A 71843-nucleotide genomic window follows, 5' to 3' on the forward strand; every position below is an offset into this window, starting at 1 on the left:
ACTTTGTGATTTGTATTTTGTCTCTCAACGCTGCGCTCGGCACATGCTGATAATTTGTAGGCTGGAGTTGCAACAACTTCAGTGGAGTAAAAGGCAAGGCGGTGACACAGTGGGCCCGGCTGGTGAGAGAAAGAGGGGAGGGGGGGAGGGTCATCGGTGGACTTAACACTGACACCAACCGTGGGCGACGTCCGCTTATGACGGTCAGTAATGAACAGTGAAGCTGTGAAATGAGAAAGGTAAAGCGTCACCTCGCATCAGGATCTAAAGACCTCAAAGCTGGAGGGCCACTTCCTGTCACCGCTGAATGTGTGTGTTTAGACAGTGGCGTGTTGGTGGGGGTGAGACACAGAGCAACGCACCAACCGCCCCTTGAGGACTCACTTTAAACGACGCATGGAGTGTGTAGGGACACAGCAAGTTAAATGAAAATGCTGCGTTAAAAAGGGTCAGTTCACCCAAACTAGAAATCAATTACCTCTGGTGCTATCTGGTCATGCATATGGGTTTTGGTTTTATTTGCCCAAGTTTGGAGACATTGTGATGCAGGTGAATGGTATTTCATTTGTGGAGCTCACAATTCTCAAATAGTGTTGTGTCTGTAAACCCGTTTACACAAAGCCATGTCTACTTGCGACCCCTTGTCACAGCTTGGATGAGTTGGGGAGTAACAATGCTCTGAGTAATCCCCCATGACATGCCGTCAACAGATTTCATTGGGACAATTTCTTTAGTGTAAACTAGTGCCAACTAGGACATTGTTTCTGGAAAAACATGCATCGCATTAAATGTTATTTTTCATTACAAGGACAACAGAGGAGATTCCTTTTATCTAGTGTTGGGATGCCAACAAATCATAGACAGATATCTCAAAACCTGGACGAATAAAATCAAAACAAACTGACCATCTTGCGATGGGATCACACCATCGAGCAAAGGGAGCAAAATGGGTAAAATCCCCACTTCCAACCCGGCAACTTTACACACACACACACACACACACACACACACACACACACACACACACACACACACACACACACACACACACACACACACACACACACACACACACACACACACACACACAAGGTGAAAACAATACCAGCGTCGCTGTCGTGGCTGGTAATGAAAACGAAACTAGATACCATCATAGCAGCGGATCACTAGAGCTGTGGACCCGGGATAGGCACCCCAGAACAGGGTCCTAAATTAAATCTGAAGGGTCACATGACGATTAAGGAAAGAAAAAGTTATGTCACACAAAATTATGTTTAGTTTTTCTGACTTCTTTTGTAATATTGAATATGTTTACCTCATCACTCCATAAAATCCTCAGAAGCAAGTAGTTGCTTCACTTTACAGGGCCACAAGCCAAAAAGGCCGGGAGCCGCTGCATTAATAACTACAGACCATCTGGAGATGGGATCAGACCAGCCACGACGCCAAATCCAGGCCAAGGGCGCTACTTCCGACCACACACATCTTCCATCTTCATTTTGATCTCAACAACACACCTGTAAAGTGTCGGGATTGCGCGGTTGCTACACTATCACAGTGACAAAATCTGTCCACAGACAGACTCACAAGATGAAAACAATACTATGCTTGTTGTGTCCAGCCAAACACTGTCATCCCATCATCTAGACATACAGGCACACATAATCATAGAAGAAGAAGAGCTGGGTACTCTTCATACAACGCCACATAACCTTGACTACCCTGCACTAATAAATCCTCCCCTCAAATAAAACCCTGACACGCTACAGATACACAGAGTGCAATGCAGATAGGTGCGAGGCTTTCACACTGCGTGCGCCTTCAGCTCAAATGAGATCCATAGAGACCATGTATTTGCACACGTATAGCATCGCGCCCGTCTATGGAGAGTGCCCCTTCTGCAGCTGCAGCCATTGGAGCTGAGCATTCAGTGGTTCACTGGTCCGGAATGTATTCGCCGAGGAAGATGCGCGAGGGAGGGATACCCGCACTGACTCCATTACATCAGAGACACGCAGAAGACGAGTGTAGCACACTGGACTCCACACTCATCTACTCACTCCGCCCCCCCCCCCCCCCCCCCCCCCCCCCCCCACCACCCCGTGCCTTATGGTGCTGAATGAAAGACAGAAAGGAGGGGAGAGAATCAAAAGTAGGGGAAGACGTGGATGAGACAGAGATGGAGGCGGAGGGGTCAGCTTGAAGGGGGGGGCACTGCCCAACAGCCACGTCTCTATGGTAACGTGTGGCCCCTGCCTCGGTCCTGGGGAAAGTGGAAGTGACGGCGGCGATCTGTGCGCGTTCCGTATGGCTCATTATGTGGGGAATGAAGTGAAACAGCCAGGGGGTGCATTTGTTCTGCGTGGACTACCCCTCAGCTGCCAAGCGTCTGTCTATTTATAGAAATGAAATGAAAGAGAGAGAATGAGAGAGAGAGGGAGAGGGAGAGAGACTGACTAGAAAAAGCACAGAGGCCATTTCCCCGCTCACCTCCCTCCCTCCATGCAGAAGAAGTCTATTTTTTGTTGTTTGATTCTGCAGCTCTCTGTGAGTCAGTAGATGGAGTGAAGGTTAAAGCTTCAGTGACCACAGCTTCATCTGAGACAAAAAATACACACTTACTGTACATCAGACCTGCACCGAAGGATTGTTTCTTTATTATCTATCTCAGATAGTTTTCCTAATTGATCATTATAGTCTATAACATTTTTAGATAATGTCAAAAAATGACCATCACAACTCCCCAAATTCCAATGTGACGTCTTCATCTTCACTAAGAGTTTAAAAACCAAAGATATTCCATCTACAATGATTTAAACAGAAGAGAGCAGCAGATCTGTGGAGCTGGAACCAGCAATTAATACATTATTTTAAATCATCTGTCATGGACAGATTGGGTGTATTATCAAACTTGACGGTGAAGTTAATCAACTAATTGGTGTACAGTGCTAAATAACTGACAACACACATTCATAGTAAACTCTTGAAATGGTAATTCTACACACAAGTTACTCTATCATGTTGTGTATGGACCAAGAGAGCTGCTACAAACAGGGAACACCTTTATAGTGGGAGTTGAGAACCAACTGCAACACTCAAGCTGGAGGTTTACAAAAGGAGCAACTAACGAAATAAATACCAAAAACGTTGGGTATTATCAACGTGGTTTCAGGGTTCACTGGGGGATCCTCCGTCCATTCACAGAATCAAAGACTTTGTATTTCTCTCATGGAACTGAATAATAATGTCTGTAATCTTCCACACTCGTGGTAATGAATCTTCATCTGGAGTGTGTGAGAGAGTTTGTACGAGAGGAAGAACTTTTCATTCATCAACGGCCAAAAAGACTGAGAGCTGACTGGTTCTTCTGCCGAGTGTTTCCACATCAGAGCTGTGATGATCTGGCGGCAGTAAAACCGACTCGCAGGGCCGCAAATTAGAAGTGAATCTCTGACTGATTCAGGGGCCCTGGAAAATGCAAGGGATTATTATAGTGATTCAGTGTTTCAACCGGCTACATGGCTCTTGTTTCTAAGAGCTCATTAGTTATCCCGTTCGTAGAACGCAGTAGTAAATATTGAATTTGATTTCCTCTTTTCTTAGCCGTGTCCAATAAATATTTGATGGCGTTTTCTTGCATTTTCAAATTAAAGATTTAGCAGCACGTGAAGGGGTTGGAACCTTCCTCAAATTAGGACTCCAGCTCATCGTGCATCCCGACAGCTCTCTTACGATAGCAAGGCCCCCCGGACTGACCCATTTTGGCCTCTGACGACTACACCCGTGCTGCGGCTCCATAAAAGAACCGCAGTGCGCTGTAACATATCATCTGCTTCAGCGCTCTAAAGTCTCCTTCACATGCTTGATTTGAAGCAGGCTCAATGGGGAAGCCGTGAGGCGGTATGGCTTTGCACAACTAGGGAGGTTACGCTGGTTTATAGTTTAATACACAGACATGTAAGACATCGACCATGTCAACCGTTTTCATTGGAACTACTTTATACCAAAGAAATAGTCCCTTTGAGAGCAGATGAGTGTTTGGGTATTATCTAGAAGTCCAACCACCGCAGCCGACAGAAGCCACATTCTCCAAAGTACATCATCACACTCACTGTGCGTTCCATGAACATACTACCACACTATTTAGTATGCCAGGAAAAGATTCAGTATGTCCCAATGCCAAAGTACGTTTGTAGGATATCTCAAAAAAAGTTACACATTTTTTGTGCGTTTTCCTACTAAAGCCAGCAACGCGGGTACATTTTTTGCTCATTACACAGTTACGTTCAGGCAACAAAACTACTTCGTTACTTTGAGGAAAATATCGCCGTTTGAGTTAAAGTAACTACGTTAGTGCCATTACTGAAGTACGCAAGGTATGTGACGAATACATAAACGCTGACTCTCCTGGCTGTTTGTTGGACCAGCCTGCACAATACATAGTATGTTAAATACACCAAGATGTTCATCTACGGATGCAGCAGCAAATGCAGCAGATATACGAGTAAGGGAGTCAAAGTTCAAGCTGCCATGTTCTGAGGAAGTCGTTCGTTGAACGCATACTGCATGCCACAGTATGTACTTTGTGAGGACAGCTGCAGCACTCAGTAAAAGTAAAGAGTAATAATTTGGAATGCAGCTTCAGTATTTCTACTTCCCCCAGTTAGAAACAGCAGCGTCTTGGCTGCAGTTTTGATTTTCAGACAGTACCGATCTAATCACAAACAGCCCGGGGGCAGGCCTGTGGAGCATCCAGAATAAGTGTGTGATTGACCTCTAAGATTACAGATGCACCAACATGTGACTACTCTAACTTTAGAGCGGCCTCTTCATAAACAGAAACACACACACACACACCACACGTTTTTTAGCGACACAGAACGACAAAAGGTTAGATCTGATCAGCCGATTCTGTGACAAATTACTTGATTAACTTGTTTTGGTGGATTAGAGGCAGCTTCATGGCAGCTCGGCCTGAAACTCTTTAACGACCACGACGACAAAGCAGGAAGATTTTCATCAGTACGCTCCGTGCATGAAAAATAAAATAATCCTCACATACGAGCTGTTGTTTGTGTCCCGTCAGTCCCAGAGCCGGAGAAACACTGGGTATTAAAGTGACTCAAAAAACACGAACATAAAAAATGTGATTACAGAAAATGTATCCCAGGACATTTTCATACAGACCTCTCCACCTGAAGAATATTCATTACGTCCTATTTCCCAATCTGAACGAGGCGAGGCAGTACATACATTATCTGTCAGTCACCCACACATCACTTACACGAACAAGACTTGCAGCAGAAATCATGTTCTTTTGCTTTGTCGAACAAAAACAAAAAGAAAGCAAAGAAGGTAATACTATTTCCATTATAAACGTAATAAATCCACCGCGTTGCAAAATAATAACTGTCAGAGAAACAGATTACTGTCGAATCCTATAAAGCCTGAGGAGAGGCTGGACTGTTGTGTTATTTATTCTTTTATACTTTCATCTGGTAAATCAATGCAATACGGGTGCAAACAAAGACGACGAGCTTTTGTCAGAAACTAAATAAAAAAAGGTAAAAGTAACAATTTGGATCAACGGAACATAATTTATTGAGACATGGAGATCATACACAGACATATTTTCCATGTGAAAGGTGCAGCAGCACACAGATGTGCCACCTACTGGTAGTTATTATTACAAACTCCTGATCACCAGAGTGGAGAATAAAACTACCAACAGGTGAGTACCAAACCATAGAGATCAATGCATCCTTGAACTTATATGACGGTTTTGGGCTCATGTGCTGTCATTTCAACCACTTGTAGTTCTGAATGTGTTAGAACCAGAAGGGACCACAACTTGTTACGAACAACGAGCGAAGTTCAACGCAAACCAAGACCACACAAAGTCAGGTCCATGTCCATGACGCTGCAGCGTAGAGCTTATTGGGTCTCAGCGGCGGCATCGCCACGAGACTCCGCCCGTTATTTTCTGCTCCGCCCTGCTGCGGTGTGCGTTCAGTCCGCTCCACCTGCCGGGCCTGGTCCTCAGTCCTTTTGATTCTGCCTGGTGCGCTGCTGCTCCTGGTACTCCTTGGAGTCCTCCCAGGGACGAGGACCGCGGATGTTCTTCCACTCCTCCATATTCACCTGCTTCATCTTCTGCAGAAAGGACAGAAATGCAACAGCAGGAGACGAGGTTCAAACTTCAGGACGGCAATAATTCAACACTGGACCAGACAAAGATTAAACTCTGCAGGATTTGATTTCCCCTCCCCCCAACTCTGAAAACATGAACATGTGCTCCTGCATGAACACAAGACGTGCTCTGAAATGTCCAGATGTAGAGAATTCTGACCATCTGTGTGGTCACACGGGGGAAAGGAGGTAAGAATTAAGCAGCCAGTACGCCTCCTCACAACAGCTTGTCAGAATGAGGAATATCTTAATCATTCCGACGTTGGATTAGTAGAACTGAGTCGGAGTAGAACTTTCTGAAACAGACAATCCAACATCCAGCAGAGACTGTGCAGTTCCCCTGTATTTAAACGTCTCTATGACGGACTTTAAACCTATATTGTTTACCAGACTCCTTCACCTACTCTCCCTCGGGGTGTCCGGCCTTCTGTCTCCTTACCTCGTACTCCTCCTCCAGCATGACTGACTGCTTCTGGATGTCCACTTTGGCCTCCAGCGAAGGATCCAGCTGAGAGAGAGAGAGAGAAGAAGAAGAAACGTTATGATACAGAGCTTTCTGATAGAAAGTCACGCATTCACTGTGTGAATTTAAGAATAATAAAACAGTTTGAGGGGTTTGTGTAGTTGCAACTTTCGACTGAAGCAGCTTCTCCCCCTCCTCTTCTTCGTGTATTATTTCTTTCATGTATAAATTTAGTTTAATTAAAGACAGAAATGATGTGTCAAAGGGTTTTGGGAGAGAGAGTCCGATGGTATTATCCGGGTTTTGCAATTCAAATGGATTTTGCCCGAGAATAGGACTGAAATGAATCCCATTCTGAATCATTACTTTTAATGAGTTCTAATATTTCACAGCAATAATGCCGCAGTTACTCGGGTAACTGATGAGTTTCATAATTCCATGATTGATTTTTAATTAGACCTACATCACTACAGCAAATAAATAATATATAGAATACTTTGCAGCCTTCAGACGGGGGAATTTATAGCCTACGTTATTAGTGCGATACCTACTATGGAGGCGTTATTAGCTTTTCTTCAACTGCCACAAGACTGAACCTCAAAAGCAAAGTGGGAGCATCCAAACCTGGACAGGGAGGACAAAAGGCCTTGAAGTTCATCTCTTCCTCCAGGCTAGATTAGATCGTTGAAGAGAAAATACTAATTGGATCATACAGTGACTTAACCCTCAGACAGCGCTTTTAATGATTTAAACGGGTGAATATATTTGAGAACACAATAATGGAATCGTCTGACAACAGCTCCAAGTAAGACGCGCACGAGTGGTTTTAATCAATGCGCATTCTGACAACAGTTTAGATATTCCATGCATTAAATTGCATGTGCACACACGCACGCTGGGCCGAGTTGAGTCTTTGCCCCCACGGGGTCTGAGAGGAGAGAGGCTCGGGCCGCCGCGGGCCGCCCGTCAGCAGAGAGCGAGCCGTGTGGGGGCAGCTGCACAAGGCTCGCTGCCAGCGGCACGCTGCCTCCCTCCACCCTTCGTCGTCGTCGTCGTCAGCCACAGTCTAGTGCTGCCTCACATGGACAGTAATAAGAAAAGATGCCCCTGCCATCTGGCTCCCACCCACATGACGTGCATCGGCGTAAAATAGCACAAAACAGCTACTTCCCCTCGCAGCCAGCTCATCGGATTGCGATGCCTTCTAATAAAGGGCTGGTCTTCTGTCATTCTAATGAATTGTGTCTGTCAGTTAATGAATTATTAGAGCTTGTTCACACTAAATGCATTAGAAAAGCCTGTCAGTGCTGTGTGCCTGCAGTGTGTTAAATGATGGATAGACAATGCATCTAATTCTGATGATGAATAACCCAAAATCAACCACATAGCTCTTTGAAATCCCAGCAGTCCTCACCGACAGTCCCAAACATCTCTGTGAGTGCTATTTTTACATTTTCCCCTCAGATAAAATGGTGATCCTCACGTGCAACTATGCGTCTAACCACTGGGAGGAGTCATTGCACACCGGCTGGACAGAGTCCGTGTCCTTTGACCACTGAAGTGACTGTCCACTGGTTTCTTGGTGATGGTGGAAATGGGAGAAACTTAATCTACCGTCACATTAGTCACAAGCAACTCTCCATCAAATATGTGTAATGTAAGAGTTAATTTACTACAAACCCTTTTTCTGATCTTCTGGGCATCATATCGGATTTGTGTAAACTCTCGCAGGCCGAAGGAACCTCCAACTACGAGCAACTGAAAAACACATTGAGCACATATGGTGAGTTCATTTAATCCAAAATACTTTGGTGACTGATGTTTGAGCATTGCAGAGCACTTGATTCAATGAAGTTTGTAAGGAGACAATGTGGACATGACATCACAGTAACACTAGTGCCCAGTTTACTAAATTGTCATTCAAGAGTTATTTATCCAAGAACAAGATTCTTTAGCTCAAAATATGCAGCACAATTTAACAGCAGCACAATTTACCCATCGAAAAAAAATGCACCACTTGTTGTTATAAAGGAGAATTAGACGTCTTGGATAAAGCCTTCATGCTGTTTAAAAAACACTTTCAGATTTGTGAAATCTTTAAGATGTGCAATCTCAATTCTGAGACTTTGATTTAAACAGTTTTTAGCTTCTCTTGGTTAATCTAGTCAAGGTCTGACTAACACCTGGTCTGGCGCGGTAAAGGTTTGGGGGGTTTTCACGAGTAGAATAAAGGTTTTACAAATCAGAAACTGTGTTTTAATGAGTTATTTGAGTCTACTTGTTTATCACGTTCAGGTTGGACCAGAGCACATGTTTGGGTTTGTAGGATAGACCTCGTCTATTGTTGTCAGGGTGGAGAAAACGCTGTGAAATATTACATTTTATTACTTTCACAAATCTAAAAGTGGTTTTAAAAGTCTTTACCCAGGGTGTCTACAACCCTTTCCTAACAATAAGTTGTGCCAGAAACAGAGAATCGGTCGCTCAAAATTGTCAACTTCAGCATCATGGAGGATTGTTATGAATATTTGACAGCAACCGTTTTAGTTGAACGTGTGTATGAAGAACTTCCTACTGCTTTGAAGCTATTACATATGCACAGGTTGCCACAACAAATACATCCTGGTGCTTATCAGTTTGGATAACCTCTACTTCAACGTTACCTTTCAGCACATACTCTTAAACTTCCATTAAAACAAGACAAATATTTTCAATACTAAAAGCTGGTTATGAAGAGGTGAGGAACAGCACTAGCTAGTGACACATTGTGCTTTGAAACAAGGATTTAAAAAAGTACAAGAGAAATTAACTTTATGGATCATTTTGACTTTTATATCAACAGGGAAAGGACAAAATAAGTCGCGTTGACGTTTGACAACAGCGTTATGTATTACGAAACTGCTACATTGCTAGCAAAAGTGTTAGCTAACAAGCTTATAAAACGCTAGTACAGACGCTGAAACGTAAAATATAAGATACTTACAAGCATTGGGACTCCATATCTGACTGTTTTGTTTTTCTGCAACGCCTTTAAGCTAAACATGACTCCTTTCCAGCTAGAAGTCCATTTTACAGATGAGCAGGTCAAAGCCAGGACGCGCTTCCTGAATAGGTCCGACGCACTAAATTGTCCGTAGAGTTGTGAAGACGCGATCGAAGGTTCCCGTGTGTCGGTCTCAGTGATGGCGATGGGAAATGCATTTTTTCTTTTTTTAAATAAAGAAATAAATACCTGAAAATATGAATAAATGTCAAAACTCCTCTCGTTGTTGCTGATTTCTCCTTGTGATGCTTTCTTTTCACACGGTTCGTTGCGTCTTCTCCTCGCTACTTGCAGTGTTTCTCGAACAATTGCATCGACATCTTTATACATTAACGTTTTTCTGCGAGCACATATATATGTAAACCTCTGCCGATTATTTCACATGACATACAACAACTGTAATATCTCCCTACCATCTCTGCAGCCGCAGGTTTCAGTCCACACTCCTGCTGACCCATCAGGTGTTTCCACTTAATTTGTCCGAGTAGAGCCTTGCTCACTTGTGTGTGCATGAACTAAGGTTGGATTACTAACTGAGCAAAGTAGGAAACTGCCTCTGGTTTTGTACCTTAGTAAATTACAGATTTGTTTGACGGGCCCAAAGTTAAGTCTAGCTTTTCTATGAGACGGTTAACCACAGTCCAAAGTTTTAAAAAAAGCCTTAAGTTTCGTTTAAAAAGAAAAAGGTAAAATGTGTAAAGTAATGTTGTGTATCTGGCCTGCAGAAAATGAAAAAGACAGTGGTATGTTACCACATACCAAATCCTTACTCACCATAATCAAACTCCTGAACAGAATTAACTATGAACTGAAGAAAATGTCCCCACAGATTTAACTCGGAAGGAATAAAACTGGGTACAACACACCACCACCACGATTCTCAGGGTTCTAGTTTCCTCAAGTCCACATCATGCAGGTAATAACTAACTTCATGTGGGAGTATTTTGGCCACCATAATCATTTTAATGAGTGTGGGTTCTGTTCTTGCTTGCTTCTCCAGGGACATAGGGATATACGCATACTGCCTACAGTTTTATGATATAGGCATTTACTTTTCAGAGAGTCAGCTAAATGCAAACTGTCAAAGTACATCCATTAAAGCCATAAGTGATCCCTGTAGTATACAGAGAATAAGAAAAGAAAGTATAGCAATTTTTTCTTTATTACAATTTTTGTATCTTATTTTCAATCAGGTGAAGAAAAATACCTTTTTTTTTTTTGTTCAGTATAATAAAATATGTTAACTTTATTCATTTTATGAAGTAAAACAATGACAACAAGAAAATAAAAACAGAAAACATTTTTTTTTCTCTCTCCCTCTTTGTAAACCTGGAGAGCTGCTGCATTGCGTGGGAAGCAAATACAACGGAGACAGAGTGTGAGGGAGCAGTGAGGAGGCTGGAGAGGTGGGGGGGGAGGAGGAGGAGGAGGAGGAGACAGAGGATAATGACAAAAAGATAAGGCCAGAGACATACAAAAAATGAGCGTAGTAGGACAGGAGTTTGGTGAAGGGGCAGGCGGAGGATGTGGCGGTGATCAGAGCAGGTAGGCAGGTGGTCCCGAGTCAGGACGACTGACAGAGTGTTCAGAGGTCGCTCTCTCCGTACAGAGCGGTAGAGAACGACATGTAGTCGAGGGCCCCGGGCACAGCGTCGGGGCCGGTGTAGGGGGCCATGCGGGCCATGCAGTACTCCGCCTGGTCTGGAGGCAGCTCCCGCAGCAGCTCGTCGGCTAAAATGTAGTTCTGTCAAAAGGATGAGAACATTTTTTTTTTATTGTGTTAGAATAGCAGCTTTATCCAATCAATATATTCTATATTCAGATGTAGCAGATGGTGAGAACGCAGGGAAATATAATGAGCTCAATATAAAAAGCAAGTGTCTGGATTTAGCATTCCTTTTGATACATGAATATTTATATGTGGACATGGAATTCAAAAGACTCTCTGTTATGTGTCTGTAGCTTTCAGCCACTTTCAACACATTTCAAACATCTAGCAAGCCAAAGAGACTTCGATATTTCAAGGTAACAAGGAAACAAGTGCAACGAGATGTCCATGCTGCTCCATTTCTGTTGGATGTGTAACATCAAGAACGTATAATTGGGTTATTTCTTTCTCGTGGTCTGAAATACATTTTTGTAGGATATCAATGACTTAATGAATAATTTGCTAGCTGGCTTTAAGATCTCCCTTTTCTGGTGGTTTCTGGCTTTAAAATCCCTTGGTTGTCAGATATAGAAAAAGAAATTGGATACTTGGAGACAGTGGAAACGAGATGTGAAGAACAGAACATATTTATCACCTTTTAGGTTGATATGACAAACTTGCTAGCAAACAGTTGCCTATTTTCTGGCCAGCTGTTGAATTCAAGTCTCATATTCACTCTTCTTTTAGCTCTGGTTGGGTCTCCAACAACTCCTGAGGGAAATATCTGTCTCTTTAGCTGCTAAATGCTCCAAATGTTCACCAGCTAGTCGCTAACTTTGTCCGTCTGCCGTTTGGTGCTGAACAGGTACAGTAGAGTATTTTCAACTGAAGAGCTGAGTGTATTAAATGTTCATCTTTTGGCCAAATGGAGCTGAATCTAAGAATTTTCTACTTTGCTTCATTGTCACACTGTCTCTCTACTACAACACACGGCTGTACCTTGTCCCCCGCCAGGACTTTGAAGGAGGCCATGACTTGGTCGGCAGTGTCCGTGTCGGCCGTCTCGCGGGACATGAAGTCGATGAAGGCCTGGAAGGTGACCAAGCCCATCCGGTTGGGATCCACTATGCTCATGATGCGGGAGAACTCGTTCTCACCCTGGTGGCAACAGAGAGGGACTGTGAAGCTCAGTCACAAAAAAAACACAGCAAAGGGCATATATTCTACATACAGAGATATAACTTGGGTTATGTTAACTACTTCACTGTAAAACACAGACATATTACACAAGTGAGTTTTAAATTCATTTAAATTATCCATGATTTGTAATATAGTCTTTAACATATTCCATTTATTATGGAGCTCTATGAAAAAAAAAAACTATCCATCAAAATATAAAATAAAATATAAAAACAATTAAGGTTCTGTCTATCCGTTACCATTTCCAGCTGCTCTCATTAATCACACACAAACAAACGTTCATACTTGAGGAGCGCTCATGGCTTTACCAGGTTGTAACCAACGGAGATAAGGCAGGTTTTGAAGTCTTCAGCGTCCATGATTCCTGATCTCTTCTACAAGGTCAGCGATGGACAAACGAAAGCAGGAGGAAGAGAAAGATGTAGAGTGGCAGGGATAGCGGAGAGGAAATGATTGGAAGAGAATAGGATGAACAAAGAGTAGAATTAAGGAGGAAAGCCGCAATAATCCACAATGTGGACGTCGCAAGGTGAGGGAAATCAAAATGGAAATTTAGACAGGAGGGATGAAGAGTAAAATGTGGGAAGAGAGGGAGAATAGGAAGTACAAGGGGGGGGAAAAGTACAAAAGAAAAAAGAAAGAAACCAGTTAAATCTCTCACAGCGGGGTCGTGGCTACGATGAAGTACCTGTGCATCGTTGGCGATATCGAAGCCCAGGCTGATCAGGCAGGCCTTGAACTCCTCCGCGCCCAGAGTGCCCGAGTGGTCCTGGGGTGTGGGAGGCCAGTGCCAGGCGAGGCGTCGGGGGGGGGGGGCCACAGGCCATGCAGCAACACATACAGCGGTGTCAGTGACGGTGAAGGGGGAGGTAGGTGAGGTGGTGTTGTGGGAGGAGGAGGAGGTGGAGGTGGGTGGAGGGAGTGCACCATGCACGTGGGGGGTAAAAGGAAGTGAAGGGTTGAAGGGGGGAGGGGGTGAAGGGAGAGGGCCATGCATGAGATAGAAAACAGAGAACACAGTGCATATTCATTAGGATGTGGCAGGTTAACACACGGTGGCAGCAGTGCTGCCATGCTGGGCGAGGGCATTCAGAGGAGTTAATGTGCAGTGTGGCAGGCAGACTACGGGGCCCCGTGGTGAGGTTATTCATACCGCCGATGGCACGCGTACTGAACATCACATCTCTTTACCTTGTTGTGTACAGCATCAATGCAAAATGCTTCATTTAACATGTACAATTCATTTCACCACATACTCGTATCACGTAAATACACAGACTTGAGCTGCGACTAATTATTATTTCCCTTTTCAATTGATCTGCTGATTGTTTTCTCAGTTTATTTCCTAATTGTATGGCCTATAAGATGTCAGCAAGTTAAGGCGTTAAAATGTCTAATTTTGTGCGTTTTATTCTCACTGTGGATTAATCTGTTGATTGTCTTCCTGATTATTCTACTCATTGTTTAATCTATAAAATGTGAGAAAATAGTCCCGGCTCCCTAGAAGCCGAGACGTGTGCAAATAACCCAGGAGGTATTCAAGTTGTACTCAGGTGACAAACAGCCAATCCTAGAATTTGAGAACCTGAAATAAACAAATGTTTGGATCATTTGCTTGATAAACTCAAAATGGATTTGTTTTCTAATTGATGGACTAACTGATACATTTAAACATTGTTTCAGCACTGCCACTGACTATAAACCAATACAGTACAGACTAAATGTTTTCCCCATCAAACTATAAAAAATCTCTCCTTTTTCTAATCAATGCATCAGATTAATCTGGTGCTGCAGCTCGACACACCTTCCCCCTCACACCAACCAAACAACCATCAAATGTCAAGCTGAAAGCTTGACATTTGATGGTTGCATTAATCCTAATGAAATATGAAACAAAAGCACAAGTTCAGGTCCACAGTCGGCTTCCTGTGGGCTCCGATCCTCAACCTCAGGTATTGATTAACAATAGGCCAGCTCTGGAAAAATGCATGAGGTAATGGTGGAGTCAGCAGGGGAGCTGGGGTGAGGAGGAGGAGGAGGAGGGGGAGCTAAATAAAATCTCCTCCATAATTGGTGCTGTTTCTGACACGGTGAGCCCCAGTGTAAACACTGTGGTCTGGAGGCAGGGGGGGGGGGGGTGAAGTATGTTGTATAGAAACAGCCTTCAATGGACAGATTCTCCATTCCTATTTCACCTGCTCTGTTTTCATTTGATTTGATTTAATGCCAACCTTCTTTGTATTACACAATAAAAAGATTTTCGCTGGTGCATGAGGCTGATTCTGGCTGCTATTCTTTCCTTGATCTGCCTGAAAGCCCCCGGAGCTTTTAAAGATGAATGTTGTGTCACCGAACTGAAAGTCCCTTTTCAACCAAGCAGTGAGGTCGATACACAGCCTGATGCATCACACACTCAAACTGTACACTCAATGTTTTCTGGTTGAAGGGTCGTTAAAGGATTGTCTGGCAGCACGACACGACAAACTGATGTTTTCTCACCTGAACGTCTTTGCTTTGTCGATGCAGTCTAAATACATAAGAGACAAACCCATTTAAGTCCAACATTTTGGGAAATACACATATTTGCTGAGAGTTAGATGAGAAGATTGACGCTACTCTCATACCTGTGCACTAAATATGAAGCTAGAGCCAGCGGACGGTTAGCTTAGCTGAACACTTGGCACTCACAAAGCTCACTGATAAATCAGCAGACTCCAGGAAGTCACTGCCCCCGACCAGGAAATAGTTTTGGCACAAAACCCCCGTAACATGGAAAATGTATGTTTTTACACATTGGTTTTTGCACGACTAAAGAAACAAAATACAACGTGTAAATTACTGAGTTTTGGAGGTGCTGATAAGTCAACTTTAATACCTTTGGACAGAGCCAGGCTGGCGGTTTACCCTTGTTTTAAAGTTAAGCTAAGCCAACAACCTGCTGGCTTTAACTTTATTTGTAACAGACAGATATGATCGATCTGCTCATCCAACTCCCAGCAAGAACGCAAATAAACATATATCCCAAATGTCCAACTATTCTTCTAATAACACTAAACCTTTTTAGTGTAAATGAGCAGCGTAGGACCTGCAGCACCTCTTCACCCGCCTGCTACTTTGTGTCTGCACAGCGACTCAGGACAAGTACTGACCCTGTCAAAGTGGTTGAAGGAAGCCCGGTACTCGTTCAGCTGTTCCTGGGTGATGCCCTTGGCGTCTCGCGTCAAGACCTGGTTCTCGATCTCGTTGATGGTGCGGGCGATGGTGGTGAGTAGCTGCTCCCAGCCCACGCGGATGTGCTGCAGAGGAGTGAGAGGCACAAGAAGTTTAAGGAAGAGACGGAGAGTAAAAGAGTCTCAGAGGCATCGCTTCTGGGCTTCGGTCAAACAGTTTCAGTTTAGTCTTCATTTTTCTTAAAGAATATCATTCTTATTTAGTTTCAATTAACTAATAATATTTTTCACTGCTCACTTTTCTTTTGGTTTTCAGTTTCAGTTAACAATAACAATCCTGGTACTGATGCAGCTACAAGGATGTACTTTGTGCTCAGAAATAAAAAATTTAATTTGATAAAAAAAGAATCTCTTTATACTAAGAACATTTTCATCTTGTTTAGGGAGAACATTAACAATTATTCAGATGTAACACCTGACATGAAACTCCTAGCAAAAAAGGTCAGAATGAGCAGCTAAAGTGGTGGATAAATGGTTAAAACTTCCACTAATATCCCTTGAATGGGCTCACATTCACACAAACGGTTCAATGTAAATGTATTCATATTTAAGACCGCTTTTCTTCTGTCTGAATAGTTAACTATTGTTACACTGGTTAAACCACAACCTAAATGGTGCACATGGCCAGCAACAAACGAGATGCAGACAAAAAATATATATAATTTGCATAAATACAAGAACAAATCTGTATTTAGACTTTAAATCTGCTCTTGTTACCGAACCCTCTGCACAGAGGCTGATTCTAGAAACACACCTACATAGTAGCTCTGCAAACGGGTCAGTTGATGTGCAGCATTTCAATAACAAGATTCATATGAATTATTGGCCAGTAAAAATAATTCTTGGCAGAAAAGGCAGGGGTATACAGTTTTCCAGCACTTGGCTGATGAGCCAAGAAGTTAACATTGTGCACTGGCGACTGGATGGAGAAGTGCAACGTCAGGAAATTAAACTCTCAAAGGTTTTCCTGTGATCGTCTGAGCACCATGCCACCCTTTGCTTTGTTCTTTGGGGCAAACCGCGGCCATTTGTCACCAACACAACATAAAACCAGTCGGGTCAGACGAGTACGTCAAACGGACCGACAACAATCTCAAAATGTTTGGTGATTTATTTAAAGCTTGGCTCCAGGTTTTTACCTCCATGGTGTAGTTGGTGTGCTTGTTGTCAAAGATGAGAGCTTCCTGAATGAGCTGGTGGTCTCCCTCCAGCTGGTCGATCTTTGGCTTGTAGTTGATGATGCTCTTCTCGTACTGGCGTAGGTGTGTCAGCTGGTCCTCCAGGGTGCCGTGCATCTCGATTGAGATGCGGCCGATTTCCTGCAAGAGACAAATACAGAATATTTAGTAAGAATGAGTCATTGCAAAGTGGAGGAACACGATAAGATTGATCTCTTTACCTGTCATAGACATATTCTTATCATATCTAATGACGGTATTTTACTTATGTTACATGTAGCTGCAGTCAGTGATGCCACTTTGACTATTAACAGCCTTGTTTTCGCATGTGTTTAAAAGACTTTCATTCACATAAATACAATATTAAGTAAGTTTAAGACTAAAATCAGCACAAAAATGCACCGATACTTACAAACTAACTAAGTTACACACAGGCTGCACTGCCGCCGGCCTCACTGTGACCTCTTAACCTGCTCACACTGACCTCCATCTTGGACTGGATCCAGGGCCCGATGACATTGGCCTGGTTGGCGAACTGTCGGCGCAGACGCTCGTTGTTCTGCTGCCGTGCGTGTTCCTCAATCAGAGCCTGGTCGCGCTGAGGCACCAGCTGCCGGACCTACAGCAGGCAGGAGGGTCATGAAAAAACCCAAATGTGTTATTAATGTGATTTTTAAATGAAGAGGGCGGACTGAAACTAGTACGAGGCATTCACTGAAATTCTCTCCACAGTATTTCAGCTGTTTGTAAAACAGGATCTTACTAAAGTTTTAAACTCTTGTGCCGTTAATATAGCCAAGTTTGGGCTGGCACTAACAGGTTCCATTGTAGCAGCGAGCCTCGTTTAATGTAACTGTAAGAACCGACATAGACCAGCGCGAGTGGCTTAAACTCACGACAGAGACGGCTTCCTTTAACAATACAATAGCTGGGTGGAAGATATCAAATTTTTCGACAAACATTAAAAAGGTCACATTTTTATGTTCCCACTTGTATTTGGGGTTTCTACTAGAACATGTTTATATGCTTTGATATTCAAAAAACTGTCTTTTTCTCATACTGGCTGAATATGCAAAAGTAGATCTCAAGCTTTGAGTGGAAATACGCAGATGTTTTTTATTTCGTTTTTTCATGATGTGTCCCCTTAAAGACTGTAAGATCTTAAAGAAGGTATAGGATATTAGTGAAATACACTTATTCTTGCCGAGAGTTAAATGAGAGAATCAATACCAGTCACGTCTGTGGCAAACAAACCAAAGAACTATCTGCAATGTGCAGACTCGAAACTGCTGCATCTTCTTTGGATAAATTAAGATTACAAACCATCGTGAAGTGTGTCTTTCCTTGCTCATGACTGATTTGAATTACCTTGTCCCATTTGGCGTTAACCTCCTGTGGGTTGATGGTGGTGTAGGGGTTGGTGCCAGCCATATTCACATGATAGGTTTGCACAATTTTGGCAATCTCATTGTGGATGCCCAGGATGGCCTGGCGCTCTTTGTCGGCCTCTGGCAGCGTGGCTTTGAACTGCTCGTGGGCTGTGCTTAACCCCTGAGGCACAACGCACACAAACACAGGAAATGAAAATCTAAACCACAAAATCAACAATAAAGGCTTTTTTTCCCTCTAAAAGAGCAATTTACTTCCTCCGTCTTCCGAAACTTAAACGTACAAGTGCCTTTTGAAAACATTAACTAGAACATGAGGGAGAGTCTGGTTTCTACTCTTATTGCAACATCCGGTGCCAGAGAGTGGACTAGTTTGTTTATTTACAACTGTACGGTTTATATAGTAGTACAGTATGGATATTGGGCCCAGATAACAATTACAGCAATTTTCTGGAAGTTTTTGGAAAAGAGACTAAGCTCATGTATAATTTAAATCTTCAGTTTGGTGCTGTTCAAACATTTACTGAAGCTTTTCTTTGTTATTCTGTTGTTTCACATCTTATTCACAATGTATTTACACATTTGCAACAATAGTTTATATTTACATACTTGTATTCACTTATGTACACTGTATTTAATCCTGTAAACCTACAGTACTTTGCCTTGGTGTCATACTAGTAATGAGACTAGTACATCTGTATGTAACAGCTACATACCAGTCAGTAATACACTGTATGTCTTTCCCATGTTTCCATGGCATGACATTTTGGGGAACATTTGAGTTGAATGAAAAGATCGATATCACTCTCATATCTGTCGGGTAAATGTTAGCTTAGCTTAGCATAAACTAGAAACAGGGAGAAACAGCTAGCCGGCTATGGGTGCTTTCTGTTCTCACCTGGATTTCCTCGATGGTGTGGACGATAAAGGTATCCTGCAGGTCCTCCATGGCGCCCTCCATCCAGTTGTTGAACGGAGCAGCTCTTTTGGCAAACTCAAGGTACAGTTGGTCAATGGTTTCAAGCAGCTTCTCGGTTCTCTGTTGAGCATAAAAACACAAGTTTTACCACACACATACACAGGCTTTAAAAAAAAAGGACCTTCAGAGTGTTGTTGGGGGAAATTCATTGTTATTCATGATCTTCCAGAGAGCTGGAGCATAAACAGATGGATTTAGCGTCACACTGCATTTTCACAAATAAAAAGCGAATCCTGAAAGTCAAATCTCCTCGCAGCCTCTCACTGTGAGGGGGAACACTTTCATCTCCGAACGTGTTACTATTTCTGCTCTAACCAGCAACCAAGAAGGACAGAAGGAACTTAAAAACAGGGATAACAAAGTGATTTTAGATGTTAGAAACTCGGTAGCTCATTTATTCTCACCTGCAAAGCCTCGCTGCGTTTCTGGGTCATAGCTCCCAGTGCGTCCCACTGGTCACAGATCCGCTGGCAGCGAGCGTTTACACTGGGGGAGTCGTAGTAGTCCAGCTCACTGGAGCACAAACAGACGAGGGATGAGATTCATTATCATTACCTGCATCAGCGCGGTCTCCATTTACATCATTTACTTAAGCTTTGGTTGTTTTCTGCTGTTGTCTTTCTTAGATGCACTTGAATGCCTTTATGATCCTGCTGTGTCTTTGTTTTCTTTAATGGTGTTAAACATTTCTATAAGCCCCTAAAGGATTTCTTTGAGTCACTCGTCAGGTGTGTGTTTCACTTTTTCAGTGTTTCATCATTCACATCTGCTTATCAAGTGACCCAGATATCAAGAAAGTGACTTTTGATGTTTACGAGGAAAATTCTGAAGATAAGTGACTGAAAAACAATCAATCAACCACGAAAGAACAGACCTCTAACTTGCTCTATTTCATCTTGTATTTATCAACAGAAGGCAGCGGCGCAATCTTTTCACCATAAACCCCGGCTCCTGTTTATCACATCTTACTTTAACTCCTGAGCGATGGCAGCGATCTGCTCCACTCGGTCCTGATGGGCAGCCAGGTCGCTCTCGAAGGCCTCGTGTTTCTTCAGCAGGGCCTTAATCTCTGACAGAGAGGCCGTCTCGTAGTCGTGCTTTTGCAGCATTTCCTCCTTACCTGCAGGGGGGAGACATCAAAAAGTAAAGCTAAAAAGATTGATCTCATGACATTTGCCTGTTTTATAATGCCGGTTTCGTGATACTAAAACAAAAAAGGACATTTACATAAAGGCTTTTATTTCTATTTGACTTTGTTGTGGCTTGTAGCAGCCAGGTTGAGGCACATGAGGCTAAGACACAGGAGCTGGATCTTTATATCCAGACAGTGAGTATTTCTCCTTTCAGTACCTTCAGTCCAAGCTTCATGGATGGCTGCTTTCTGGCGGAATTTCTCCGCCAGGTGGTCGAGTCTTTCCAGCCTGCGAATCTCATTGAGGAGCCACTCTTCATAGCCCTTCTCTGCTCCTTCTAGATTTCCCCACGCATTGTTAATGTCCTGCACCAGGCAAAAGGAGAAACAATCATGAGAGTGGAACCCACAAATCAACCTTCCTGTTGGCGTTTTTATCCGTTATCTCACTTTTTATTGGACAAGTTCATGCTGTACATTTTAATACATCACACGATCGCTGACGTTAAACCTGCTTTAACAGATTTTTGGGCCACTTGGGAGCAGCAGGAAACAAGCTGTGAACTGTGAACTTGACAGCAAAACAGTTGCTTGAATACACATCAAAATGATAAATGATTAAATGATTAACGTAGCTTTAAATCGGATGGAAGCCACAAAAAAATATCTGCAAATCGTATGCTTTTTTTGCAATAATCTACATCACATACATGGAAACTAAAACAGAGTTCTGATGAGAAACGTTGTATGATTAAAGTCATTAAAAGAGTCTGGAGGCCACACCGTCTACAGATTTATCTATAGAGGTCATGATACTCTTGGTTATATTTGGGCATTTTAAAGCAAACAAGCAACCAAGTGAGACACGGGTTTAATAATGGGATCAAATGCTCCCTGGCTTCATGTGCCTCCATGATTCATATAAGCGGAGCTAAATCTTTGGCCACTGAAGCCCATCACAGTCGTGTTCTGTGTTTGTTTTGTGTGACCTACCGAGACCATCTTCCCCTCCGAGGGCATGAAGGCGGGCCTGTTGCTGAGCCTCAGCTTGGTCTGCAGGGTGTTGAAGTTGATCTCCAGCTGGCACTTCTCCTGCACTTTGGGCGGCTTGTGGAGGCGGCGGTAATCTCTGAAGTCCTCCAGCTTCTGCTGCATGGCCTGCATGGTGTTCTCGGGCATGCGGTTCTCCAGCCAGGGGATGGTGCGACGGATCCACTCCAACAGCTGGGGTGTGGGTGGTAGTGGTGTGTGTGTGTGTGTGTGTGTGTGTGTGTTGAAGGGTGAGAATAAGAGAGAGGGGATGGAGGAGAAACAAGTACCATTCAAGGGTAAAGAAGATGTAGATGCAAAGGAGAACCGTGCAGATAAAAGGAAAAGGGGAAATATATGATGTGTAGTGGATGTAATCAATGTGTGAAACGAGGGGAAAAAGAATACAGATTGAGATAATTGGTTTGCTGTTCATTTCTCGCAACCGATTGTAACGCTAAGAACATTTTATGTCCGAATCAAAAGGACCTTACTTGTGTTTTTGCAGATTTTATCCCATTTAAAATATGTTATTTCTAATTCTGCTGACCATTTTCCATCTTAAACTTTTTAGAATCACAAAACTACCGTCAGAATAATAAAGCCTGACTAATATGAGGCTTTGAGGTGTTTTTAAAAATCCGATAAAGATATATCGGCTAATATAAATTTTGGATAAACATATCACACAAACAGTCTTAACATAGATCTGTTAACCTTGGTTATTGAAGAATTGTGACCTAGTTTTGTCTTAAAAGGGACATTTTACAGTTATAAGTGAGCTAAAACAGGCTAAAACAGTCTTCGTTGCAGGATTCTCTTTTACGCTTAAGCCTCAAACCAGCAGTGTTTCCCTGGCTGCCTTTCTATCTCCATTGACCCTGTTTCCAGTCCTGACCCTGCACCTGCACGGAGCATTCCCCCCCCCGAGGGCTGGGAGGCAAGGGAGCGGCTTAAAAAGGAGAACGGGGAGAAAGAAGGGCAGAGGAGGTGCAGGACAATTATAGGAAGAATCGGTGGGGGGGGGGGGGGGGGGGGTGCTCACATCACTGGCCAGCTTCTCATAGTCCTCCATCAGCTGCTCATTCTCTTGGTTGACAGCCAGCACCTTGCAGATCCTGTTGGCCGCCGTCTCTGCCTGGAAGATGAGGGAAACGGTGTGAGACGCAGAGCTGAGTGAAGGCACTTCCTGTTCTGGGCTTTTCCATTTTAAGCTACTTTATACTTCTACTTGAGATTTAAATATTGTAGTTTTTTGAGTTTTATACGACGGCTGTATTTACTTTTCAGATATTTTATATTTAAAAAACACACGATCGCATAAAATATAGCACATTGGTAACGATTAAACCAGTGGCTTGTAAGGGAGATTACGTTTGATCATGTAATTAACTTCCCTTGGGTTTAAACTGTGCTATGAAACCTTTGACTGAATGAATCTTGGCCTGGTTGCTTAAACTAAGGCCTTGCTGCCCACCTGGATGTCACCAGAAGATCCTGACCTTTTGACTTATGAGCCCATGAGAACAAAAGGCATGAAAGATACGAACTTAAAGAAGCAACCTTGATCAGAGGGGGAGGAGAAAGCCACAGTATAAAGAGAGAGAACTGCTTCTCATCGGTGTACATATTAAAAACTAACCCTGACGTGTTCTGAGCATTAATAATGTGACAATACTGGAAGAGACTTTTGTCGCGTTCCTTGTTGTCAGAGTAGGATTACAAAATTGCCACGACAGCCTCCCAAGCTTTATAGATAAATTTATTACCGTCTAGTTTGGGCTGATTGTCAGGTTTCAGAAGTCTATCAGTTGTTTTCACCTCTAAACTTCTTAGATACTTCTATTTAATTTACATTGTATAGCTCAAAGAAGTAAAACGCTAAAGCTTACATTTCCACAAGTGTGTGGTAAAACTTTGACCTCCTTTGACCTGCTCCAACAGTAAAATGCTATTTACCCATTTATCCATCAGAATTAACGATCTAATAATGTCATGTAAAATAAATTACATATCAGTAACGGGAGTTTTATTTTTGTACATTTTGCTGCTAGTACCTCTGTACTTTCACTAAAGTAGAACATTTAGTGCGGGACATTATTTTTACATTTACATTCATTTCCGTCATTATAACTGCATCCATCCATCTGCACTGCCTACACACACACGCAGAAGAGATTTCCCTCAGGAGTCATTTTGGAAATGAAGCAATGGATCAGCAACAACGCTGCAAGCAAGTAAAAACTCTTATGATGTTATTTCTGTGAAACTGTCTGGGATTGTGTGAACGTCACCTAAATGTCTAAAGATGAATAATCTGATGTCAAGGACTGATTGTATCATATTGTACCTGTCGTCAGGTGAAGGGGCACCGCAGTCTTTTTATAGAGTGCAGTGCGTTACTTCAGCCTCTCAGCCTACACACAGAGAGCCGGGGGAATACAGCAGGAGAGCGAGGCTCCTCTGAGAATAAAGAGGTTCCCCGTGAGGATAAGGACGGACTCATCCATGACACAACACCTCCTTAACATTGGCCTGTCAAGTCTTCATCACTGGCCTGGCAATGCATGAGCGAAGCAGAGTTTCCATGACAACATGTAGTCTGTTAACCCGTTGGGTTCAAGACAAGTAGATGTGGTCAGGAAAGTTCATTGAGAACAGCAGCAGAGGAAAAAGAAAATAAGACATTTAAGCAAAACATGCACAGAGTCTGGAGGATACGCAGCGGATTTGAGCTCGGGAAAAGTTGCATATTCAGCTCGATGTCAAACTTTTCCTGCAGTATTTTAAAAGTGCTGAAGTTCAAATCAAAATAAATCCATGAGCAGCTGTCATGAATCAACCCAGACTGCACCATTATCGATTTCCCTCTAAAAAAAGAAAGCTTGACAAGGAAGATGCATTGACTAGAAAGGGGGTATAACCTCACGGTGGTGTCCTTTTAGAGCCTACAGACACGAGTTGGGCTTGAATCTGCCCCCCCCCCCTCATTCTCATAACTCAGAGACTGGCTTTCCCCACAGAGGACTGCCTCCAGTCTGCTTTGTCAAAAGATCACGGGGGAAACTTGGCTCGGTGGGAGAAATGCTGCGGGGGCCTCCAACAGGAGCAGCGGGCGAGCTGCCTTAAAAGGAGAGCCAGGATGTGCAGGTCGTGCTTCTGTGAGCAAATGTTTGCACGCTGGTTCTGTTTACTGACGGCCGCGACCTCTTCCAAGAGATAACTTTGTCCTGACATCAGAGGTGGAGGAGAGAGGACAGTGGAAGGATTGATTAAGGGGAAAAACAAATCTGTGTGATCGGTGAAGACGGATGGACCGACGGTAGCTCTAGTCTGATTCTCTCGTGTATCATCAATATGTTTAGGAACAGAGCAGAGCAGGTTTTTTAATATCCATTTTCAAATTACTTTCAGTTCTGTCAACTGCACATTAAAAAGAGATTCTTTACTCCTTTCCCAAGTTTTGACTCTATAATCCAAACAAAGATGGACGACAGAAGTGACAAATCTCCTGACTTGATCTGTGTCACAGATACAAAGTTAAAAAGTAATTTCTCTTCCATTTTATTTATACACTGAAACCTGCAATAACAGATTTGTTTGCCACTTGGGGGGCAGCTTTAGCAAACTGTAAAGAATCTTATTTGAGAGCAGCTTTAAGGTTACTTTTAACTAAAACACTTAATTTTTTAGAAGGCAAAGTTAGGATTTTCCTGTCCATGTCTGGCCAACAAGGAAACGTAAGAGTGAAGGTGTTTATGGGTAAATTCTGCCCTGGAGAGCAAAATCTGAGGTGTTAGACGGAAGAGGAGTCCGGACTCCTGCTCCTCGGGAGGTTCAACAGCTCCATTAAGAAGTGGATCCTAATATAGATGTTAAGTTCAGGAGGCTTAGCGGATATCCCGCGTGTGTGATAAGTCTCTATTATTCTCCACAGAGATCTCTGGCGGATTTGGCTCGTCTTTGGCATAATGTATTCCACTGAGAGCGTAAGAACTTCATTCTGGCAGCGCAGAAAGGTTATCGAGGATCAATACGCCGCTGAGAGAGGGCAGATAAGGAGGTGCTGAATAACTGAGGGTTTGGTTTCCCGCCCACTATAAAACAAAATGTATGAAATCATAGCAACTCAACTGTTACCTATGTGAACATGTGTGTGTCTTGAGCTGCTTAATGTTTTAAAATGATGAATTGACCAGAAATACAGTCGCTGATAAATGTTGGTCCAACATTTTTTACTTTCTTAAAAAGGTATTGCAATCACTCATATTGTCGTTTTTGGTGTCATTCAGTGTTTTAGAGTCACATGTGAGCTGCCAACAAAAGAACGTTGGCAAAAAATGACTGTGTTAATTCTCTGCCAGGCACTTTGGCAGGTGTCCAGTTATTGTTTGGAGAATTCCTTTTTCCATTTCATTTCTCACCTTCTGCTTGCCTGAGAACGCGTGGTAGTAACACGACACATAAGTCATGACGGCTTTCTCATCTGGCCTCAAGGTGCTAATGATATCTGCCCAGGGAACAGAGGGAGGAAGGGGAGAGAGGAAAAGAGAAGAGAGAAAAAATGCACAAGAGTAAAAGAGTGCTGAGACAAAAAAGGGCCAGCAGGGGGCGCAATCACTAGAGGAGGCAACAGCCGGGGCTTAAGTCATCTCAAGTCCACCTAGAAGGTTGTCTTCAAGTTGGTTTGTTTTGTAGGGAAATCTCACTTCTGCCTGAAAATGACTGAATTTGATGAGGGAAGTGAGCGGACGAAGTGAAAATAAAGTGTCTGGGAAGCTCTGGCTCAGCTCAATGTGCAGTTTAAATAAATCAACACATTGATCATCCAGAAATACAGCCAGAGATTTGGTATCAAACATCTGCCAATAACTGTAAAATATGGAGGATAAAGGCATTCAAACAGAGCGCAAAGTTAAAGTTTGTGACGTTAAATTTGGATGGAGGGAGGAACTTTCTCAACTGTTAAACTTCAGCTTTCTTAGTCAAGTTTTATTTAAAGAAGCAGACATGTCACCTCTCAGAGTCCAGCTGTGGCCTCACTGCTCTCAGTGAGGCAGACTCCGCCTCTCCACGCTCTCCAGTTATAAACACAGACAACTTCTTTTTTTTTTTTTTCTATCCCGAGTTGCTTAAACACAGCTGTGTTGAAGCGCCCTCTCTGCTGCTGGGCCTCTCAAATGAACCTGACTCTTATGTAACTTGAGCATTTTGATGCTCTGCTCCTCCCCGACTGTCTGAGAGGAGGCGCAGCACAATCCCAGAGACTCTGTTGTGCCTCAAGGTAGCTATCAAACTAACGGACAATCACTCATTATCCAACAGGGAAAAGTCCAGATACGACAATTCCATCTCCCAGAGAAAGGAGGAAACAGACAGCGCGTATCCATTAAAATTAAAAGACAGCTTGCTGCTCGCTTTTGAAGTGCCAGTTTAAATTTCATTCATTCCTCCACCCTCCATTTAAGCCGTCACTCTCAAGCCTGAACATAACCATCCTTCTAAATGGTTATGTCTCCCCCCACCATGCAACACTTCAGGCTAATTTGTTTCTCTCCGTCAGCAACTGCGGCTTTTATCACAGGCAATCATCATCATTTATCAGACCAACTTCGCCGCGCCTCCCCACCCCCGCTCGGCTTCTGTTAAGCGGAAACAAAAACCCTAATCAGGGGGCGAATTTGCCGACCTGCGGCGCCGCAACCAACGAGGTGGACTGGAGATGCTCATTGCCTCTGAGAACAGAGTTGTCTTCCCATCATGCATTTTGGTGGCGTGAACCATGCGGAAAGTGAAGGAGAGTGACCCCCTGCAGGGGGGAGGGGCGTTGTGCACTGCAGAGAGAGAAGGGCACTGTTAGGAGAAACACGCGGACGTAGAAAGGAAGGAGGGAGGAGAGGAGGGAGGAAGAGGAAGGAGACGCTGCATCCAGGATACCTTCTGGGCGCCTGAGAAGGCGTGGTAGAAGCTAGACACGTAGGTCATGATGGCCTTCTCGTCCGGACGGGCAGTGCCCACGATGTCTGCGGGGAAGAGAGGAGGTCAGGGAGGGGACGGAGGGTGGAGGTGAGGTTGTTAAACAGAGCACAGAATGATGAAGAAACAGGAAGTAGAGCTGGGGTTCAGCTCTTCACATGAACAACATCCAGAGTGGAAAGAAAAACATGTGGTGTCAATGTCCAGATGTGCTGAACGGGGAGGATTTGATTTAAACTCCTGTCTTAAAAAACAGCAACACACACATATTTTAGACGTCTACAGGTGCAGCAACAAGTAAGCAGAAACCATATCTGAAGATTCACGACGACGTCTAACATATTTGTAGAGCGTAGAGCATATTTTACATTCAACAGAACAGAGGATCCGTGACTCCTTCTGTGTGCACAGCTGCGTGTGTGAGTGTTAAGGCCAAAATAAATTCTCTCAGAAACATTGGTCCCCAGAGATCAATAAGCCGGCTGCAAAAAAACAAGAGATGGAAAAGGAAGAGTCCATCTCGCTGTTCAGAACTTCACCCGGATTTTGGTCCTTTTTGGTTCTCCTCTTGTCTCTTTTCTAAAAAAGCGCATTAACTCTCAGCGCTGCCAGCACAGAGGCAACTGGCTGCGATTCAGCAGTATCCTTGTAAAGGACTGTGAAGAAAACAGTTGGAGTTTTTCACACCTCTGCAGACCCGGTTAATCGCTGCCGGATTGTAGGTCTTTGGGAAGTTATAAAAAACTGGGGTCTATGTCACTTTCAGACTTCCGAGAGAGAATATTTTGGTCTTTGAACACAGGAAAAAGTCGGTCCTCCTCATCGTCGTTTCACTATATTCCTCCCCGCCTGCTCACCTTCTGCGTCCAACATCTTGGGGATGTCCAGGTACTTCTCTGCCACGTCGAAGGCTGTGTTCAGGTTGGTCATGGGGTCGTCCTAACAACAGCAGACACAGCAGACCAATCAAGACCTTTACAATTACTCCCAACAATTACTACTTAAAAAAACACCAGGGTATGAGCAACTACAATGTAAAAACATCGATGATGAAAATTGAGAACGTACAACTAACGCGCTTTGATCATGAGAACTTAATTTGTCTCGTCTCCTTTCACTCTGTGCTTGTGTTTACTTTGCATAGAAACATTTGAAATCGGGTGAACTTTAATGTTTGCGGTTCATGTTCTCTGTGGCTTCTCTTTGTCACATTAACGTCAGACAACGCTCGCTCACCTTGCGCAGTTTCCCGTAGTCAATGAGCTCCGGACGGTGTCGATGAATGAGTGCGCAGAAACCCAAACCATCTTTCCAGCTGAAACACAGAGAGAAGTAGTTGAGATGAGGGTGAAATTGAGGTGAAACATAACAAGCTGAAGAAAAAAAAAAACCTGGAATTTGACTTTAATCTTTGATGGAGACCATTCCCCTCCATCGGACTCCCTAATTAGTTTCATGTAACACACCCTCATCCTCCCTGCAGCGCGGTGTGTTACTGTAACGCAGCAGAAACCCCGACCACTGTCAGCCTGAACGGGGAGGATACATTATCTAACGTACCACATGGTCCAAGTCTCCAATTAAAGCTCAACCACCGCTTCTGAAGTTTGAGATCCTACATGAGGTTATTTTAGGACAAACACTTTCCATAACTCCATAGATTTATTTATTCTATTTTAAGAAAATCTACTGTTATAAGACATACTATACGCTTTAGATTCATTCAGATATAATTCTAATGTTGGACGAGGCAAAGTGTGTTGGAACAAAGTCAATCGAAAGTATCCGATGTCATGTGCCTCTCTGAAGAAAGCAAAAAGTGGGGACCCATCAAATGACCGTCAAGGACACAATTGTTAATAGCAGTCATTATATTTAGCATCAGAGGGGCCAGATGCTGGAACAAGTTCAGAGAAAAAACAAATCCCTGCTCGGTTACTGTTACACTGAACAGACATGGCACTTTGGTTCTGCTTTACTTGACTTTTCCAGAATAATTTTCTTGGCGAGTGGTCTCACTTTGACTTAAAGATGAAGTTTCACAGAATGCTGCAGCTTTTTCATCAAGCCTTTCAACTTTATTCATTTATTTCCCTCGTTTATTTATAATGTTTTTACCATGTAAATGTTAGACATGAATGCTTTCATTCGCTATCATTAGCTATATAACACTGATAACCAAAGCTTCTAAAGTTGATATGAGAAAACAAACAGCCTCACAGAGCAGCATTAGCAGTCCATTAGCGTTATACTTCACTCTTGTTTAAGCTCTGTTTCGGTCTCTACCAATTCCTGAGGGAAAGATCTGCCTAAATCTGTCTGTTTGGTGCCAGCAGGTAGTGTTCAGTGAAGCATTTGTCCTCAACTAAAGAAATTCCTCTGAGCGACTAACACTCATACGAATCGATTAGTTGATTTAATCGACAAACTGAGTTTCTCCACAAGGAATCATACAAAAGCCCCATTGTGAGGGCTGAGACTGAACCCAAACACTGAAGTTTTGCACCATCAAACCAAAAGAGCTAAAATAGTTTGAGCTAAGAGGAACTGCAGAGTCGGGTGACAACTTTCACGTCACACACACGGTGATTTTGTTTCGAGTTGTTCGAGCAGCTTTTAGATTTCCATCTGCAGACATGCAGGTTAAAAAGAAGCACTGATACAATAAATAAAGTACTTAAAAGTGCAAAGCTGCTAAATTGCTATAGTGGAATCACATCTTTGTCCTGTAATCAATGATCATGTGGTCACTTAGCTGCCAGGCTGTATAAATGCAGTATGATGGGATGGTGCAGTGCAATCTCATTAGAAGAGATCTGGATGATTTACTGCCGCTCTCTGCAGGGTAACAAATTAGCGAGATGGGGAACTTTAATGTATTACCTTCCATACTAAGTGCCTGTAACGTACGAGAGCGGCTTCGACAAGGTGACTCGTCGTGTACCTGAAGCAGCAGCACTGTTTCTCGTCTGCCTCTCATCTCATGTACAGCTATCGTCTCTCACAGAGAAACCACATCAAAGGGCCCCTGCTCCGGGATCATCAGGCCTCTCCCTTTACCTTCTCCTGAAATAACCTCCCTCCACCTTTCTCTCCGCCTCGGCTTTCATCCACATCTGAGGATCACAGTCTTCTTTCAATAATTCAACACGCGCGAAGGCACCCTGTGACGTGGACTGAGGCCTAAACGAACCCACTCATGACAGACGGATGAAACCAGGATGCTAGGAGAGGATGCTAACTCTTTATGCAGGTTGATATAATTTCAAACACATTGGTTGATTACTGGCACATCCTCTCCCTCTCTGCCGGGTCTGGTTTATGAGAGCATGTCTGCTGGTCTGTTCTCTGTTAAATCTGTCTGGTTTTAGTTCTCATCTGTTCAGCATCAGCACCGTCTGAGGCGATAACTCCTGATATTTCTATGTCATCCCGGTGTGCTTAAAATATATATTTCTTATAAAAATGTTATTGAATTTACAAAGCAGTGTCCTGAAGAGATAGTTGCAGTATTCATACTCCAAACCTACATACTACTGCAGTGTTGAGAGAGCTCTGCAGGCTTTCTTTTTAAGTCTGTTTTCTTTGGCTCGATGAAAACAAACCATTTAAACTCAGGTGACACCAAATAACTGCAGCGAGATGCTAGAAAAATGCAGGTTCTGGAATACAACCAAAACCAGACGGTAAAAATGTTTCATTGAATTGACACAGATTTCACAAAAGTCCACATACAGAAGGGAGAAGCTCCGAGTTGATCAAATTGTTAAAATACTCATCTGAGTCCATTATATAAGAAGTGAACGTGGTCACTGTGACGTCACCCATCGGTTTGTGGACTACGGTCTTAAAACCTTGGGTTTGGCATTTTCGTCGTCGCCATCTTGTTTTTTTTGCAACCAGAATTGACACGAGAGGGTGGAGCCAAGTACAGATCGTTAAATAAGACTTTTTTAGGCGCCCGGAAGGTTACAACTAACTAACTGTGAAAGAGAGACAAAAACAGGGGCAACACCCAGACCTGTCAATCACAAGGTAGCCCCGCCCTAACACATACTCTGCTTTATGCTCTATTTTACTCTAAATGGGAACATAATTTATTAAATGAACATCATGCTGTATTGAAGAAGACTTTAAACTAGCGATTGAGACCATGTTTACAATGTTTACTGAGGTAACAAATCAAGTGAGAAGTGAGTCATTTACCCCTGACGGCCATTAGAGAGAATGAAAGTTTAAGGCATTGGCTTCACTTTTCAGACCCGGAGGTCGCCGCCTGGTTATTACTGTGTTATTACTCGCTACTGCTTTACAAGCCGATTTTCTGACTGACTTTCTATTTTTTGTTACACACTTTAGTGTATTTTAATGGCATTGTTGCTGACCTCTGACCTTTTGCAAACTTCACATGTGAAGTGCCCTGAACCTAGAACAACAATGACCTGAGGACAAACCACAGTCGGCTCTTATTCAACTCTTTCCTCGCGAGAGAACACTGCTGCAAAGATTGCGTGGGCAACGTCCTAACTCTGCTTAGCTTAAGTTACAGTATAACTGGATTTCAGCAAAATCTCTAAACTTGAGGGATGACAAGTAACCAAAAACTCTTGTGGACTGTTTACGAGCCCTGGCTCGGATACAATTTGGCAGTGTTAATCTTTTAAGAGCAAAATAAAAAAAATGTCACATTATTTCGGCCTAATTTTCCCTGCTTGACACTGAGCGTCATCTGATTTCCTGCAACTACACCTCGGCATTTGAGTAAAACACCTTTTTTTTTATGTTTCTGACGGTGTGTTCCTCACCTGATGTGAAAGTTTTGGATGTTGACATTCTTGTAGGGCGCAGTCTTCCTCTGGCACCACAACAGGAGGCCCTCTTTGGCAGATGTCTCTGCGGTCGGGGAGAAGGGATCATTGTGAAGTTCATGAAACTCTCAGGCTTTTACTTTGTCCAACTCTCGACTAATCCCCGTTTAGCGGTGGATTAAGTGGAGGTGAACGGGAATCATGTGCGATTGCTCGGGTGTTTCGTGCTCTCTTGTTTCCAGTGGATACCGAGAGGTGTCTGGTGTATTGTGTTGTCCCAAAACAGTTCAATTAAATACTTTAAAAACACGCTGCCCTCGAATCTAAAAGGTGAACAAAATCAATGCCGACCACTTCTGACATTTAAATTGGATTACATTTTAAGTGCATTATATAAGTTAACCAAGGAGAGGACCACAGCATGAACGTGTCCGCCTCCATAGGGAAAGAGCAGTCTCGGACTCATTCATATTCTAATACACATGCATTAGCTCGTCCAGTCTATAAGTGGCATTGTGCAGTTTTGTTTTTTTTAAAGCTCGGTGAGATGCGTGACAAAGGTCTTTGCGCTGAGACACTGTGTCAATGAAGTGTTTTCAATTGCAAATTAAGACAGCGAGCAGTTCTTTTCAATAAAGTGAATGAAGAAGAAGCGTGTGGAAATGTGCCCACACACACACACACACACACACACACCTTCCACAGAAATGTCTTGAATGGCGAAGCGGAGGATTATGGTCCAGATCATTCCCAGGGTCATCTTAGCGTTGCCATCTACGATCTCTGAAAGAAGGGCAAAGCAATAACAATTATATTTCAGGATTTACATATTCAGCATCCGCTCATAATCTATATTTTTCACATCGTTCTCGACATGTCTAGAAGCATTGATTTGGTCATTTCAAGGTAAAAAGCTGTCGAGATCTAAGGATGGGAGTGAATCCATGTTTCCCATTTCATACCCTCAGCCTCAACTGAACGTTGTGTTTATTGCTAATGTTTGCAAAAGAAATGAAGAAACCTCAAGAAGAGCAACCGACATTAGCTGTGAACTCTTGTTGGGTGTCTAATTAGTTTTAATAGCACTTAATAACTCTACTACGATGACTTCTTTTTTTAAATTACTGCTATGTATTTTAAAACAGTATGCTTTTTGAACACCTTTCCCAGGCCTTTGATATCCTGCAATCATATATTCTATTATTCTCCATACAGGCTCAGATTAGCTCACAGTGCTTCTTAAAGCTGAAACACTGAAGCTCTAATGAAGGAAACTTGTGACAATTTAGTTCAATAATTACAGCCTGGACTTGTGGGGCTGTCAATCAGTTAGTGGCTGTGAATGAAGTGCCTCTGTCCAGCCCCCTTTTTGTCGATAATGAAAATCCCCCTCAACAGGTTACCCTGTTTGACCTCCTTCAATAATCATTTGTTTCTCCCCGTAATCCAATAAGGAGCAGGGCACGAGCTCCACCGCCGCCCGACTGTGACGGACAAACTCGGACTGCGAGATGTCAGCCCGATGTATGCACATGTAACGCGGTGTGAAAGACGGCTCGGATCGAATTAGGGAGGCAGGAAAAAGTCGGGCGGTGTTGCTCGAGCTGACACACGCTGATAAATGTTGAGATTAGTCCTAATGAACATGACTGATCGACATGGGGGAGGAACACAAATCCTGTTAATTCCCTTTGAATGCAACCCCCCCAACCCCGCGCCTTCATCCTTCACCCACAACAAACCCCCTCCGATGAGTCGCACGGATCTGACCCTTCAGCTAGCCCCATCCTGACACCACAGCGAGCAGCGAGCTGGGCCGCTCCACCAGGAGGCTAATCTGTCTGGAATGCCGGTCTGGTTTAGGAGCTTTTATACCGGCCTCTGTGCACTGCAAAACAAATCTCCATCTTATCGAGAACTTTTTGTCCTTTTTGGAGGCGAAATAATTTGTTTTCTTCAGACAAGACTATTAAAAAGATTATCTTATGAGAACTTTGCCTTAATTAAATGTCTAAAATGGGCAAAATGATGGGTTTGATGATCAAATGATCAAAAGGCTGAGTAAATAATATTGTTTTAAGTTGCAGAGCAATGAGGCAAAGCTCTGGTTGGAGGAGGAGACGCTGCTGAGCTCTCCTCTTGCTGGAGCTTCTGACTGCAGGTCGAAGGCGGCAGCGCAGCCGGATCTTTTACTTACGTACATACATCTTATTGTGGCATCAGTATTAAATTGAGACTGTTTTATAACCAGTTAACACTTCCTCATAGTAATAACTTTAATAATAGACAACATTGACTTGATCGATAGATATTTGTGCCGCGTGGGCTTTCAAACCCAAACTGCATAGAGCAGGCAGGGGGAGAACCGTGAGGTCAAATATGTGAAATCATTATTTTATCGATCCACGTTTCATGAAAATGTAGCAGGATTAAGCACTAGTCAGCTGATTTTCTTTCAGTTACAGTTTAGGGTTTGTTAATGAAACATTTACTTATTTCAACTTGTTTGTGTGAGACAGTGAAAGACACAGAAAAAGCTTCTGATGGAGAGAGGAGAAAGGGTTGAACATTGGGGTTACAAAGGTCAGAGGTTGACCTTATTAGGTGTGTTAAACACGGATTTGACTAATTTACAAGGGATCATATTCTTTAAAGGGTCAGTTCACCAAAAATCTAAACATAACATAGTCTTCTCGATTACCCCTAGTGGTGCAGAAAGTGTTGGTTTACAACGGGCGTTCACAGGGAGGAACCTACATTTGTCAAAAGTTTTAATGAGGACTATTCTTTCAGTAAAAAGTAGTTCCAGCAGGAATCATCGACAGTCAGGTTCATGTATGATCCAGAGTAACCGGGATATTGTTTCTGGACAGGCAAGTTCCTGTTTGAGCAACAAAATAAATATATCTGAACGGCATAATACAACGAGGGGTAAGTAGAAAAATATGTATATTGACTGATGTGACCTTTTAAGAGCCTTTAAATATTGTTTTTTTCAGTGGACACATTTTGAAGTTTACGTTCACAACACACGTGTGCAAACTCCGTCAATTCCAGAAAACGCCAGAGGGCTGTGTGTGTGGTTGTGAAAGAGGGAGATAGATAGCGAGAGAGTGAGCGTTTACTCTGCTAAAGAGTTGTTTACTCTCCGATGGGAGGAGGACGGACATCCCCAAGTTATTCGGGCCAAACAATGAGCAGCCTCAGCCCCTGAGGGGATTGCTGATCCTGAGATCTGCTCGGAAAATGCAGCGCGAAGCACAACCTCCGCCGGAACACTCTGGAATAAGGATCTCATTAAACTGCACAGCAGCCAGCGGCACTGCCATGGTAACGAGAGAGAGAGAGAGAGAGAGAGAGAGAGAGACTACATTAGCCATAACAGGCAGAACAGTAGCTATTGATTTGGCTGATGGTCTAATTAAAACCAATAGGTGACAATCAGATGTAAACAGATTTAGAGAAGGTCAGGGGACTTTGTGAGAAATACCTGACCTTCATCTTCCGGCTGAAACGTCATTATAAGACGGAGATGCGGCATCACTCACCCTCGGCTCCGATCGACACCAGCTTCACTCCTTTGCCGGTGATGAAGTCGAGTGCTTTGTTAACGTTGGAGATCTTGTGGACTCTCATCTTGCCTCTCTCTGGTTTGGCCAAGCGTTCGCCTAGACGGGAAAACACGACAGATCGAGGAAATGTTTATTTATTTTAAAATAAATTATTATTTGTCCTGGAATGAACAAAACATTTTGTAGTTGTGCCAGGGCCCAACGCATAGGGTTGAGCGTTTTTCTGGAGCACAGATTTCCTCACAACTAGTAAAAGTGTTTCAACATTTTGTGACTTTACTTATTGTTTTAAAACAATTGTTTGACATTTTGGGTAATACTCTTATTCGCTTTCTTGCCGAGAGTAAGCTGAGAAGACACTCTTACATTTGTCTTATTTGTGGATTAGATATAACATGTCAGTCAGTGAGTTTTAAAAGGTGCTGGAAGGCATATCTTTTTTTACCTTTGGAGAGAGCCATGCTAGGTGTTTCCCCCTGTTTCCAGTCTTTGTGCTAAGCTAAGCTAACCGGCTGTTGGTTGTAATAAATGTGAACACATCTTTAAATCTGACGCGTGTATATTCATTTCTCCAATCAATTGTGATTTAGGGCAACTATCTAACTCCGCCTGTCATTCAAAATCACTCTTGACTGTAAAGATTGCACACATATATAAAGATGTTCCAACTTTTTACTGTTACTTTAATAAAACAGACATTAGAGAGTCGTATCAATCTTCTTTTTTACTTTTAGCAAGAAAGCAAGTATGTTTCCCAAAAAAATGTCAAACTCTTCCTTTAAGTCTGATCCTTCTATCCAAACTCAACATGTGACAGTGCGGTCGGTCCAAACTGTCTGCAGTCAGGTAATCCTGTTAAGTAAAACGCTGTTTACCTGAGATGACCTCGAGCAGCAGCATGAGTTTCAGTCCATCCCGGAAGTCCTCCTCGATGTTGTCGATCTGTGTTCCTGCTTTCCTCAGGTGAGAGTTACACCAAGCTGTAAACGTCTGTAGAGATGGAAGAGAGCGAGAACAAAATCATCAGTCACAGCACTTATACGCACACATAATCATATACTGTCCGTTTCTGCAGCAGCCAGCAGTCCATGAGTCCACACGAGCCACCCAGATGTTTGCTGGGTAAGCAACTGTGATTGTGATGCCTCCGGAGTTTCTTTATGTTTGTTCATACGGCAGTTATTAAATTTGCACCATTTTACAATCTGTTGACAGTGGCACCAGTCGAATGCGTCGCCACAGGCAGGATTATATTTAGGTCGGCAGCAGGTTATGAAGAAGTGAGATTTTTTTACCAACTGGAAGATGCAGGTTCTGTGCTTCAATGTTGAAAAACTCTAACACCTCTTCCTAACTGGACGCGATGCAAACAAGCGAACATCAGATTGTTGTAGTTTTTCCCAATGAAGATGTGTTAACCTGCTCCATGCATCATGCTCACATTGTCAATGCTATTGTTTATCAGGTCTAATGACTACCATGTTGACCATCTTAGTTTAGTGTGTTAGCATGATAGCATTGCTAATTAGCCGTAAACCAAACCAAAGCATTGGACAAAGTAAAACTCTCACGATGGCGCTCGAGGAAAAGTGAAGGGATTAAAGTTATTGCAACTCATTGTGAGGGAAACATGAATGTCTGAACCAAATTTAATTGCAATCCATCAAATATTTCCTGAGATATTTCAATCAAAACTACAAATGTCAACCTCTTAATGGCGCTAGATGAAGAGTGAGGGGATCACCAACGTCAGTAAGGTCTATCCTCTGAGAACCATGAATATCTGTAGAAAATGTCATGATAATCCAGCCAAAAGATGATATTTCTGTCTGGACCAAAGTGTTGGACCGGCCAACCAACAATTGGCCATCCATTGACTAATGCTGCTAATAAATCTGTGTTTAAGCTGTAAGCTCCATTTGTGTGTTTTTTGTAGCTGAACCAGGTCTGCTGACTAATAAATGAGTTTCCTGTTGGTTTATTCACACACTACCACCCCTTCATGAGAACCTTTCCCTATGATGCTAACAAGCTTACGTACTGCACTCTCTCCTTGGAGCCGCGGCACACTGGAGCATTGTGTACTGTATACAGTAGGTGTAGCAGGCCTTGGACTCTCTGGCATCGCTGGCATGCAAAGACGCTAACGGGAAACATCTGGAGCAGGATCTCAGCCGCCCAACAGGAGCTGGAGCTGAGGAGTGGGCCCGCCATGCACCCCGCTGTGAACACTTCTTTATGAGTTCCCCGGGTTAATTACACCCAGGGCCCGAAACGGCAACCACCATGTTTCCACCAGAGAGCCGAAGGAGGACCTCCAGGAGCAGAGCCAGGCGTTTATGAAAGCCTGTACTGTCCTTCGCTGGCCTGCCTTCAACGGCCGAGGGAACAAAAGCCACTTAAAAGTCACTGGTGAGCTGGTTTGGAGCACTCGTGGAACTTCCGCGATGAGATCACTCTGAGAACGGAGTGGCGTGAGGTTTACACGGCTATCAATAAACTCGAGAGACGGTTTTTCAGATGTGTGCGAGTTTGCTGGCATGCGGTGGGAGTTTCGACCAATGAAAAAGCCAAAAGGATACTGTGAAAGAGGTGGAGGGAGAAGAGCAGATTATATGGTGTTTTATCTCCAAGGGTAGAACTGACAGAAAAAGACCAGCTCTGAAGATTGATGTGCAACGGGCAGACACACGCCCCCAGACTATAAGATACTGTATTCCTCCGAGTTCAGGCATGATTTAAGTCAAGCTCCACCAAGCAAAAAGATATTTCAATTAATCCTAATCAATAGACTGGAGGCTTGCCAAACATTTTAAACGGTTGAGGCAGGGCTGTGGTGTCAGCAGCTAACGTGGATACTCTATAATTTAATCAAAGTGTTACGTTAAGGAGGTTTGCTGGCTCTGCAGGTTCACGTTCTCACAATGTTGAAGGTTTTTTTTTTTTGTTATCCAGGATGTCATTTTTTTGACAAGTGTCAGCCCCTTTTCTTTCTCTTCCCTTTTATGGTTCACTTTCCCACCACTTAACTTAACACAAACACCTGCAAGGAATGACAGAAGGGGAACTCAAAGCGCTGTTAGGGAGTTTTGCAAATGGCAGCAAGGGGTAACTGACCTTTAATATACTGATATCCTGTTAACACGTAATCAGTGAAACGCACACAGCCAAAGGATAGAAAGAGACGCCGTAATACAACAGTGTTTTAAGTAGATAAAATGAGCACATTTTTACTTAAAACTCCTGCTTAGTGAAGCCTTAACAGGACCAGACAGCTGAAAAAGTCAAAAGGCTTTGAGTCAACCCATAAAGAGCACAGTTGTGAAAACGACTAAAAGTTCACAGAAGGAATGTTAGCTTGTTAAATGTGCTGGAAGGAGGGTAAGTTTGGCTGCTCTGGGGCTGGGCGACAGGCCTCCTCCTGACAAGAATTAGCCGGCCCTCCTGCAAGTTCCTCTAACTCTCTGGGTCACTGTGGAGTTTTGGCAGCAGCTCACAGCAGCAGGCTGGCAGCCACCTGCACCGTCACATGACCCGCTGGCTGTGTTTTGGTCAACACTCACAGGCCCTTCAGGTGTTCTGGGGCTCTTGGCAGGTCACAACACTGAGTTACCGGTCCACTGGCTACAGCGGCAGATTAATGCATGAGCAGTCTAATCTCACTAAATCTACAAATCTATACATTGTGTGCAAAAAAAAAGTGTGAGAAAAAAAAAAGAAAAAAAGAAGTGGTCTGCACTTTGGAAGCCAGTCTTTGATGCTTTGAGAGTTTTGGGTTCTTTTATTTGATTTGGGGAAGTTAACTTTCATGCCAGCTAAGTTACCCCAAGTAGAGGTAAATATGCCAAACACATTGGTTTGTCCTCTTCCTAAAAGCCTTTTGTTTAATAAGGTTAAAGGTGAAAACATACTGTGCAAAAATACAACCAAACAACTTACACTGAAGTTGCCAAACATAGTGTTAGAACAACTTAATTGTCTGATCCAACAGTATTTCATCATCAAACCTGTACTACAGCCTACTCCTCTTGTCTCTATTAACCCTAAAATGTCTTATATTTGATTTTTCACAACTACTTTAAAAACTCTTATTGTTAATCATGGTGGGTGTTACCACCTTTGCGATGCCTACTTGCATGAGAAATATGCTCCCACAGGATTGTTAGTTTAAAGATAGTTTGGTCTTCTTGCTGCTTTCCCGAGCAGATGCACTGGGACGCACTTAAACCAGAAGTCGGGAATACCGACTCGGCTTCCGACTTGCAATATGTTTTTAGCATTAGTTAATGAATAGCTTGGGACGGTCAGTGACGACAGGACCACTGGGCAAATCTTTTACACATGACTCTAGTTTGCCTTTGTAACTCAGCACAACATGATTGTTGTGATGAACGGCTGAAGGAGCTACCAGAGAAAAACGCCCCCTGAGAGTTGTGTTGTCATCGGTTGCCATCGCTCCAATCAAGCTGCTGCCGTTGTGTTTTCCCTGTGTGCTGGGCCAAAGTATTTATAGCCAAAGGAGGTGGCGAGATGTGTAGCATCATCACAAACATGTAGTGACACTTCGTTCATCATGTACTCTTACAGTATCATCAGATAAAGTGTAGGCAACGATCACCTGTGAGGATTATTGTATTTAAGACGTTTTTTATCTTAATCGGACAGATTTTCTACTTCTGTACAATTTTGGAATTTCCTCAACTTCCAGGAATTACTTTTGCCAAACGTATTTAACACAATATCAACATCAACACGTAGAGATGATGACCCTAAAGATCGTATCGGGGTCGTATTTAAATCTCAGTAAAAATCGGTTTCCTTCTTTGCTGTATTCTAAAGACTTTACAATCAGTGTGTTTGTAGTTCCAATAACTCCAACAGAGTGAAACGTCTTCTCTCTAGCGGATCTCGAACCTCCCAATTAAACTTCCATTCATATCAATAATTTAAGTTTATAAACTTTTGGAACCAGGACCTCCTCCTCTATTTGGATGAAGAAGGTGTGTCTGATTAAAAAAGTCTACAGCTGTTCAATGTGTCAGATGCAGATGTTGATATTTAATCAGCATTAAGTGAGTATTGGATCGGGGTTGGTATTAGCGATATAAAAGGACTCCCCTATTAAGAGCACAAGTGAGCGTTTTCCCAAGTTGTCTCGAAGCTGCATTGCTGCTGTTGGTGGAGAAATCCATCTCTCTGCCTCTTTTTCAATAGATTTCTATCTGTATAATTGTTCAAAGGTGGGTGCAAAATGGCGGGTTTGGTAACTGCTCTTAATGGGACTGCCACAAAACGTCTACCTATTGTCTTGGATCAACTATAAAAGAATGGAACCCAGTTTTAAAACAGCAAAACAGACGCCAGGGTGTGATGCACATCACGAACAGCTGTTAGATAGTGTGCGAGTGTTTCCAAAGCATCAGAGCAGCTTACAGACTCTTTGTTGTATAAATACAGTACTTTACTGTGTGTAGTGTGTGCCGTACGAGCCCCGTGAACTCTATGTGATCGTGTTCTCCGCGTACAATTTGTGTCCGAGCCGTTATGTGCTGTGAATCTCTGTAAGCTGTTAAAATGTCTGCTCGAGAGTCCCGGAGACCAGTTCCTGCTCATCAACAACGTGCCAGTGAGAATCATTCTCATAGCTGTGACTTAAACACAGTCTGTTTGGGCTTCAGTACAACACGTCTCGTAACGGAGCAAAGTGAAAGCACGACTGACTGACTGACTGTCTGTCTGTCTGTGGGTCTGCAGGAGGGTCGTAAATGTCGAGAGCCCTTCTGCTCTCGTCTGCCTCCTCCTTCACTCGTCTCAGCCTCCCAGAGCCGAGGCGGGCTGTAAAAACAACGGGGGTCAAGAGGCAGAGGAATCTGCTCCGCATCAGTTTTAGGGAAAGTTGCCAGTCAGCGTCATTACGGCAGCATTTCTCCCATGGCAACTACCGAACGCAAAGCTCAGCAAACGAACTACCCGAAGAGACAACTCGTGGGTTTTACTGCATTTCTACGGACAGATTTCTCAGACTGCCAGAACGTATTTATTCACAGATTATCATTATATCATTTAGTTTATTACATTCCCGTCACAATTTTCTAGAGGCCAAGGTGATGGAGTCCAAACCCAAATATTTAATATGCAATAATATAAAAACACAAGAAGTCTTAACATTTGAGAAGCTGAAACTTGTGGTTGTTTGGAGTTATTTAATTAGCAATATAGTTAAAGGAATAGTTCAACATTTTTGGGGAAATACACTTATTCATGTTCTTGCAGAGTTCGATGAGATACCACCCATCACCACCTATGTCTGTGCCAGCAGTCAGTTAGCTTAGCTTAGCAACTGGCACACAAACACTTTTCATATATTCTAGATGTTCTGTTTTAAATGGAAAGCAGCTTGTTGTTGTTGTTGTTGCTGTGGTTCTGATAGAGATGACATTTTAACTTGATCTTAACAGATTTACCACCATGACGTGTGACACGTTTAAAAACCCAAGATATAGCGAGGAAGTGAACTAATCGTGAAATGAAACACTGACTGTCGGCACGAGTTATTACGCAGATTAAAAAAGAGGTAAAGTAAACTTTCTCTGCATGTACTGAACCACCTAATCTCAATACATTCTGATAATGAAAAAAACAGCTTCCTGACACGTAAAAGGAACCTCAAACCCATCACGTACAGTTTTCTTCTGTTGAAACTCTCTCCTGTTCCCCCCCCCCCACCTCTCACTCCGCTCCCAGCCCCCAGCCCCCCCCACTCCATTAATCAACCTCAGCTAGGAAAATATTTCCTGCTTCTCTGCCAGGTCCATATTAGTACAATCCTTTAACTGAAACAAGCCAGCTCATGAGTGCGAGCCCCTGCCATATCCGAACACACGGGCAGGCCGACAAGTCTAAGGCCGAGAGGAAAGGCAGATACAGCTGGCAGAGCGTCCGACACAGGAAGGCGGTTTTCAACACCGCCGCCAGTTTCTGCAGCCTGAGCCTCCAGCTCAGGGTACCGGAGGGCCTCTCATGTCCCGGTGAAACCCCACAAACAGGCAGAAAAATGTCTACATCTTTCCAGCGTCTCCCCCGAAGAAGCAGAAGAGAGGAGGTAGAAGAGAGGGGGGGAAAAAAACCCATTTCTCTTTAGAATCAAATCCACAACATTAAATCCTAAAGCCACCCACGGCTCGAGCAAAATTGAAAACTCGTCCGGATGAGTTGAGGAGGGAAACGGGCCTCTGAGATTGTCGTTTCTCGGCTGTTAAGTCTATTTCGGCTGCCTTCGCCTCACTCGGGATCGCGGGGGCCAGAGAAAGTGCTGGTGGAAAGAGTTTTGCGGTGCCAGGAAAACAGAGCTGCTAACTGCTACGGCACCTTCCTCCCTCTCAGACTCCCAGATGATTTCCTGATGTGTGATGGATCGTGGGCTTCGCGCTCAACCAGACGAGTTCACCGAGAGCGCGCCATGATATAAAATTGCCCTCCTGGAGGGAGGGGGGTGCAGGGGGGGCTGTGCATGCCTTGCTCAAGGGCGTGTGAATGGTAAACGATACAGGCATTTGGCATGTATTCTTGCAAAGACTTTCCAGGATTTACTCGTGGGATTATTTGCAGAAATCTTTTGCGATAAATTCGACATGAATTTGCGCTCTTGACGAATAAGCTGTCTTGAGAGTGCTGACTTTTAAGGGAATGGAGAGCAGGAGTCTCTACAATGGAGAACGCTATTGTAGCTAATTACTTCATTTGAGTTGCCGGTATATAGACAGGTGCTATATTTAAACACAGTCCTGGAAGTCACACTAAAACAAAAATCTGCCTCTTTAGACCTGCACAAATATGTAGAATTGTAACCAAGAAAAAAAGCTGCACAGAATACACATTTTGTAATCCAACGCGTCCAACCTACATACCACTCGTCATCTGGAGTTTGTCAGTGTTGCCATGACAATAAGTAAATCTTAAAAGTTCGCCTGTTGTTGTAACTTTTGACACCTACCGCAACGTGACTGAGCCAGAAACAGAATAACTTGATTTGTGATGCCTCAACTTGGTGCATAAACATAAACAAAAACTTCCAAAACAAGCTAGAAAAGTGCAGGTGTTGAAAAAAAAAAAAAAAAAGATGTGATGATGCTCACATTCCTGACAGCGGTGTGTCAGCTGATATAGATACTTGTAAGATCCTAAAATAAAAATGAGCTGTCATCCAGAAAAAGAACCGAGAGGGGGGAATCAGAATTGACACTGAAAGTCTGGCGGACTGAAGAGGATTCGGGGTTCTGCTTCCTTCAGTTCAGAGAGAAGACGCTCGGTGGACGGAGCAGACGTGAGCTGCTGTCTGGATGCTCTGCAGACAGATCGCTGTGCTGGGGCTCCGTGCATCTGGCAAGCAGAGAGACTCCGAACGCAAATTCCACCTCAGCAGTTGAGTGGGACGCGAGAGAGCAGAGAGGCATGATGCATAGTCTGAGAGGGCAGAACAACTACTGTACATGATGAAGACTAATACATAAATATTCCTGAGGCAGTGTTTTCCCAGCATTATCTGAGCATTATTAAGCTTATATATCATATATTTTATATGCAAATAAGCACTTAACTTGTATAAGGACAGCATTCTTTACTGCACATTTTCCAAACAAAATCAGTTACTTTCAATGAAATTGGAGCAATCAGGAAATCCAAACCAAAGCTTTGGCATTGGGCTGAATTTCTGTGAACTCTGACATGTGAATCTGAGCAATCGACTGCAAAACCGTCTCAACAGAACTGACTTTTGAGCTGAACGGAGAACCATCCACCCGTCACGACATCACCATGTTTCCGTCGCCTGTTTCGTGAGGACGCAAATGAGTTTTGTCGTGCAATTCTCTGACCGAGACTAAATCATAGTACAGCATCACATAAAACGGGTAACAACAGGGCGCAAAACTGCCATTTGGCTGTGCACTCTTTTTCGACCACAAACTGATGCATTGCTGAAACAATGGTATGAGGCTTCTACGAATCACCTCCTACGGTGGCTCAGAGCGGACAGAAATAATGCATTGTATACCCACAGTTTTTGTTAAAGGGTTATTTCATTTTCTTTTTACATTTTAGGTCTTATTTTTGTATTTTCAGCCATCACTCCTATCAGTAATACTAAGATTATACGCACCACATCACCATCTGTAGTTAATATGCTTTTTGCTAAAATAAAGTGGTTTAGATAATCTGCCTACACAGTCGGCTTGTTTACAACCTGCCAGATCGTTTGGCCGCTCATGTTTCCTGCCCTGGTGGAGTTTGTTGTCATTCAATATTTTCACAAGCGATGAAAAATGATGGCCAATGTTGCAATAAACCAGGATATTCGATATCTTTCAATGGTATTTTTGGGGTAATAAACGTGTGGCCCTGAGACAGGCAAACACAAGGAGATCGACTTACATCCACGAAGACAACCCAACACGTAGAGGTTTACACCTCGAGCCCAAACAGCACGACAACGCTGCACTAAAAACACCACCGCTCCATCCGCCCTGCTCAGAGTGAGTCATGGACACAACAATGTGACCTTTCTGCCTCCTCAACCTGCTGGAGGGATGAAGGGGAAATCTCTCTCTCTCTCTCTGTGTCTCTGTCCCTCTCTGTGTCTCTCTCTCTCTCTCTCTCTCTCTCTCTCTCTCTCTCTCTCTCTCTCTCTCTGTCTCTCTCTCTCTCTCTCTCTCTCTCTGTGTCTCTCTCTAACACAGGAAGGACAGGAGTCTGAGGACCTGCCAACTAGCAAGGGGAGTACACTGAAAGGGTCAAAGGTCATCGTTCATCCCCCTCCGTCTCCTTCCTCTAAAGCTCACTGGAGAGTACAGCCTGAACACACACACACACACACACTTTCTCAGGCTCCAAAAACAGTAGAAGAGGCTCAGCTGAGGCTGCCAGGCCAATGTCTTAGTGTGTGTGTGTGTGTGTGTGTGTGTGTGTGTGTGTGTGTGTGTGTGTGTGTGTGTGTGTGTGTGTGTGTGTGTGTGTGTGTGTACAGAGGAGGACGGACCGTTGTACTGGCTCACTGCAGCTGGTCGGGTTTGTTGAACTGACACTGTCAGTATAATTATGGCTCACCTTATTCAGAGTTGCTCAGATGGACGTCTCTGTTTCCACCACGAATTTGGCTGAAGTTTCTAGCTATTCGTGTCGATATGAAACAAAAATATACCTTTTTTTTAACTTTAGTTTATATTACCAAGTTTCAACCCTTTTTTTAAATTCAACAAATTCTGAAACTGCTCAATGCAGCAGCATTAAAAACAGGAAGTATACCAAATAAAAAAATAGACAATCAGGTGAAATCAGGAAGTAACTGTAAAAAAAAGAAAGAACACAAGCCTAAAGAGGTGACCAAGCATTCTGCTAGGACGAACCTCTTGTTTTCATGAACGATTCATTTTTTTTCTCGATTAATCGATTAGCTGTTTGGTCTATAAAACGTCTATTTCCCAGAGCAAAAGGTGTCATCAATATCTTTTTTGTCCAATCAACAGTCCAAAATCCAAAGACGTTCAGTTTGACAAGATATGAACGATGCTTCATTAATTACTGAACTTTACATTTTGGCGGCCCTGTAAAGGACTCAGGGACTTTTCAAACCCATAGGAATTTAATTTGGATTTTTAGTGACGATCTCAAGGTTTCCAACTATAGCAAACATGTCACACTGACTCCACATTTAATATTAATCAACTTGGAAACAAAATGTCTAGAATTTTCAATTTCATTCACAAAAAAAAAATGGCTGAATTGATGAAGCTGTTGACAGTGTTTTCTTTCTTGCATTGTTGTTGCCCTTATCTCATCTCAGTTCAGACCCCCCCTCCCCACACACACACACACACACACACACACACAAGAGAAGTGGAAGCGTTCTTTCCTCCAGCTTGCAGTCATGATGGAGTGCGACAGTCTCTCAGGTGCAGCATCCACCCAACTAGGCACTCAAACAGGCTGTTACTGCAAACTGCCGACTCAGCACAGCCATCCCATTACACTTATCTATCGCCTTGGCTGCTGCTGCTGCTTCAGCGTGCGCGCGCGCACACACACACACACACACACACACACACACACACACACACACACACACACACACACACACACACACACACACACGCACACACTCACACACGCACACACGCACACACGCACACACGCACACACGAGGGCGAGTGTGTGGAAGAAAATGCACCCCGGAGCGTGAACACAGAAAATAAAATATGCTAACACAGACACACACATACAGCTTCTCTGCATGCAGCAAATACACTTCCATCACGTGCACTTGCACACGTGCATGCAGACACACAGCTCGTGCTGACGGAGCATGCGAGACGGCCAAAAAGTGCAGATTGACAAAGAATAGCAGCCATTGTTACCAGTCCACTGATATTTACTCTCTCGTGGCCTTGATGCATATTCATGTGTGTGTGTGTGTTACAATGAGAAGTCAAAGAGTGGTAGTAGCTCTTTCCTCAGCCGAGTTCGTTTAACAAAGAGCGGCTCGTCTGTGAAAATGCCGCAGAGCACCCAACACTGGGCGGTTGCCATGACAACCAACACAAGCCCGGAGACCCGCAAACAAACAGCTTGGCTCTTAAAAACCCACGAACACGAACACGGCTCCCCAAGCGCTCACACACACACACACACACACACACACACACACACACACACACACACACACACACACACACACACACACACACACACACACAACACACACCCCACGCAACACAAGTTTACTACCACGAAAACGTCTGTGAGAGCTCGCCCGGACCTTAAATTCAACGACTTTCAAGGGAGGGTTTGGTGGAACTCAAGGATCTGTAATTCAAGTAATCTTACAAGCATTCTGACTCAAATATCCATCATGTTTGGGTTTTCAAAAGGATGTCATAGTGGTATTTCCAGTTGTGTGTGTGTAACTACATACATTTAATTAAATATCAAAAGTACATGTTATGCATAATAGCCCCTTTTAGAGCGTTATATTATTGATGCACTGAACTGAAGCAAATATTACTTCACTGTCCTAAATCTATTATATTGAATTACGTATTTTAAACTGATCATACTGTTTGTTTTGTATGTGACGGCTCTCATACAGCGGTTACACCCAATAACGCCGTCTCCACTCACGGCGGCGGCGCGAAAACGTGGAGCAAACCTCCAGTTCCCCCTCAGGAAAACTGTTAGCTCTGTCAGAACTGCTGTTTGCACCGTTAGCATCGTTAGCTGTGAGCTGCAGGCCTCTTTAAAGTACATTTTGACGATAACTGTAGTATTACTTCATTTCAAGGAATCCACCACCACTGAAAACAAAGTACTCTTCATTTTATTTTTTCTCACATCTGAGGATTTTCAAGCTCCAGCGATGTTTCATCTCCTGCGTTAAGCTTCCTTATTTGGTGGCAAATGTCTAACTGAACACGACACAAGTTGATCAGAGATGAAGCACTTCTGCTGATCTCACAACACACAAATTGGATGCAAATCCATGTGCAGATGTTATTCAAATAGAGCCCAGGCATCAAGGAACACGTCAGTGTGAACATGTATCTCTCTGCTTCACCGCTTTAAAGCGCGAGTGTCCCGCTGCACAAAGGCCAGTCTGTAGAGAGCCCTGTTCTCTGTACTGCAAGAGTCCAAACCGACGCTGCAGCTCGGCTTTATGGTCCTTAACAAACACGGAGCACTGTATAGACCTGAAGTTCTACTTCAATATTATCAGCCCAATGTAGATTGTTGGCAGCCAGGGAAATTAAGTAAAGTCAATTCTAAAGACAGCACGTCGATTAGAAAGTTGTTTATTAGATGTAATAAATGAAACTTTACAACAGAACCTTATTCATAAAGATGGACAGATGGATCTGCACAAGAGAAAAGGGATTTATTTTTTCCCTTAACTGGAATAAAGTTGCTTCACAGCGACTCAGCACAGCCGTAACTCCTGAGTCATGCAACAGTCAGATGCCAATCTAAACAGTATGACGGGAAGTACAGTGGCCTATTCACCCGAGTCATAACACAGTAGTCATGAGTCAGCTCCAGCTCGGTTTGCCCGCAGTTGGTAGTGTGATGGGAAGTGTGCGGCCCGGTCGAGGTGCCGCGTTGTGCCGGAGCAGCATTTTTCCCACTGCTGACCGTCACCTGACTCGAGAGAAATGCTGAGCTGGGAGCAGCGACACTGCCCTGGAACAAAGCACGCTTTCAACACATTTACACATCGAGTATACTAACTGTTAACGCCGGTGTACCCATGTGCTACGTTTCCATCCACCGGGATGGATATTATCAGGAGCAGAAGCAATATTTTCTGTTAAAAACAAATACACTTCCTGTATCATGGAAAAAGATCATTCATTCTGATGGTGTCCATAAAACGACTTAAAAGATATTCTATGTTTTCTATACCCAAGTACTCAGATCTTTTACTCAAGTAAAAGTGTAAAAAATAAAATCCTGCATTCAAATCTTCCTTCAGTTAGAGTATTGCCGTCAAAACAGACGCAGAAAGGCCCATTTCAGATTAATGTATATTTTATTATAATAACTGATGAATGAATGTGTTCATTTCTTTAATGTTGAAGCTGCTAACGGTGGAGCTCATTCTATATTCTTTTAACTTTAACCTGACCAGAACACAGAGGTCCGTCTGTGCCCAGGTTAGATGTGGTATCTCGTCTCTGGCAGTCCGTTTATAGACAAAGTGTTTCACATCAGTTTGTGTTAAATGGTTACCAACAGCGTAGGAGGGCGTTTGATGTTTTATGTGTAAAAGGCCTAAGTTATGTTTTCTAGCTCGAATGTAGAAAATGGATTGTTTTTCATATTTGTGTTGACATTGTTGGACTTTGTTTGAGGTGGTGTATTGTATGCGTTCTCTCTGTCATTATCTCTGTCATTGCTCCAGCTTGTTATGTCTGCCGTGCCTTGTAAGCCCATGTGAGCTGAGCACCTCTTGGGGATTGTTGCTTTGGCCTCAGAGTCGCTTATACGTGGGGATCCAAACACAAAAATAAATTAAACTTCCCGAACACCAGTTCCACATGTGAGTCAAAGAGAGAAGCGGTAACATTTTCAGTTCAGCAAATAAACGTCACATGAAAGCCGGTTTCAGGAGAGACGAGCATCCAGGTGTCACATCAACTGAAACCTTCATCACAAGGGACCGCGGACACTTTACTTCCTCCGACCTCAGCGAGAAAAATGTTTCACAGAATTATCATGGTGTTCTGCAAGAGAACTGAAAATACACTGAATGAGTCACTACATATGCTCTATGCCCAGCACCACTAGCCATATCAACACAGAGAAACGGTAGACCAATCAGAGCCTTGTATGCAGGATTAAGAATAGGGATGATATATTTCTACAGTCTACATGTAGCTGCATCCACAAAAAGGATTGGTGACAATCAAACGTGGATGAGATTGATCGACACAGCTGTAGAGGTTGTTCTAGATCCACTGTCTGAGTTGTGTTAAGTTACTGCTGATGAAAAAAAACTGATTTACAAAATCTGTTCTGCTTCTACCCCCATTAAGAGAAATCTGGTCAATATGCATCATTTGATATTGAGAAGAGATGCTGGAGGATCTGTCAGAGTTCAGCTCTGCGAATGAATGATGGATGGATCACACCGTTTGTGTTGCAGTAATTAGTCGGAGCAGCACATTACTTCTTTTCTTCTGGAAGAAGAGTCACCTCAGGTGGACCGTTTCTTTGGGGAAACCGTGTGCAGCTTGGACTATTTTAGGAAAGTGGAATATTCAGTTTTCTATTCATGCCAACCAACAATAGAGGCCATGTTGCAGGGTGTCGAAGGTGCACAGTAGCAGATTCACCTAAATACGACCCGAGCTACATAGTGACATCACTTTTAAGGTTGTGAAAGGGAACAGTATTTTGTGCGGTGCAAAGAAAAATCTTGCGGGCATCTGTGTTTGTTCTCTGGCTTCTCTGGGCTGGATCAGTGGAAGGTCACAGAGGTTGTAATTATGACGGGCGAGAAGGAAGCTCACGGGCAAAGTCATGACGAATCGAAGAAGAAGAAGAGCTCTCTGTTGAGCTCATTGCAGCCTTTCCGAGTGAGCCACAGCTACAAACGAGCGGCTAAACCGGCTGCTTTGGCATTGCTGCAGTCTTTACCCCACCAGTTTGTGTCCGTCCACCAGCTGCAGCACCTGCCAGCACTTCACACAGCTCAACTCGGCCACCCCGCCGCTCTGCCAAGGGCTCTCCACTACAACAAGCAGCAGGCCGGCTCTGCACCTTGTGCCGGGTTACCAGGGCTGGGGGCGGTCCAAGGGGAGGTGTCTGTTACAACTTGTAATGAGATCTGCCACGAGCACTTCACGCTGCTGTTTACCGTCGCAAATCAAGTGACGTCGGGAGCGTGCAGACTAATCCTGCAGCTATGAAACAAAGTAGTGCAAAGGGAAAAGAGATGTAGGTCAGCATCTTCTGCAGAGTTTAACTGTGCGGACCGTCTCACAAACAGCACACAGAGCCATTGGCCCGCGATGCAACTTGCCTTCAGGGAGTCGAACTCCAACTGATCACGAGCGCAGACGGAATCGGGCGATCGATAGCAGCCTCTGATTGAAAGTCAGACGTTCAATACTTGTCCCACTTTAGAAAAGTGGAAGAGTGCAGCAGAACAAATAGCCTCTGGCCTCGTGGGTCCATCCGAACACAAGGACTCAAGGACTCACCAACACAGATTGATAGATTGATCGATTTCCAACATTATCATCAATTCCAGGTCCACAACATTGGCTTCATCTCCTTTCTGTGCACTCTGTGGCTTTAATCGGCCTTCTACTCACTCCTTGCCTGCAACATTGGCCACCTAGGAAGGCTGATTCACCACATTGAATTTAACTCCCTCTGAATTAGACTTAATTGCCTGCAGTGTAAATAAAACCCCCAAGAAACATCCCGTCTTCATTGTTCAAATGCTGCAATTGCCTATTTATTACACACTGAGCAAATAATAGTGACGCGCCACACTGTGCGCAGTGTAAGTCAGGCGGCTTCCTGATAAGGCTGGAGGGAGATTTCTACGCTGAAGCAAGGAAAACACTTTTTCCTTTCATCCATCGCCGCCCACTCAGTCACATTGTGCAGACGGGGGGCAGAGAGACAGAGAGAAAGAGCAAAAAATAAAGGGAAGATTGGGGGGGAAACTGATGAGAGAGGAACAATCTCTGGCATAGGAAACGTTTTTAGTACTTTTGTTTTTACAGGTCTTAATGTTTTTCACTAATTTACATAACATAACAGCGTTTTAACCTCCACTTAGTCTGTGACATGAAAGCTCTCACAGTTCCACTCTCCAAGAGTCGACTTAACTCGTCCGGAGGGGGGGAAAAACTCTTGTACCGCATGGGAAGTGATGCGTTGATAAGTTTCCGGCATAAGCAGCGGCTGATTTTGGATAAACAGCAGAAGAAGAGGGTAATTAGTGTGAGCGGTGACGGCCACCAAAGAGAAGTCAAACATAAATACGTCCAAACGTTACGCTCACTTCTTGTTGAAACATAATTTCTTGTTTTCTATTTCCTTCGATGTTTGGGAAATGGTTTTATTTGCTTTCTCGCAGAGATTTAGATAATAAAAACAACAACACTTATATCTGTTAGTTGAATATGAAGCCGCAGCCAGCAGCAGGTTAGCTTAGCTTAGCATAGAGACTGAAAACGGAGGGAAGCAGCTAGCATGGCTCTGTCCAAAGGTAATTAAAAAAAGTAAAATCAACCTCCTAGCATCTCTTAAGTTCACTGAATAATAGATTATATGTTGTTTGTTTAATCAGTGTAAAAGTGTAAAAATAACAATTAGCTCTTTAAGCTAAGCTAAAGAGCTGCTGGTTTTAGCCTTATATCTAACAGACAGACTGGTATGGATGCCTTAAGAATCTGTTGACTGGGCTATTAGTAAAGTTATGTCATTACTTTAAATATGCAAGTGTAATGGATTACATTGTTACCAGAGCAGGTATGCTGCAGGAGGGAAACACCCTGAAGCAACTTTAGAGTAAAGAGTCATTTGATAGCTCGGTGATGATAAATTATTGACTCCCGGTTGACAACGTGACAAAGGATGGCCTCCTGAACACGCTCTCTTTGTGCAGAGACCTGAAAGCTCCTCTGTCTGAACCTCTTCTTCCACTCACTGCCCCCTCTCCCCCTCTCCTCCTCTCCCCCTCTCCCCCCTCGAAGCTCCACCCACACAGCTACTGAATGGAAAGGTGTGCCTGTTGCCTGCCCGTATCTGTTTACTCAAACCTGCTTTCACGTACATGAGACGCGCCGCAGCTGCTCCTGCGAGGAGGCTTAGAGCTAATACACTCACATGTTCATAGACCCTCCAACTACAGAGCGAGCCCCCCTCCGGCTTTTAAGAGAGGCTTCGCAGCGAGCCACATGCACTTGAGAATGCATGTGGCTTGATTAATAGCATTAGCGGAGGAAAGACCCCGACTACATCCTTCCCATGTGGTGCAGGAAAATTCCTTGGGAACATGCAGACAGATCCGTCTATAAACCCCCTCTGGGTCGTATGCGATTGAAGACATGTGACCCATAAGTGTGTAGCGGTTCCAGACATGTTCGAGCATTAAGCAGGTTTTTTTTTTTTTGCACAGCACTCTTTGCTCCACAGGAAATGCACCTTGACCCCAAATCCCATGGTGGATGTGGTATCCAAAAAAAAATCCCTCCCCTTCTGGAGTCTCAAATCTGCCACCAAGCAAATATAAAACTCCAGCATGTGCAGGATGAATTGTTCATTATGAGACGATGATGCAACGCAGTCAAACGTATCCAAACCCCGGACAAAAAATGTTTTAAATTTCATCGCACTATTGGCCCGTTTTAATGACCTATAACAGAGCTGGGAGCTGATTTCTGTATACGTTTCTAAATTTGGAGCTCGAGCCTGAGAAAATAAGCTATGCAAGAATTTGCATCGGGGCCCTGGCATTTGGGAGCTGTTCAGATAAGAGCCTGGTAAATGCTCACATTTGACTTTTCAAACAGTGAATTCTAAAAAAAGAAAAAAACAGATGCTTTGTGCAGCTTGATGAGGAGGAATTAGCTTTCACCTTCCCCAAACAAATAGAAGGGGGAAATATTCAGAACTGCAACTTAAGCATGAAAATGCTTTCCAGACAGAGAATGGATGAGGAGTTCAACCTTCTCTCTCCGGACATTAAGGTTACAGCTGGGACTTGCTTTCTTAGTCATTGGCACTGAAACAAGTATAAACCCCAAAAAAAGAGATGTGGTGCAAAACTCTGAGGAGATGCAGTTTACCAATACTCAAAGACAACAAGAATGAAAACTTGTGTCATGGATGTTGTTGCACTCGACTATTGAATTGCTAAAGATGAAGAACAACCTGCAGGATAAGCGTTTTGGGAAATCCTAAGATGCCTTCCCATTGACTTTTCTTGAGTAAACACTGCCACCAGCTCTCAAACTAGAAAACCTCAGCGGAGGACAATATCCCTCTGAGATGTGGAATCGTGTAAGGTAAGAGTCATTAGACGCAGGTCAGTATCTTCTGACACTCCACACATCAAGCCAGGAGCTTCAGGCTATCAAGAGCAGACGTTTTCCTCCATTGAAAGCTTCTCACGAGCCGCGCATAACAACATATGAAACATAGTAATGAAACATGCTCGATCAGAACCCCGATCGTGTTCAGGCAGGGTTGAATTATTGACGGACAGGAAATGAAGAAGGGACAGGATGAGGGCAGAAGTGGTTAGAAAAGTGAGCTGGACTCAGGTTCGAATCCCAACTGGGACAAATGTGTTAAATTTGAGTCTTGATGATGGGCGTATCCTTAATTAATCATGTTAAAATGCTCAGCTCTGATTGGTATTATTTAGTTTACTTGCTTCCATGTTTAATAAAATAATACATTTCCATCCAAAACATGAACATTTATCGGTGATTACAAACTTTTCATAAGCTAGTGATCTGCATCTTCATTGTATGATTGCTGAATTTGAAATAGTTGGACTCCAACTCTAATCCCCCCCCCCCCCCCACCACCGTTGGCTGAGCTGTGAGCACAAGCATAAAACTTCCTCCGATGGGACGAGTGGATGGCTGGATGCTCCTGGGCCCTCTCAGCTGTGGTGTCAGCCCGTGACCCCATCAATCAGGACAAACGAGACGGGGCCCTGACAGCGTGACCGGGGCAGGATGATCGGTTCACCAGGGAGCTCCTGTTGGGATTTATAGCCCGGCTGTGTTAACCACGACAGCGAACGGACACCGGATTATCAGCACTCGAGAGCACTCGAGACTTCTATTAAGATATCTTTCAGTTTTCTTACTTCTTAGTATTTCACCGACAACATCAGCCGCCCTGACAGATGACTAAGAGTGAGAAATGAATACTGAGTCGTCTCCGGGCGAGACACACAGACAGAAGGTTTCTCATTTCCCTGAAGCGTCTTTTGCTCAGACAGAGGAGGCATCTGAGACACAAGGCTGCTTCACGTTCTCACCTTTCCTTAAAGGAATACGTTGACTTTTTTTTTCCGAGAGTTAGACATTGTACGTTGAATATAAGGTCACAGCCAGCAACGTATACTTGTACAAAAGGTTTCTACGATATCACACCTAAAATGTATTTTGTTATTCTTAATACGTTTTCCTACAAATGTCCAGCAACACGGGCGATCGTTAGGCAACAAACTACTTTCGGAAAAGGTTGTCTAAGTTACGTGACAATTAAGTCAACTTTTACTTTGGGGTTTTACGTGGGACACGTACAGCCGTCTCCTGGGTGAAAGTCTTGGGTTGTTAGACCCACCGACCCCCCCCAGGTCTTCCTCCTTACGCTGACTTTGTCGCTCTTTATAGAGAACAAGGAGCAAGGTCCCCCTTCCGTTGTCCCCCTTGGAAACCTATTTCGCAAAGAATATGTACGGTGGTCAACGGCAAGAGACAATTATTGTTTTTATCCCATTTGAGTTGAATTACACATATGATGTTTGTCAATTTAAAAGATCATTTTGGAAGTCAGGAAAGTCTAGGTTTGTTGCATTTGTCATATTACGTATTTTCAGTCACATACTTCAACAGTATAACAACAAAACGTGACTTTATTGACGTGCAAAATTGCCTTTTGAATCTTAGAGACAATTTTGGTTATTTCACACGAGAGGTTTTCTGTATTTTTTGTTTTCTCATGATGCCAGGCCAAGTTTTCACTGTTTAAACTCTTCAAACTGAGGATGACTTTCCAAAACTGTAACTCTAATACGCAATATTAAATAGAAACATCTCTGAATATTCTCAAGGGGTTTTCAGCAAATTAGGGAAGAGGAAGTGTTTTCTGCCGCATTAAACATTCTCAACTTTCCCAGCAGATCTGAACTGATGACCTGCAGATCACTGAACTGCTTGTATCATAAATACATGTCCAAGATTCACTTTTAGTGACTTAAAATAAATAAAGAGCTCAAGATAATAATGGAAAACATCACATGACGAACAGCCAGAAAGTTCATTGAAAATGGTGGGGGGGGGGGGGTTGACACACTCTTCCGCACGCTCATGTTTTATGTAGTGAAAAGAAGCAACATTTCAGCACATAACGCCTTTATCAGGGTGGACAGCAGAGCCACCTGCCACAGAGAGAGACAGACAGAGAGAGAGAGACCGAGGGGAGATTCACTCTTTCCACATTCCCTGCTTTGTCAAAGCCGCTCTGTGACGCTCTTCTTCTTTTGTTAAGAGAGAGCGGCACAAGGTGCATCATGGGAGCAGAGGAATCTGATGACGGGAAGCATTTTGTGAGGTGGCCGGAGCTGACATTACACATCCTATTATGCAATTCAGTAAACAGCTGCCGTCACACACTCGTTCATGCGTCGACTTGTTAAAAAGGTTCCGAACAGTTTGTCTTCCTTCCTGAATATGAATATGTACGCGGATACAGTAAGTGGTATTTTCTCACTTTAGACGTCGGTCGGGATGCTCAGACCCCGCCCAAAGGGAGCGCTGATTAGTCAAAGTGGGGAGTGTTAAGTGTTGACAAGGCCGATGACGGAGTCGCTTAGTGGACACTTCCTGCTCATCTGTCACACAAAAAGACAAGTTCCTGCACAGCCTTCTCTAGTCTTGCGTCACGATTCCTTGAAATGCATTGACCAACACACATCAGCTCAACGCCCAGACCTTGATTGGTTTCCAAAAAGAAAAAGGACTCCGTTATTTCATAATTTAGCTTTTCCTTTACACTTAGTGTATCAGAGAGAGACTCAGAAAAGAGGTCCGGTCCACGTCTGTCTGACAAAAAGTTTTTTTTGGGGGGAAAAAACAAATTACCAGACTGATGAGGAGCGAGTGGATCTTATCTGTGACCTGACTCGCACAGTCTGAGCGGGGGAATGTGGGTGTGTGTTGGGAGTGTTTGGGAACACAGGGGCTGGGGTGTGATGGGAAGTGGGAGGTTTACAGGCAGGGCCTGATCGAAGGTACTGCAGCTTATATCCTTATAAGGACAAACCTGGACAAATTAGCCACGGCAGCTAACACCTGAACTCCACCTTCCAGCTATGAAAACAGAAAGAAATGTTAAGAGACTAGTGTGTGTTTGTTTAACAGAGGTGTGATGTGACTAATACATAAACAAAATCCCCCCGTTTGTTTCGGTGGAACTATGTGCGAGCTGCAGCTTTAAGTACCATCTGGCGGAGTTTACCTGAGACACCTGGATCTGCAAAGACAGTCAGATTCCAAGATAAGAGGATGCCAGCGCCTTTATGCCTGGGGGTCAGGTTAAGACTTGCACCGGACTCAAAGTATTTTAAACACTCTCTGACATGCCGGGTTTGCGTGCGTCAAAGTGAATTGCAAAATGGAGCCAAGCAAAAAGTCCTCACCTGTGCAATTTGTACTTCTTGCTTAGTTTTTTTTTATTACTTTCATTCTTTGACAGTCTATTTCATCTCTTGGTTAAAACAGGTTTACTTTGGTGATCAAATATTTGCCGTTGCTTCTTGACAAACAAACTAATAGTCTTAAGGCTACAAGTAAAGCAACACACACACACACACAAGATGACTGAACCAACAAACCTCGAAGGAAGCGCCTCAAAGAAGCTGGTTGGTTCATTTAAACATGTCAGAATTTGAAACATCTACATAATTATGCCTTTCTTGATTGGAAACAATCAGCAAACATGAAAAGGCTTCTAGGTTATCTGCTCATCAGCAGCAAGAAGCTGATTGCTGAAGCTTGGAGGCATATGGACGAGTGTGTGTGTGTGTGTGTAGCTCCACTGGCCCTGTGTGTGTGTGTGTGTGTGTGTCTTCCCTCTCAGACTCTGAATGTGTTGTCTAGTCAGATCTCAACATAAACACTTATCGCTGCTCTCTGTGGAGAGAAACAGATGAATAAAACATCCCCCGCTCTCTGCAGGATGGTGAGATCAATGGGGGTCATCAGAGGAAAGTATTTCACTCATGATGGAAGGTCTGTGATGCAGGCTGGAGGGGACGTGTGAGCTAAACTATCAGGTGTCACGTGCACACGTTTCTCTTCACAGCATGAAGAGTTTAAGGCACTGGCCAGCCCTGCCTGCTGTCCACACCTGACATCAGCGCTGCATACCTTTCCCTTTATTTCCTTTCAGTTCGCCTTCGACCGGTAGCAGCCCGCCGATGACATAATCCAGGAAACTAGGAGCTGAGAGCTTGCAGAGCAAAGGGAGAAACTTTGGGGGGGGAAAGTTTTCCAACGGCAGCGAGAGGGGCCGATTATTACCATTTTTGGGCACGCTTGCTCCCATGCAAGCCCAGCCCAAACCGCAGCGCATACTCAGATTCCACAGCGCTTTTCTTCCCCGTTTTTTTTTTCTTTTCAAAAGCGCAGGACAAACGTTTGGGGAGCCAGGGAGGGAAAAAAGTAACACCCCTTTCTCGAAACAGACCATTCATACTCTGTCTGGGATCACACAAAAAGAGCAGCAGCTGTTGGACGCGTGTAGGTGATTCGGGCTCGTTAAAGACAATGTATGGATGTCCTTCAGCGCAGGATTATAAAGATGACCCGTTTGCGCGCCGGGTTATGGAGCTTGTATTCATCCAGTGGGGGAAATGAACGCGGTAATCTGTTCAGAGATTAAAGAAGAATCAACTAACTCCCAGACTGTGGCCATGATACATCAAACAAACCTCCCAAATTAAAAACACACATTAAACATGTATGCAGACTCCGCGCGTAAACGCGCCAAAACAGCCAAATAAAAGGAGACGTAAAATGAGTTATTGTGGGTTTAACCCCCTCCTCGCACACCCAAACACACACTCTTAGCATGGCCTAATCCACGTCGCATCATGAGCCAGATGACAGGAGGGGCCAGTCCCACACCATATGCAGTCAAGCGCATGGCTGACATCTGTTGCGCTGGAAAAGGTGGGCGTCCAGTCCAGTTTTTAATCGTTTTTCTGACCCCCTCTTTTTTTTTTTACCCCCCCTTTTTCTTCTCTTCTGTCCCTCCTGCTGCAGGATATTTCATAACGCTACACAGGATATGAGTGAGAGATCTGGGGGCGAGAAAAAGTTTTGGAGCTCACCAGATAAAAAGTAGCTGAGAACCCCCAACAGGTGATCACCAAAGCGATAATGAGCTTAATAATTAAAGCAAAGAACCGGTCGGTTCGCTGCCTCTGAACTCATCAATCTGCGGCCAAAGTGATCACTTGTAATCAATGTGTGATGATAATATTAATCAGCTCCATCGTTATTATCAGCATCGCAAGCAACAGCCGCACTTCCGCACCTTTACACCGGAGGTAGAAGGAAGTCAGTCTCACCTTTCTCTGCTGCTTCTCCCATGCAGGATCCAGGAGGAGATCCCGGTCCCAGGCATCTTCCTGGTGCATGTAATCAATTTCGTCATCATACTGCTCCATATTATACATGTATCTCTAAAGCTTTAATATAATATATATATAGACGCTCTCTGCTTCTCTTTTAAGCGATGTCCACCCGGTCCTCGGCGCGGAGATGTTTAGCAGCGGTATATGAGCTCGGTCTACTCTCCGCCACGCATTCAAGACGGTGTGTGGATGAAATTAACGGTCCACCCCCGGCCTCTCTCTCGCTCTCGCTCTCTTTCTTTCTCTCTTTCTCTCTCTCTCTCTCTCTCTCACCCTCCAACTCTGCCTCTTTTCTCTCTCTATCTGCTCTAGTTTTCGCCCAGCAGCAGTGCTCCGCGGTGGGTAGGCAGGTCTAGCGGAGAGGAGCGACGGACGCAAAAACTTTGCTTCAGACAAATTGAATCGATAACCGACCGAGGGATCTGATTGGACGCCGCGCGGGCGCACATGAACCGCCTTCCGTGCGTGGATTGGCTGGTTCGGCTGTCAGTGCGCAGGCTTAATATCCAAGGCTGCCTGCTTAGGTTGATCCGACTGTTTGAGGATACTGTAACGCGTTACTTAAGTAAATCTCTTAACGTTTTTAAGAACATAACAAAAATAATGTTAATATTTGGTGTTTTTTTAAAGTTGAGGAGTTGTTTTTTACTTTAGTAAAACTAACATTTACTCAAGTACTGTAGGTTACTGTTGAGAGTAATGTATACTAGGCTATATTTATGGATTACAATTATTGACGCATCAATGTGTACTTTGCTTTAGCTGATATACCTTCATCTGCTGGGTGAAGTGAAGTTTTGTCTTAATCTAAAATATTACATCATACATTTGTTATATTGTTATATTTTGTACCATTAATCATATTGCAAGTAACTACAGCTATACAATAAAGGTACTGGAGTAATCTGAAATGTAGTGGAGTAGAAGTTGCAGAAAATGTATTCAAGTAAAGTACAAGTACTTCAAAATAGTACTAAATGTTTCTTTCCAACACTGGTGGTCAGATAAATCTATCAGTGGTGGAAAGTGATGAAGTACATTTACTCACGAAGTGCACTTACGTACAATTTTGAGATACTTGGAATTTATTTGAGTATTTTAATAGTATGCTACTTATACCACACTTCATGTCAAAGGCAAATATTGTACTTACTACTCCCCTACATTTATCGGACAGTTGGAGTTACTTTACAGATAAAAAAAACATATGAACCATTTACATAAAATACTGTGATTAAACTATCCAGCAGTATATAATATAGTTAAACAACATTAATATTATACTTACGGGTTGAAGAATCAGGAATAACATTTCACAGATATCCTATATATAATAATAAAACTCTTTAGAAAGGACCATTCTGCCGAACAAGTACTTGTACTTTAAAGGTGCAGTGTGTAGGATTCGGCAGCATCTAGTGGTGAGGTTGCAGATTGCAACCAACTGAAACTTCTTCCAAGTTTCAAGCGAGTAGGAGAACTACGGTGGCCCACAAGAAAACACGAAAAAAACATGAAAGGCCCCATCTAGAGCCAGTGTTTGGTTTGGCCGTTTTGGGCTACTTTAGAAACACGACGGCCGCGCTGTGAAGAGGAACAGTTCCGTATGTCGGTATAAATGACTCATTTTAAGGTAACGAAAACAGGATTCTTATTTTCAGGTGATTATATTCCATTTCTGCCAGTAGATCCCCTAAAATTCTACACACTGTACCTTTAAGTATATTGCTGTAAATACTTTGAAATACTGAAATATTGAACTACTTTTAACAGATTATTTTTACTGAGTGGCATTGCTTTTTGTACTTCAATAAATGATAAATACTTCCTCCACCAGTGATTTCTATATGTATACAGGCCTTTATTGAGCTCTTCAAATCCTGTGTGAAATACAGCATTTGCACTGCACATGCTCACAACAGTCTCCCAGTCATTCAGAAAAGAAAGGTAAGTCAACGAGGCTCCTGTAAACATGTGAAGGGAATGCCAGGTCTGTCTGCCTTGTAAGGTAAACTGACTCTCTCCCTCTCTGTCTGTCATACACACACACACATTCACAGTCTGACACACACACACACACACACACACACACACACACACACACACACACACACACACACACACACACACACACACACACACACACACACACACACACACACACACACACACACACACACACACACACACACACTCACACAGAGCAGGAAAGACACACGGGATAGCCCCGGCAGTCAGGAGAAAGTGGAGCGCTCTTCCATATATGGACAAACTTCCAAGGGTGAATGTTTGGGAAAGTGATGTCACAGACCGGGAGCCGACTGCCAGCTCACCGCCCGCCCAGGTCCCAACAGCAGCCTGGTGGTGGTGATGAAAGTCGGCCACAGAACAAAACCAAAAGTAGCTGACTGCAGCGGTTCGTAATGGATTCTGGAGATAATTATACACTTTCTTTTTTTTTCTCTCCATTAGCTAATTAAGCTACAGTCGTTTGAAAAACAAAGTGATTCAACTCTACATTTAAATTAAACTATTAGCTAAAAGATTATACAATGTTCATTATATGTGCCAATTAGCAGTTCCATTTCATTATTGTGTCTTTAAATAATGAATGATTTAATTAGCTTATAAATGGATTTGCAAAAAACATTGGAACCATGAGTCTACAGCCATGTTAGCAGCTGAACTAGCATCATCCTACCAGAGCATGTGTGTCTCTTGATATAAACTAACAATGTAAGTGATCAGTAAGGGTTCAAATCACAAAAGAACGGAGGGAGACGGACAATTAAAATGCATTTCGAAAGGTAAAAATCCGTTGAATCACTGTGGAGATATCACTGAAGTCAAGAAAAGTCTTGCCTGCAAATGTGAGGGCATGTTGAGAAGTATGTCAGTAGGTTATAAACTGAGTGTGATTTCAACATATTGATCCAGAGAAACAGACATTGAACATTTGCCCAGGGGAAAAAGAAACATGCTGAGAACATAAAACCCGATGAAAGGTCTCCTGAATGTGTCATACTGTGTCATACGTATTGAGCCGGGGAGCATCGGACCCTGGGAGTAGATACGCACAGCAGGGCTTTGAGTTAAATAGCAATGGTCACCATGTTAACTATCTCAGTTTAGTATGATAGCATGCTAACATTGGCTAATTAGCACTAAACAGAGCACAACTGAGGTTCATGGGAATGTCATTAGTTTAGGTGTTTGGTCATAAAGTAGTGCTGCAGGAATGAGTCCTGAAACCCGTAAATGAGTCAGCATTTGTTTGAAGTCTGTGGCTTAACACAAGCTTAGGAGATTCCAACGTTTTGTTCTACGACATAAAATACAACAGTGAATATCCCACTTCTGAATGTGGAAGCTTTATGGGGGTTTTAGGGTATTAAACATGCAGTGCTGACCTGTGTGACCTGAACCTTTCTTCTTCACACAGCCAGCTACTCACAGCTCCAAAAAGATCCGCGGCAATTTCCAGACTTTATTTTAGATAAACTGATCGCAGATTCTAAATGGTTACTTTCTCCCCTAAATAATTATTAAAACTTAATAACAGCTTCTTTAAAAGCTTAAAAACAGTTTTTGTGCTAAATCGCCTTAGTTCAGGTAAAAAAAAACACGGTTAATATCATCTGTTGCTCTGATGAAGCTTTGAATAGATTTTATTTTTTAAATAACCCTGATGACATCAACAAGTTTAAAACTGGGCTTGAACTTGAGATTTGACATTTGTAACTGAAGGCTGGAGGTGTGGGCTTTGAAAGAATGGGGCATTTAGGGGCCAATAAAAGACACCATTGAGTTTATTTACATGTAGGAGTCAGTGTTTTGGGGGCTTGACCATATAAGGGACTAAAAGTCAGGATATCTCGGCCCCTGCTGCTTCAATCTTTTAAATCCTTCTGCGAATTCCCAACTGCATGGAAGTCCCTTTGAGAGATCACAAGTTATTACAATTCACCCAGAGGGGTAACAGGAAAGTAAGCGATACCTACAACAGTTCAGACATTTCGCTGAAAATCCCAAATGTCAACCTGCTGCTGGCTGCACCAGATGAAAACTCAGGGGGTCTCCAGAGTCAATGCGGACACCATTTCGTGTTGATTCATGAAATAGTTGTTGAGATACGTCAGGAAACCAACTGCCATATCGAGCCATGCCTCTAGCGTGGCTAAAAAAAGCTTTTAATTGTTACTTTAGGATTTAAATTGCTAATGAGTTTTTTTCCATTCTGTCAATTAAACGCAGCCAGCGCACCGCACTAAAAACTAAACAGAGGTGCAACCCACGGAGCAGCAACAGGAGTTCTACTTGGCCAGCTGATAAGAGTCTCTTCCTCTCAACGCTGCAAATGGTGGCTTATTTAACGCATCAATTAACTCATTATAATTAGCCACTGAAATGTGTATAATTATTCCGGTGGCACACTCCAGGAGCCGCACAGTTTGGTTTTGGGGAGACCGGAGTAATTTCTCCCCGGTCCAACTCGTTGACGTCAACGTAATACTATTCAACAGAATCCCAGAATATCTTGTGAAGAGTCAGTGGTGCAAAGAAACTCAGGGCCTTGTTTCTGAGGCACACAGGTCATGTGAAGAGCCGGTACACTGGGCTCTGTCTGGTCTCTGGCAAGTTCCCAAGGTATTCCAGTCATGTAGGGTGGGGAATTCTTAAATAGCTGTCCTTGCTGTTAAAGCTAAACCATGTATGGGATACTGCAGAACAAACAGGATAATCCCATTGAGTCGTACGTGTGTTTGGGTTTGTGGTCAAACACCATCTGGGGCCAAAGGGAGCATACTGTAGGCACGGGATAAAGAATGTGTGGACTCAGCCTAAAAGGAGAGTTTTGCTCCTTTTTTTTTGAATATGATGCAGCAGTGGGGGAGGACTGGAGTCCGACACAGGATCTGACCTCAAGCCCCTGAAATCTGGAGTTCAAAACTTAAAGGGAAACTCCACAGATTTGAAGTATTAAAAGTCAGTTAGCAGGTCTACTACAGGTGCTACTGAATATGTTAAAAAGAAAAAAGGCATAGAAAGCTTTTGGTGGCCACAGAGGAAGCTGATTGAAATCTGATAAACTGCCTCAAGTGATGTCACTTGAGGCAGCTACTAGCATAACACAGCTGAATCTTTGACAGAACTGATGGTCGAGTTGCATTGTGGGTAATGTAGGCACTGGGTTTTGACAAAGAAGAAGATGATATCTATGGTTCTGCTGGATTCATTTGGATACATTGTTTGTTAATTGTGAGTCTGCCAACAAAAGATATTCATGACTAAATATGCACAAAAAGTTCTATTTTGGAATTTTAAAATCAATGCAACTGCCGTCACATTTTCATTAAATATCGCTAAATCCTGATCGGTGCAGGGGAAAAACATGTTGTCACCACAAACCAGTGTGAAAAGCAAGGTCAAAAACACAAACAGAGAAATCTCTCGTAACATAAAAGAACTCCTGTAATGGAAAAAATGGAGATGGCAGAAAATAGTGCTTTGTGTAGATTCACTCATAGTAAGAAGCCGATTGATAAATGGGGTTTTTCGGGGCCTTTAAGAAACTGGAAAAGGTTAGGGTGTCTCCTCCCAAACCAATATGGTGCATTCGACTAAAGCCACGCTCGCTCTGGTGGAAGTCCTCAAGGTCTGTGGTTGTGCTGGGCCCCTCCCAGTTGTGAATGTGACCTACTGTATCAGGAGGGTGTTGCTGCAAAAGAGCACACAGAAGCAGTTAACCTTCCCTGAATAAATAAAGATAAAACTCCACTGTAAGTTCACGAATGGGTTCCCTCCTAATGGAACCAGCGTGCTTTAGCATTGTGGTTAATAGCAGTAAAATATACTTAATTCTCTCAGGGAATATGTAAAAGAAACCTCCTCGTTATACTTGTGATTGACGTCACAGCTGTGAAACACTCACTCTTGTACACCTCTGCATGTGTAGCCTGTAATCAATCATTAAACCGTACGCAGCCCAGCAGGCACACTCCAGTCAAAATGTAAACAAGCCCAAAGCAGACAATATCGCTATTTGAATACTTGTCCCAGGGGAAGGATGGGGGTTAAATGAAGGGTGTCTACTTCCTGCAGATAAGTTGACGGCCACACAGAGAAGTTCCAAGAAGTAGAGGAAATTGTTTTGACAAGAGAGCAGTACAAACAACTCAATAACCCTCAACTGCATGTTTGCCTGCACTCAGATTACCACTGCACCGCCAGCTCGTGAGGCCGCGATGCCATGTGGTGTTTTCTTTCTTTGTAATCTTTTCCGACAGCCACCGGTATGCCCTCTGGAAGTCTGCTTTGTCTGGAAGAAGAGTGCCGTCGCTCCGGCCGTAGACGGGACACGAACAGCGTCGCAGCTTCCTCAGGCAGGAATGACATCATGTGTTTTAATGGACAGTCATTACACTGTTGGGGAATGTGGGTGGGTGTGGCCAGATTATCTGATGAACAGTATACTCGTCCATTTATGGTTATTCACCTGATGAGGTCAACATCCTGTCTTTTAGTATTTGAGGAACACTTATTTATTTGTTTTGGTGTACTTTTATTTTGAAAATACTTGATTCCTGACAAATTGTGATATTTAAAGTAAAGAAATCCCAAAAGTGGGACACCGACGTCATGTTCTCTATAATATTTATATGAATACAAAAATTGCATCGTATTTAATTAGCTGATTACAGTATTTTATCAGACTCCATACATTTAAAATGGCTTTAGGTGATTTTCTTACTACTTTTGGCTTCTTTTAAGAGAGCAAAATAAATAAATAAAGGATTCGTATTGTCTCCACCAGAGGTTTTCAAACAGCATTTAGACAAATATGTTGCTGGATGATATTTACAGGATATAAAATATAGTATTTAAAGTATAATTGATGAGTTGAAAATGTCCTTTTGTCATCTGATCAGACTTTTCAGATTTTCCTATATTTCTGCATCAGCTTCAGAGGTCGTCAAGTGCAAGAAGTCTTGTGAAAATCATCTTTAAACATAAAAAACACAAAACAGGAAAAGTGGCCAAAGCCAGAAGGAGTTACAGAAAATCCTCCAGACTCGTAAACCATCAAGTGTACCAGCTGAAACTGAAGGATTTTTCATAAAACTAACAGTTCATCGTTGACACAACAAGGTCAATTCAGTGGCTGTTCTGCAGCTTTCGATCATATCGCATGATCTTCCTGCGTATTCATGTGACTGTAACATCTACAATTCAATGACAAACTGCGCAAAAAGATCACGTGACTCCAGAACGGCCTCTAAATGGACCTTGTGAGCTTGTTTTGTTACTTTAAATGCATTTTCTTTTTTTACAGGGTGGCCAAACACTCTTACTAAGATGTTTTTATTTCTAACATAAACCACAGACATGAAGTACTTGTGAAGTCTGAATCATCATTTTATTTCTCAGTGATGTTTTATTCGGAGCGACAGACTGATAATAACTCGTGTAGCTATTCTTTTTAATGAAAGCAAAGACGGCTTTTTAGTTCAGCCGATAAATTGCTCGAGGTCACGGCCGGCCGAACGCATTTTCTTTTCGCAGGAGAATTGAAGCCCTGTTGCCATGGCGACTCTGTCAGAAAGCAGGTAGTGAAGTACCCCAACAAAAAAAAAACCTGCAGCAAAATAACTCGCTTCAGACAGACAGACGCGTGTCAAGACGTAAGTCAACATTTCACCAGTCAAGACTCTTATTGTGAATGAGCGACGCCCCGGGAAGAAGTTGTGCCGTCGTCGCTGGAGAACAAATTATTCTTTAATTGCAAGAAAACAAAAAGCGCCGGCTCGTAGCGGCGCCCGGGGGGCTGGATAACGAGACACTGAAAGCATCATTTCAACGCACAGCTTAAACAAATGGGAAGATTTCACACAGTCAATTCTTCAGACACCCTGAAGCAGTCTCAGTCTAAAATCACTTTAAAAAAAAAAAAAAGAATTAAGCCAATCAGATTAACGCTCAGTGTGAAACCGTCAAAAGTAAAATGCTGCAGAGCTTTTGGTCCTCCAGAAGACCTTTTGTTACAGTTGGAGGAGCTCAGAATCCGAAGTGGGAGCTTTCTGCAACCAGAGCGGGAGAAAGAAACACAAACGCTGCATGAAAACAAATGCGTTTCACTTAAACCACCGTTGTTATCAACAATACTTAGCGTGCGTTTTTGTATTTCCATCTTTTATTGTCATCTTTGGTTTGACCAAAAGAGCGATGACATTGTCCGATTCATTTGTTCGGAAACAAAAAACTGATCACGCTTTCAGTTCCTTCAGTCTTCTTTGCTCATAATCGAGTTCATATGACTTGTCACATGACGACAAGGCGCAAAAAAAAGAAACGGCTGAGTTGTAAAAACCCATAAAAAACCCACTTCCTAAAGTATGTCTGTTAACAAATGATTTCTTTCCGGGATGAGAAAGCAGTCTCGTTATGTTTTTAACTTCTTTTCTGAGGGGGAGGAGCCTGACTCGCCCTCCTCTGATCCCACATGAGTCCGTTTGAGGCCCTTTTCTCTCTGCGGCCTGGTGTCTTCGGGTGTGACGGCAGTCTCTTCCTCCGATTCGGAGGACACATGGAGGTTCTCTCTCACGTAGGGTGCTACAGTCCGGTGTCGCCCGTTGACTCCGGGGCTGTGTCGGTTCGGAGAGTTACTGTCTAAAGCCACCGAGCTGCTACAAGCCTCGCCGCTATCAGTGCCGGCAGCGATCTCTTCAGTCCTGTGTCCGTCCAGTCTCTCCAGCTCAGTCCTGTCAGTCCCTTCCTCGTTCTCTTGGCTCTCGGGGGACATGACCGGGCTCAGACACACAAAGTCAGAAGGGCTGAGACATTTCTCCTCATCTCCGACGGGCTTGAGGGAGTTTTGTACCTCGCCTGACGAGGAGGAAGACAGGTCATCGATTGATATCGATGGGTAACTGCAGGAGTCCATGGCTGAAAACAGAGTATGAACAGAATCGGGTCGATCCCCGGCTCTGGAGACGACGTGCATGCGCCGCCGCCTCACGACGTTGCGCCGCCTCACCGCGCTACGCCGCTCCTCGTCGTCGCTGCTGGAGCTGGAGGTGGACGTGGAGGAGCTGGAGGCTCCGGCGGGAAGTGAAGGGGAGGAGGCGGGGCTGGACAGCGTGGAGTTGTCCCTGGGGCTCGGGGAGCGAGGCCGCGGCATAGGGTCGAGCCAGAACTCACTGGAGTCCGAGTCCTCGTTCACGAAGAAGCCGGACTGGTGCCGCTGAAGCCTGCTTCGTCTCCTCGGCCGCTCCTCCACCTCCGCTCCCGCTTGCCCTTCTCCTCCTGAGGCATCGGGTCCGGCCAGAGAGGAGGACGTCGAGTTATCAGAGTCGCTGTGATGACTAGCAGCAGGTACGGCGACGGGCGGTGTCGGCGCGGGCCTCGGGGTGCGACGTCCCCGAGCGTGGAGCTGCATGATGGCCTCCTCGCTCAGGTCGCTGTCGGAGTCGGAGCTCCAGCCCTCGATCTCTCGACGCACCAGCGAGTCAAAGAAAGCCATCATGCGCGGGTCCTCCTGGATGGACTGGCTGACGTAGTCGTGGGACAGACCGCTGCCGCTGTTGAGCACCAGGCTGATGTACTCCTCATGGGTGTAGAGGCTGCGGGACTTGTCCTCCACCCGGCCCTCCAGGTCACCGAGACTCTCGGGCTGCTGGTAGGGACTCCACATCTGAGACGGATGGAGAAATAATGACAGGAGGGAGAAGATGGGAGACAAAGAGGAAAAAAAAATTTAGAATTTGGACGGATGAAAAATGGACGGAGAAGAAGTGAAGAGGAGGAGCCCAGGTCAGTTTGACAGATTCTCCGTTATTGATATCCTCTTATTACAGAACACCTGGACCTGTATCACCTTTCACTCTGTAGAATGTACGAACCACAGTGATTGTGTTACTGTACAGACAAAGAAGGAGCTGAATCTCTTTCCCTTCTGCAAATGCTTTTGTGTGTGTACAGTTTCACCTTCTACTCCCGAGGATATTCAGACCGTTAAAATTATGTAAATGAAGTAAGAAACTGCATTTTCTGATAACATTAACCTCATAAAAAGGTCTCAGTCGGAGGAGTAAATTAAGAATAGGAGCGCATTCAAGACACGTAGACTTAGAATTCAACTATAATTAAAGATGGAAAATCCAGTAGCTTGCTGACAAATGTAACAAAATATATTTGCATAAACATAAACCTCAATCAACGTGACGGGACGACGATACGATACCCGTGTGACACAACTTGCGAGGTGTGTCGAGTCATTAATCATGTTATCTGAATGCAGAAACAACTACTGGAGGCTTTTATTTGACATTTTGTCACAGCTTAATGAATGTTTTCTTCTGTTATTAAGAGACAAGCAGAGACTGAAAACCAAAAGTCATCAACTTCATCACAACACGCAGAAACTTCTTCCCTGTTTTGTAATTATTATTTAGAAATAAAGATATAGCTTTGTGATAAAAACCTTGTAAAACCTTATACATGTATAAATGATTCATTTTAATATTGTGCTATTCCTGGTAAGAGGTTTGGGTTTTCCCATTACACAGTGAAACCGTATTATTCTTCTTGCACTCATTTTCAGCCACAGAACATAATAAAAACAACAAGTAAAGGAGAACAGCTGTTCTGTGTTCACAACATTAAAATCTTAATGTTGTGAGAAATGTTTTTCTTGTCAATGAAGTCAACAGATCAAAATAAACTGCTTTTTTATTTTAAACTACAAAATAAAAGTTGCAGCCTAGTCAATGTTGAGCTTCAGCAATAATACTTGATTTACTGATAATTAGATCCAGACTTGTGGAGGCCTGGCAGCAGATCACAGTCTGTCTGGTTTCTGTGGACCCATTCATATCTTCCCATGACCCAGTTTCTGAACACTGCCCAACGTCATCCGTTACAGACGACAGTCAATAATGGGGGGAAATCCATCGTTTTTCATTGCTCGCTCCAGCTCAGTCAGTGACTGTGTCGCGTCGCTGGAGATCAATGTCTCACTTAAGGGCACGTCCGACCGAGGACAAAAGACTCAAATATAGTCTGTCCACTAACGGAACTATTAACCACTGCATCATCCTGACGCTGCAGTGGATTAAGGTTCAGCGATCACTTTCATATCGTCGCCATCGTGATGCCAAATAAATGTGAATAAAATGTAATAAACAAATGTCTTCTCTATTCAAACAACAGCTCCCTTTTAAAGCGGCCATAGTGTCACGAGGAGCTCGGGTTGTTAGTGCTCGTGCACATACATTTGGGTGTCTGCAGCGGCCACAAATTGTAAAAATAAGACAACCCAGTCCGTTTTTTTGTGGGCTGCCTCGATCGTAAAACATGTGATTCAACAAGCCATTGAGATTTGGCTCCCCTTCCTATAATCACACGCAGGCTCATTAGAATGCATCGCCCACAGCTCGGGAACTACTTTCCCAAAAAGGGTCGCTGTATTTTTCTCACAAGCCAATCAGAGCAGACTGGGCTTTTTGTAGGAGTGGGGTCTTAAAGACAAGAGTGTGATTAAAGGTGTATTCACACCTCTACAGCAAATAGAAGATTTAACTCTCCGTAACTCACCTTTAAATATGTCCAAACCCTCTTTCTTAAAAACACAGCAAAGACATTCCTTCACTGACCTTGATGACTTTCTCCACGCCGGAGGAGCAGATCATGTAGGTGTGAGGGTTGAAGCGGACCTGGTTCACTATGGAGCGGTGACCCTTCAGGACCATGAACGCCCCGTTGACCACTCGACCGAGGCCTCCTTGAAGGAAGAACAACGCCATGCGGGTTAGTTTGGTGTGATAGCAGCAGAGAAAACACACACGAGCGTCAGAGTCACAGAGATACAAGTCAAGGATTCATTCAAACAAACAGGCAGCCACGCAAAGAGGATTATCCAGTCTGCTTCAGGAAAATACAGACCGTGAAATACGCCGGTAATGTAATCCTCATAATGTGCTATTAGTCTGACACCAAATAGGCCCAGTGCACATATTTTCAGTGTGAGTAACTCCGGGGAAAATAAAACCCATAAATGTGTCAG

The 71843-nt window shown here is 43.5% G+C and overlaps 3 protein-coding genes across 7 annotated transcripts in view; all 3 read right to left on the reverse strand.

The window, feature by feature from the left end:
- Positions 1 to 5583: 5583 nt before the first annotated feature.
- Positions 5584 to 9763, reverse strand: cox16 (cytochrome c oxidase assembly factor COX16). Its single transcript, XM_079174386.1, has 4 exons — positions 9636 to 9763; positions 8333 to 8410; positions 6629 to 6697; positions 5584 to 6153 (listed from the first exon to the last, which is right to left on the reverse strand). Exons 1-4 carry the CDS (start codon positions 9693 to 9695, stop codon positions 6040 to 6042), a joined length of 321 nt encoding a protein of 106 aa, XP_079030512.1. The 5' UTR covers positions 9696 to 9763; the 3' UTR covers positions 5584 to 6039.
- Positions 9764 to 10839: 1076 nt separating this feature from the next.
- Positions 10840 to 60114, reverse strand: actn1 (actinin, alpha 1). 5 transcript variants are annotated; one of them, XM_079174373.1, is made up of 22 exons: positions 59717 to 60114; positions 36711 to 36825; positions 35812 to 35931; positions 32960 to 33046; positions 32261 to 32348; positions 28692 to 28770; positions 28313 to 28394; positions 25904 to 25989; positions 22525 to 22617; positions 21444 to 21674; positions 20669 to 20816; positions 20288 to 20438; positions 19723 to 19831; positions 19238 to 19378; positions 18320 to 18502; positions 17436 to 17570; positions 16913 to 17092; positions 15693 to 15839; positions 13232 to 13312; positions 12852 to 12917; positions 12343 to 12501; positions 10840 to 11439 (listed from the first exon to the last, which is right to left on the reverse strand). In XM_079174373.1, the coding sequence occupies exons 1-22, from the start codon at positions 59822 to 59824 to the stop codon at positions 11281 to 11283; spliced, it is 2748 nt and encodes a 915-aa protein (XP_079030499.1). In that variant the 5' UTR covers positions 59825 to 60114; the 3' UTR covers positions 10840 to 11280. The 5 variants fall into 5 exon arrangements, with proteins under 5 accessions (XP_079030499.1, XP_079030498.1, XP_079030496.1 ...); XM_079174372.1 differs by lacking the exon at positions 25904 to 25989 and adding an exon at positions 27417 to 27502; XM_079174370.1 differs by lacking the exons at positions 13232 to 13312; positions 25904 to 25989 and adding an exon at positions 27417 to 27502.
- Positions 60115 to 67215: 7101 nt separating this feature from the next.
- dcaf5 (ddb1 and cul4 associated factor 5) overlaps positions 67216 to 71843 on the reverse strand; it is a 13268-nt gene continuing 8640 nt past the window's right edge. Inside the window, exons 8-9 of the mRNA XM_079174376.1 lie at positions 71434 to 71561; positions 67216 to 69473 (exon numbers count right to left, since the gene is read on the reverse strand). Coding sequence (XP_079030502.1) covers positions 68223 to 69473; positions 71434 to 71561 — 1379 coding nt within the window. The 3' untranslated portion in view covers positions 67216 to 68222. The remainder of the gene's footprint in view (positions 69474 to 71433; positions 71562 to 71843) is intronic.

This window comes from Pholis gunnellus (genome assembly GCF_910591455.1).
Source record: "Pholis gunnellus genome assembly, chromosome: 15".
Classification (NCBI taxonomy): domain Eukaryota; kingdom Metazoa; phylum Chordata; class Actinopteri; order Perciformes; family Pholidae; genus Pholis; species Pholis gunnellus.

Bases quoted from the DNA above. Each gene is read 5' to 3' on its own strand.
- actn1 (XM_079174373.1), bottom strand. From the start codon at position 59,824: ATGTATAATATGGAGCAGTATGATGACGAAATTGATTACATGCACCAG. The intron at 12,918-13,231 runs GTACTTCATCGT...CTGACCTTGTAG, and splicing joins ATATCGCCAACGATGCACAG to AAGAGATCAGGAATCATGGA. The intron at 11,440-12,342 runs GTACAGCCGTGT...TCCTTTTGACAG, and splicing joins AAGTCCTGGCGGGGGACAAG to AACTACATTTTAGCCGACGA.
- cox16 (XM_079174386.1), bottom strand. From the start codon at position 9,695: ATGTTTAGCTTAAAGGCGTTGCAGAAAAACAAAACAGTCAGATATGGA. The intron at 8,411-9,635 runs GTAAGTATCTTA...TGTGTTTTTCAG, and splicing joins GATATGGAGTCCCAATGCTT to TTGCTCGTAGTTGGAGGTTC. The intron at 6,154-6,628 runs GTAAGGAGACAG...TCCTTTCTGCAG, and splicing joins TGCTGGAGGAGGAGTACGAG to AAGATGAAGCAGGTGAATAT.